The 56,942-nt window shown below is 36.9% G+C and overlaps 5 protein-coding genes across 5 annotated transcripts; 3 read left to right on the plus strand and 2 right to left on the minus strand.

The window, feature by feature from the left end:
* Positions 1 to 4,530: 4,530 nt before the first annotated feature.
* Positions 4,531 to 11,331, minus strand: LOC137735065 (DNA topoisomerase 2-like). The gene is made up of 19 exons (XM_068474434.1): positions 10,734 to 11,331; positions 9,929 to 10,221; positions 9,760 to 9,826; positions 9,398 to 9,668; positions 9,110 to 9,309; positions 8,810 to 9,019; positions 8,579 to 8,692; positions 8,371 to 8,481; positions 8,109 to 8,273; positions 7,676 to 8,017; positions 7,450 to 7,583; positions 6,996 to 7,350; positions 6,717 to 6,903; positions 6,572 to 6,621; positions 6,055 to 6,483; positions 5,809 to 5,968; positions 5,632 to 5,699; positions 5,416 to 5,524; positions 4,531 to 5,284 (listed from the first exon to the last, which is right to left on the minus strand). Exons 1-19 carry the CDS (start codon positions 11,310 to 11,312, stop codon positions 4,728 to 4,730), a joined length of 4,401 nt encoding a protein of 1,466 aa, XP_068330535.1. The 5' UTR covers positions 11,313 to 11,331; the 3' UTR covers positions 4,531 to 4,727.
* Positions 11,332 to 13,580: 2,249 nt separating this feature from the next.
* Positions 13,581 to 18,099, plus strand: LOC137733143 (cytochrome b5 domain-containing protein RLF-like). The gene is made up of 6 exons (XM_068472302.1): positions 13,581 to 13,712; positions 15,349 to 15,425; positions 15,596 to 15,956; positions 16,510 to 16,644; positions 17,288 to 17,338; positions 17,859 to 18,099. Exons 2-6 carry the CDS (start codon positions 15,393 to 15,395, stop codon positions 17,951 to 17,953), a joined length of 675 nt encoding a protein of 224 aa, XP_068328403.1. The 5' UTR covers positions 13,581 to 13,712; positions 15,349 to 15,392; the 3' UTR covers positions 17,954 to 18,099.
* A 379-nt stretch (positions 18,100 to 18,478) lies between these two features.
* On the minus strand, positions 18,479 to 20,652 carry LOC137734853 (protein TEEBE-like). Its single transcript, XM_068474160.1, has 3 exons — positions 20,300 to 20,652; positions 19,729 to 20,226; positions 18,479 to 19,279 (listed from the first exon to the last, which is right to left on the minus strand). Exons 1-3 carry the CDS (start codon positions 20,388 to 20,390, stop codon positions 18,765 to 18,767), a joined length of 1,104 nt encoding a protein of 367 aa, XP_068330261.1. The 5' UTR covers positions 20,391 to 20,652; the 3' UTR covers positions 18,479 to 18,764.
* Positions 20,653 to 28,297: 7,645 nt separating this feature from the next.
* Positions 28,298 to 31,307, plus strand: LOC137735003 (rust resistance kinase Lr10-like). The gene is made up of 2 exons (XM_068474354.1): positions 28,298 to 28,470; positions 29,014 to 31,307. Exons 1-2 carry the CDS (start codon positions 28,335 to 28,337, stop codon positions 30,318 to 30,320), a joined length of 1,443 nt encoding a protein of 480 aa, XP_068330455.1. The 5' UTR covers positions 28,298 to 28,334; the 3' UTR covers positions 30,321 to 31,307.
* A 455-nt stretch (positions 31,308 to 31,762) lies between these two features.
* On the plus strand, positions 31,763 to 37,039 carry LOC137735012 (cycloartenol-C-24-methyltransferase-like). The gene is made up of 14 exons (XM_068474365.1): positions 31,763 to 31,920; positions 32,057 to 32,179; positions 33,925 to 33,991; positions 34,538 to 34,611; positions 34,703 to 34,787; positions 34,892 to 34,947; positions 35,116 to 35,170; positions 35,377 to 35,424; positions 35,568 to 35,651; positions 35,753 to 35,869; positions 35,976 to 36,059; positions 36,146 to 36,271; positions 36,410 to 36,507; positions 36,755 to 37,039. Exons 2-14 carry the CDS (start codon positions 32,097 to 32,099, stop codon positions 36,819 to 36,821), a joined length of 1,044 nt encoding a protein of 347 aa, XP_068330466.1. The 5' UTR covers positions 31,763 to 31,920; positions 32,057 to 32,096; the 3' UTR covers positions 36,822 to 37,039.
* Positions 37,040 to 56,942: the final 19,903 nt, after the last annotated feature.

A 56,942-nucleotide genomic window follows, 5' to 3' on the forward strand; every position in this document is an offset into this window, starting at 1 on the left:
CACTCTTATTTTCTTAAAATGATCCAGACATTCATTTGAAGAAAAAAAAATCATTCAATTTATGTACCATTTAGTTATTCTTACGAATCAAACAAATTACCTCTCTTAAAAAAGAGAAAACAACTTCGATAAGGCATGTTAATCATAAATTCCGATGATACCAAATATAGAGAAACTCATTGTTTTGATAAATATGAATATCAAAATAGTTAGGTGGAGTTCTGAGGGGAAATGGGAAAGGGAAGGGTGAGGAAGAAGAACCACAATGGCGCTTGATTTCCATTATGACACTAGTCTTTTTTCATAGCTTAAAATAGTTGAATTAAACAAACTTTACCTAAATATGATTTATTTCAGAAGTAAGAAATTTGTAGATCACTATATTTGGATGAGGAAATTTTAGATTACTAAGAAATTTTAAAATGACGGAAATTAAAATGAAGGAATTTTATTTTTTAGAATTTGGAAATTTTCTTGTTTGGTTAACCTAAAAGAACAAGGGAATTTGAATACGGAATTTGTTATTTTTAAACTCTCACTTATAGAAATTTGGAAATGCACCTATTTATATGAAATTTAAACTTGGAAATTGGAAGTCCCAAATTCCAATTTTTTTTTCCACGCATAAATTCTAAATTTATATGTTCATGAATCCAAACAAGAGAATTGATGAATGTTAGTTTATAAATTCTTATTTTTTGTCAAAATTCCAAATTTATTTTTCTCATCAAAACATAGTGTAATGGTTAGTTTTCAATTCACGGAAAATTTTACCTTGTGTAACGATAGGTCATCCCATTTCAAAATAATTTACCTATTTATTTTTCAAATCATGAGATTAACAATAAATAAAACACATGAAGAAACAAAAGTATTTTCATTTTTTGTTTTTTTCACTACTTAAATCACATTGGAACCAATTAAATTAAGATGCAAATGGCTTTTTTTTGTACGTAATTCAGTGAAATTCCTACAAGTGACTTGTTCAAAAAGGTCAACATGCAATAGGTTCTACGTTGTTTTCTATATTTTCTAATTCGTACACGCAGACTTAAATATTTGGCCTCTTTATATATGCATGTCTATCTATATATATTGTTATTAATAAAACCCTCCTTGTCAACTATTTGCCACTTTTTGTCCTATTTTACCCTCATTTTTTGATATACAATACTTACATAAGAAAGGCAAAATAGTAATTTTGTATATTTTACCCTTTTTCCTATTTTACCCTCAGTTTTGATACACAATACTTACATAAGGAAGACAAAATAATAATTGTGTATCTTTTGATAAAATGACAATCATATTTCTATTTTTTTTATTTTACCCTCATTTTTAATACACAATATGTAAGGATAATAAAACAGTAATTATGTAATATTAAGATAAAATATTAAAAACTAATCACACTTCTTTTTAAAATAGTAATTTTGTATTTTTTGCCATTTTTTCTTATTTTACCCTCACTTTTGATATACAATACTTACATAAGGAAAGCAAAATAGTAATTGTGTATCTTTTGATAAAATGACAATCATATCTCTATTTTTTCTATTTTACCCTCATTTTTTATACACAATATTTACATAAGAATGACAAAATAGTAATTATGTAATATTAAGATAAAATATTAAAAACTAATCACACTTCTTTTTAAAAATTTAAAAACTAATCACACTTCTTAATAAAAAAAATAAAATAAAATGAAATTATTTACACACAAAGTGTGTGCTCATTGGCTAGTATGTAAAATACAAACAATAGCCCTTCTTTCAAGCAATTGAAAAAAGGGGCTTTTAGATCCAGGTCCAAAAATGTAGAGTGTTTTTAGGAGTGAGTCCAGTTATCTAATTATATGTTTTTATTTCTTTTATACTCATTTTACATTTTCTAAAAATATTAAAAATCAATTAAAATCTTCTAATATTATGCATTTTCCAACTCCAAAAGAATATATTTAATATCTTATAACAAAAAAACTAATATACTAACATAAATTTATCTGCAAAACATTCTACCCTAACTCAAGTAACAAATATATGAATGTATATAATACCTATACGTGAGATATGAAACCTAATTAAAAGGTAAAAAAACATAACATACCTACAAGCAAGACACATTAATCTGTGACAGGTTGATTATAAAAAAAGAATCTGTCATATAGGTAGATAAATATAATTAACCTGTGATATAGGTTGATTATTAAAATTAAAAATAAAATCTATAAATGGGGTTTAAAGTAGGAGGAAGAACGAGAAATAACAAAAAGATAAATAAAAAGAAATAAGGAAAGAGATAATTGGGAAAAAATTTGATTTTTATAATAAATCTTATCATTGAACAAATAACTATTGATAATTAGATAATTAAATATAACAAATTGGACTTATTTTAATAAATTGGACTATTCATACTATTGGTTCAAAAAATTGGACTTATATCAAGTTTCCCCTTGAAATTATGGAATTGCTTCATTGATTTGAGCCTTGGAGATGGAGTCTTTGAATTCGTGGAAAATCGATTGAATAAATTGCATGACTATAAAATCTTTTCAAATTTTCATTTCATCGATTATTAGAAAATTTATTTGCAGTTAAGGTGAGTTGGCCAAATGAATAGATTTTTCAGTGTGTTCAAAGTACAAGTATATACGTCATCTATCATTATACAATTGGAGAAACACTTAAAAAAAAATTTCCTCAATTTGTATAATGACATGTAACGTATTGTTCTGTATTCTAGGCACATTGAAAAATCTCTCAACCAAAGGTAATGTATCTGCTCCTAAAATAAAATTTGAATCCTCATCCGTGTACATTAGCATAAATTTAAAACATTTTGTTTAGCCGGAGGAAAGTCAACATGCAAATAGTTTCTAACAGTTGAAGCCGAGTAATATATGAAATCCTGAAAAAAATTAAAAAAAATAACAAAAAAAAAGGGCTCAAGATTCTTTTTAAACAATAAAATTGTTTGGTTGATTGGATTAAAGCTCTGTCCATCTACGAGAAACAAAGAAAGAAAAGCCGAATAAGTGCCGGACACACATCCCATACAATTCATCGAAACCAAACTGTTTGATCCCTCTTCTTCTTCCCTTTTGGCCATATTCCACCATGAACAATATTTGACCGCTGAAAATTCAGCAGCCATTCTTATTTTTTTATCCAATTAGATTTAGACATGTCTTCAAACAATTGAAATTGTAAACACAAATTGAACATGTGTTCAAATCTGATTGGGTTAAAGCATGAGTAGTTGCTGAATTTTCAGCAGCCAAGTATTGTACTTCCACGATTGTGATTCCTACGTCATTATCGTCATACCTCCGAAGGAAGATGCATGTTCATGTACGTGCTATTAAATATTAATTGTATGCATTATTAATTTGAGATATTGTCATTTGATGTTAGCAAGTTTTCGGAATCATGAAACAAAATTACTTACAAAAGGATACATCACTATGGTGATATCTCTAAATAATAATGCTGAGCCACATGTATGTTATTAGTTTGAAATATTATCACCTAATGTTGGTAAATCCTAGGAAACCAGACATCAATTTGTGCAAACACAATCCATTATCGAAAACTCAATCTCTAAAATGCTTATGTAGCCTCGGTTGTATACACATTCGAAATGCATTCACCTTTATTACGGATGTATACAACTTTTTCTCTTTATCACTCATCAAATCACACAATAAGCGATATAGAGATATGACGTGATGAGCATACCACCCGCTTAGAAGGCAGATTCTCTCCCCGATTGGAGTACTATCGAGTGGGAAGATCAAGCAAGAGTAGGGTAGGCTTATAAAAACAATAATATGGCCATCAACAATTTTGAGAAAATGACTGCTTTAGCTTACTTGTTGACTCAAGCAACAAAAGAGAAAAGCAAAAGCGTAAACCACAACTTTTTTTCTAGTCAAATTTGCTTTACTTTCTTCACAAGACTCTAAGGTTTCGTATTCAACTTAAATCCAATTTTTTAAACTTAAAATCACTTTTTAAATTATAAGCCTTAAAATTTTATTTAATATGACTATTTTTTAAAATTAAACTCAAGACTAATTTAAAAAATATATATTCTATTTCTTAAAACACCAAAAGTGAATTTAAAAAAATTTTAAACTTAAAATTCACTTTTTTTTTTCTCTCTCCTCTCGTCACACTCCGATTCTCTCTCTCCCCTTTTCTTCTCGGACGCTACTTCACTACTGAAATGTTCCGCAGCCAAGTCTTATTCTTTCTTCTCTCTCATCCTTCCCGTTTTTTCTTCTTTCTCTCTCCTCCAATCTAATACCTTCTTTTTCTTTCTCTCTCCCTGTCTATCACTTTCGATCCTCTCCGATCCTCTCCGATCCTCTATCACCTCTGATCCTCTCTCTTCTTTCTCTCTCCTCCAATCTTTTTTTACAAACAAGTTTTTAAGTTCTAAAGAAAATAGTTTTTAAGAAATGTTTTGAAAAATGATGAAATTTTTTCAGTAGGATACCCAACAAACCGTAAGATTCTCCAAATCGTCTCTATCAAGTTTTTGGAAAATGAGTTATATTTCACAGATCAAACTTAAAACTAAAATCGTCAATTTCGGCTTATCAGCACGATAATAATATCCTCAAATCTCAGTTACAAGTTTAATCCCAAAGACGCAACTCAGAATGTGGATAGGGGGAATGAGCTAGAATTCCCATGGCAAAGACAATAACTGCTACTCTAATCCTCATCAATGTCATCAACTGCATCAAAGTCGGAATCTTCGCTGGCCGGCTCACTCTCGGAGTCACTCGACACGTACCTAGTCTGCCTGCGATTCGCCCTCTGAGGTCTTGCTCTTGCTGCAACTGGAGCTTCACTTCTTTCTTCAATGGAAGGACTGTCCACCTTGTCATCACTTTCAGTCATCTCGTCTGCCAAACCAACTCTGCCAATCACAGAACCGCTTTTCGTGTTGAATGGTGATGCCCTCATCTTCCTCACTTTCGGCTCTGGTGAAGCCCTGGAACTCTCAGCAGGCTTCAACATTTCAGTTAAAAGCTTCTGGCCTGATGAAGTTTGAGGCTGCTTCTTGTTAGCTGCTGCGCCTCTCTTCTTTGCCGCCACAGGGGGTTTTGATGCTGCCACCTTTGGCTTTCCAGCCGCTTTTTTCCTACCCCCCTTTGGCGCAGCTGCTATTTCTTCTTCAAAATCATCGTCGCTGTCCATTTGCATGGCCACCTTTTTGTTAGCTCGTTTCTTCTGGACTGGTTCTTGTGGCACTTCAGTATCGTTGCCTGTCACAGTAAACTAAGTTAATCCACAACTTGCTGAGGAAACAAATAGTTATGCTGATTTCCTCATAAGCTAAAAATCGAAAAGGATTTAGGCTGATTTCTCTGGATAAGTAGTGAAATGTTATCACTACCTGCTGAATTTTCAGGAGACGAATCAAGGTTATAGGCAGCAAGTCTTTCTTTCAGTTCAAGCACTTCGTCGTCATCGTCATCACTCAAAACTACAGAGGATCTCACTTGCTGCATAACAAACATAAAACAATAAGTTCTGGCTTCTTGTGTACAGCAGTTTTGTTCCATTAAGAACGTTAAACAAAAAATTAAAAATATAAAACAGCAGCTCAGACCTTGTTGGCAGCAGGAGCTTTCTTTGGACCTGCTCCTCCTCTCTTTTTCACTACCTCGGGATCTTTCTCTGACAAAGCAAGCAGATGATATTATGACTAATGTAATCCGAAAATCCAGTGATGAAATAATATCTGTGGGCTATTTTAAAAGAAAGCTTTTAACTAATCGAGTGTTACCTATTTCCATCACAGAACTGGAAGCCTCTGCATTGTTGGCCTTCTTAGTAATTTTCCGTGGTTTAGGTGCTTGTTTAGCCTTAGAAGCAGGTACATTTTTCACTTGGGTTCTTGCTTTCTTTTTTGCCTCCTCTGCCAAAGCCTCACTTTTCTCCAGCTCCTGATATGAATGACAATATGTCAGACAAAGGACAAAAGAAAATTGAAGAAAAAAATTGTGAAATAGAATCAAATTTTAGCACATACATCAAGTTCCATTTCAAGAGCATCAAGATCCTTCAACCACAGTGACCTTGGTGTTGATTTTTTCAACTCATCAACCTCTGCATTGGCCTTATCCCTATCAGCCAATAGGGCCTGAACCCTCTCGATGGTCAAGGTCCCAATTGCCATGGATATTAGATACTCATAATCACTAATTCGTGCTCCCTTTTCAATGGCAGCCTCAGAGTTCTCTTCTACATCTTCTGTATTTTCAGTTGCCCCTGCAACTTCTGGTTCTAGGGCTTTGGTTTTCTTCGGAAAAGGAGTGAAACCTTTCTCTTGGAGCTCAAGGAATAGATCCGCTCTCTTTCTATTGCTCACAATGATCTCTCCATTTACAACACCAAGGATAAACCTAACCTTGTTCTCCAATTTTAACAGTTCCAACTCAAGGTTCTCCAATAGCACTTTCTGCATGCATAATAGAAAACCAGTTAACAGTCGTAACTCAGGCCAACAATATAAACACCTGTATACTGATGGGCACAAATGAAGTCACCTTTCTTTCCTCATAGAATTCAAGTCTCAGGTGAAAAAAGTCCTCAAGAACTGCAGAAAGAAAAAACAACAAACAGAAAGTCTGGTTATATAAATTGTACAAGCAGGAGTAGAAAGAAAAAAAGAACGTGCTGAAAAACTCATACTTTGTTCTGGAGTGTCATATTTCTTTATCACGCCTTTTCGATCAAACAGGTGCATATTACTCGTGCTTATGCTGGTGGTCAGCTTAAATTTCTTCAGCAAACCCTCTTGCTTGGCTGCCATCAGTTTCTCCTCACGTAAGTGGACTATGATGTCTACAGTACTGTGATCACTGTGCTGTGTGAAACCCTGGAGCATGCATAATTTCAATTAGGAACTGAATCATCTGGAACACATTTTAATCAAATATTGCAACTGTCAAGAAATTTAGGCGACTTTACCTCAATGAACGGATCCTTGGCTTTATCATTTCCTTCCGAGATGGACTCAAGGAATTCCTTATAATCTTGAGTCCACCTACGGATTGGCAACTCTGAAATCCTGAGTGACGTCTCACTGACTTCCTCTATGATCCCACAAGCAGTGTAGCTCACACCAGAATCCCTAACAGTTTTCTCAATGGTTCCAGTAAATCCTCTGTACCAGGGATCCATTGGCACCATTGCATCACCATCAAGCAAACGCCTCACATTTGCAACAATGTCTCTCGGGTTATAATTAGGAATGTATGAGCTCCACCCTGTCCCAATTCCTTCACTACCATTAACAAGCACTGTTGGAATAATCGGCACATACCTATACACAACACAAACCATTGTTAAACTAAGTACATTCATTCTCCATTTGTTATTCTAAAAGCAATGTTCTCATTCTACAGGGAAAAGTTAAAAATACCAAGTGGGTTCAATAGATTGCCCATCTTCATTCAAGTAGTCAAGAAGTCTGTCATCATCCTTTGAGAAAAGGAACCTTGTAATATGAGAAAGGCGAGTATATATATAACGAGCGCTTGCATGATCTTTGCCTCCCTAAAGTAGCAAAATACAGGTGTAAAGATATCGGAATAAAACATGAGGAGCTTAAATTTTATTAAATATTTGGCATGCATGGTTAATCTCACCAAGTTACGGGTTCCAAATTGACCATTTGGTTGAAGAAGATTGATATTATTGCTCCCCACAAAATCCTGTGCCATCCCAATAATAGTACTTGCAAGACTCTGCTCACCATGGTGGTAGGCAGAATGCTCAGACACATAACCAGAAAACTGGGCAACTTTTGCTTCCTTGACAAAGTTCCTCTTAAAAGAGCTAAAGAGAATCTTCCTTTGACCTGGCTTCAAGCCATCAACCATTGACGGAATAGACCTTTGCAGGTCTGCCATGGAAAACTGTATAAGTTCCTTGTGAACAAAGTCACTGTACTTAATAAGCTTCTCCTTCTGATCAAGATGTACTCCAGGCTGCAAATACAGAAAGTTCAACTGTCTCAATTAAAATTGATATAGAATAATCATTTCCCAAATACAAAAGAAAATTGTCATAACTTCCCACCTCAAACTGCCGAAGCCAATTCTTCCTCTCTTCTATTTTCTTTTTACTGAAAGCAAGCTCAATTGCCTCCCCATCATGCTCATCTATCCAAATAAAATCTTTCTTGTGCTGAGCAAGATTTTGAAAATAGTCCCTTCCTTCCTTAGACGTGCTTGTTCCCAACCCCTAAATGGACATAAGTGTAAGTAGAAGAATACGAATAAACTTCAGAAACATTGTACGATTTCTAGTATACCTCTACTTACATAAAGTGATCACAAACCTTATAATATTTTATGGACCAGCCACTTGCATTGCCCCTCAAATTTTCCTTCCATGCCTCATACTCAGGCATGGAGTAAAATGCAAGGGTATTCCCCCTTTTGTGCGTTGCCTGTACAGAAATAACACAACTTATAGTAGTCTTTCAAAAACAATCCATCACTTATGCTGAAGTTCTTAAGCAAACTAGCAAAGTCAAGTAAACCAACCTTGACAATCGGAGTTATGAACTCAACCAAAAAAGATGGAATTTTAAGCAGCGATGGCCAGAAGGAATGAATGAAATTGATAAGGAGACCCTTGATGTGGGAACCATCATGGTCCTATATAAACATAGAAATTAAGCTTCCATTAGTGATCAGAAAGAAAAAGATAGAAGATTGCACATAGAAATCCAAACAAGAATAAAACCAAAAGAAAAGAAGTTAAAGGCATTCAACCTGATCAGTCATAATCATCAGACTACCATATCTTAAAGACTTAAGACTGGTATACTCTTTATCTTGTTGCAGTCCAAGAATCCTCTTGATATTCTTAATTTCCTCATTATCCCTGACCTGAGTGGCACTAGCTTCTCTTACATTGAGCAGTTTACCTCTCAATGGAAAAACACCATAATGATCTCTACCCACAACAGCAAGCCCCGCCATCTGTTTACGATAGGTTCTGTTAATCTATTGCAGAAAGGAAGCCAAACAAATCAAGTAATTGTACCAATATTGTAAAACTTAAAAACTTACTGCAAGAGCCTTAGCCGAGTCTCCTTCTGTCAATATCAAAGTACACTTCTCAGAATTCTTCCCTCCAGCATAGTTAGCATCCTCAAGCTTGTTGATATTATGAACCCTCTCTGTTTTAGTTCCATCAGTTTTCTTCAGGTCTTTGTTCTGTTTAAAAGTTGCCCAAGAGAGAAGACTATCCACAATTCCAGACTTTGCAACTGCAAATTAATCAGCATACGAAAATCAAGATTAATTGTCTGAGTCTAGTATAGTTGAACAATTTGAAATACGGTTGCATTTGCATACCCTTATTTAAGAACGCTGGTGTAAGTTCACATTTAGATCCGAAACTATTTGGGCGTATCGTGAGAGTTTCCTTTGTTTGGGAATCAAATGCAGGGTTGTCAATAAGAGCATTGACAAAGACCCACAGATAATTCTTCACATTATGGGCTTTGAGGTTAGCATTCTTGTTCTTCTTATTTACAATATTCATCACATGGTTCGTGATCTGATCTGTTACGTAATTCACATGAGTTCCACCCTTGATTGTTGCAATTCCATTCACAAAACTGACCTGGTAAAAATAGAATTGAAAACTTGAGATTGACAATTCTAAAGTGTACAGAACATGGTAACTTCACTGATTCAAATAGTTTTGTTCAAACCTGTTGAAACTGCCCGTCGCTGAGACTCACGCAAATCTCCCACCTATCATTGACTTTCTCCGTCAACCTGTCAAATGAATAGACACAGTTAGCAAATCCCCAACACAAATAGAAAAAAAAAAAAAAGGAAGAACAAATCGGGACAAGAAGTGCAATTCATTACAAAAACCTTAGAAGGGGAGCATCTCTTGATTTTCCGGCAGATTGTAAGTAGAGGTCAACATAATCAAGAAATGACTTTACAGGGACCCTCGTTCCATTCAGATCAACCTTCACCGTCTTTCCGAGGCATCCGGCCAAGTCAATTACTCTTTTTTGCATCAACGCCACCACATCATCTTCCAGATGGGTCATATTAAACTTGGACAGGTCGGGCTTATATGTAACCCTGGTCCAATTCGCACTCTCTTTGCACTTTGTGATTACTGGCGCAGTTTTGTTCCCCATGTTGCTGGTGAACACCTGAAATCAGCAAGATCAGATTATTCAACTGATATAATGAATGAACACAATATCACTGCCAAATGCCTGCTGCAATGTTTGGTCAGGCAGAATTCGGAATCCATTTCAAACCCAGCGAAAAATGAATCATAACATTTTAGCATTTTGTTTTCCTTACCAACTAAAAGGATCTTATGGGAAACAAGGACATTATTTTTCATCGGAGAATCAAAGATAAGAATAAGACGAGAGAAAATCGGTTAAGGTGGTTTCAACAGGTGAACCAAACACTCATAGTTGCTCCGGTTAGAAGATGTGATTATGAGACAGAGACTAAGGGGAAAACGGGTAGAAGAAGACCTAAGAAGACTTGGAAAGTGACTATAAGAAAATACATAGAGCATGTGGAACTAACGGAAGAATTGGCGCAAAATCGAGTGTAATAACGTTGTCGGTGGGATAAGGGTTTCTATTTGTTGTTGTTGGAGTACACATCAAACGTAAAAAAAATTAGAGAATCCATAATTTTATACCTGCTTATACTTCTTCTGTCGCATTCCGTCCGCCGTCTCGATGATGAACTCGGTGGAGAAGATGTTCGTAAGCTTGGCGCCGTAGCCATTGCGTCCACCGGTGGTCTTCTTCACCGTATCGTCGTAATTGCTACTGGTCAGGAGGTGCCCGAAGATCAACTCCGGGACGTAGACCCTTTCCTCCTGGTGAATCTCGACAGGAACTCCAGCGCCGTTGTTGTAGACGCTGATGGAGTTCTGCTCGACGTCAATGGTGACTTTGACGGAGTCCATGGACGGATCTCGCTGTTTGTTATCGGCGGCGTTGACGAGAATTTCGTCGAAGATCTTGTACAGGCCGGGAACGTAGGTGATGGAACGGTTGACCATCTCGCCATTTTGGTAGACCCAGAGGTTCGAGGTGTGCTTCTCGATCGACCCGATGTAGGTATCGGGTCGGAGCAAGATATGCTCCAGCTGGCTCTTCTTCTGGTACATTTCTTCGATAGTCTTGCCTTTTCCGCCGCCATCGGTGGGGGCTGGGTGGTCGATGTTGGCGTTGTTACTGGTTTGGAGCGGGCGTTTCTTCTCGATCGCCATGGTTGGTGGCGTTTGGAGGAGGCGGATATTCTAGAGTGAGGAAATGAGTGAGGGGGAGAGAGGAATTAGGGATTTATGGGTGGGATGCAACGGTCGATTAGGTATTTGAATTCGAATTTCAAATGGAAGGATTTTGGGCGCGGTGTTTGAAATGTTTGAATGGGAAATCGGACGGATGGGGTTCGAGTTTGAAGAATCACGGTGGATGATGAAGGAGAAAGGGAATCTTATAGGAAGGCGTTGAATCTCAGTTGACTGAGTGGGTGCGTGCGATAATGGGATTTGTTTATGGACACTTTTTATCGATGGGATAATTCTCCACCATCATATTCTCATTTTCTTCCATCTCCTCCTCTTACGCATTATTTTTTGTCTTATTATCTTTATAAAAATATCAACATAAGATGTTGACGTATCTTAACCGTGACCCTTCAAATAGGAGAACATGAAAGGATAAAGAAATTAGGAGGATATAGAATCCTCCTCCATGGGATAAACATCAAGAAACTAAAGACTAGAGGTCTCAACAGCGTCTCTCACTAGAAAATGCGGGTAACACATAAATTTCGACAACGTCTCTCACTCGAAATGTACGTTAACTAGTTCATCAATTATAAAATTCATCTAACGATACATTTCGATTGGGTTAAGTGTTAAAACATATAGCTTTTCCCTTCTATTTCCCCCTCCCCAATTTCTCTCCAACCCTTGTTCATTGGGTTAAGTGTTAAAACCTTAAAAAAAAAACTCAAATTGCCCCAATATTTAGCCCAAAATTAGTGGCAGAGCCGACATTTGAGAGTGGAAAACAGAATGTGAAGCCCAAAACCCACGCTTAGACGTGCCAAACGCGCCAGCCCAGCACCCAGTTGGACCCCACCCACATAGGTGTGTCCCCCTCTTGTCGGGCGTAACAATGAGCCCAACGTCTCTTTTTTCTGATCCAATGGCCACAATTCAAATGGACCAACAGTCCAAATGTGTGTGTATGTGTGTATATATATATGTATATATATATATATTTGTTTTATATTTATAATTTCATTGAATTCAACAGCTGATATCTAATATGATCAAATCCAATGATATAAAAAAAGATCTAACATCCCAAATTTAAATTTAACGGCTAAAATAATTAAAAAAAATTATTTAACTCAAAATTCATCCAAATTTAGTGATTTTTCAATATTTATCGGAATCTAAATATTTTTAGGTTAAAATGTTTACAAATGTACATAATTTTTTATTTTATTTTAAATAGCCTAAATTTATTCTTTAATAACCTCATACTAAAAAAATTAGGCTAGAAGGGTTAGAGGAGAAAAGCTGGTTCTAGATTAAAACCTAAATTTTTTGGATTAAAAATTTTAGGTTTTACTCCAAAGGTTGGAGATGGTCTTATGGAGCCAAGCAGAGTGTGAGAATATGAAGGTCAAAGAGTTCCACATTGTTGAAATAAGAAATCTTGCAATGACTTATAAAAGGTTGGATTACCCCATATATTATAAATTGATTTTATAATAGAATCTCAACTTTCTTCACAAAGACGTCTACGAATTCATATAAAGAATGAGGGCTGGGAAAACTTTGCCATACCCTACAAGCATTAAGCCAATCCCTAAGAACATGAGTAGCATCTTCACATTCCTTTGCACGAGTGGAATGAAAATAGTTAGTAGTCAACCTCCTCTTTAGATCCTTGCTTATTAGCTAGGAGTAGGATTCTCTACTCTCCTAATTTCTCTACCCTTCTATCCCCTCCTATTTGAACAGTCACGGTTAAGTCACGTCAACATTTTATATTAATTTTTTATAGAGATAATAAGACAAAAAGTAATGTGTAAGAAGAGGTGAGGGAAAGGAATGTGAATAGGAGAGTAGAGAATTCTCCTCCTTAATTAATAGCTGAGCTCCATCTATAAACGTTTCCCAAGTAATGGAGGTCTCACCCAACATTGAAGAGGTCACATACAATTTTGGTTACACGTTTTGCCTACATTTTAATTTGGATCACCGTATATTTATTTTGAGAAATGTTAAGAGGCTTCTCAAAAAGTATGATTCTTTATGGATTATTACAATACCTGTTTTTGCAAGAACAACTTGTATGATATAAATTCACCACTATAATAACTTTCCGTACTAATAACGTAAAAACATATAAGAAAAAACTAACACGTATCCTTTTATTATTAGCACCTAAGAAGTCCCATGCAAAGTCTTTCACGCTTTCACCAATACTTTTCCCGCCGGAGACGACTAAAATAAATAAATACACAGAAAGGAGAAGGCATTAGATTAACTTGTTATTCTGGCTGACAACAATAACCTGAATCCACTGGAGTCCAATTCCGCTGTCTGGACGATGGCAACTACATCAACCTGAATCCATACTTGCGAGTACGTTTTTTCTTTCCCATCTCTCATCCACTTTGATTATTTTACGCTTTCTGTTTCTGTATCGTTGCTGAGAAAATTCAAGGAATTCACAAAGAAAATTGAAATTTCGACAATAACAGCCACAACAATTGAAATTCAGCGTACTTGAGGTTCTGTGATCTGTTTCTTATTGTCATTGATTTGTTGGTCTTACCTGATTAGATCATTAGAGAGAGAGAGAGAGTAATCTGAAGATCACAACTTCATGGTTGAATTTGTATTTAGGTATTTCCTGAATTTGTTTAGTATGGTTAACATTTTTGTTCGAATTAAGGGTTTTGATTTAGCTGTTTTGTTTTTAGATAAATTGTTAATTGGTTTAATCGTGGTGTGTTTATAGATTATCCATATGTTTGGTAACTACTCAGAATAACGGGATAGAATAACGTTAAATTAAATTTTGGTCTCATGTTCTTTAACCGCATTCAGTTTCGGTACAAAAACAACAAAGCCTTATCCCACTAATTGGGGTTGGCTGTATGAATCCATTACCAATGCAAAAAGCTAAGGACTTAAAGCTGAGCCTTGGTGTCATCTGCGAAAAGCATACACCGCGGGATACCATCTTGAATATGTCCGGTTACTTCATCGATTACCAATGCAAAAAGGTAAGGACTTAAAGCTAAGCGTTGGTGTAACCCTATGGTTATGGGAAAGCTTTCGGTGAATCAAAGAAGTATAGTTAGACTAGGGTGTACTGGTACTTAGGGTCAGCTGGAGCACTGGAGGTTTTGTTCATTTTGTTTACTTTTTTCTCAAGTCCCGAATGATGAATGATTTTACTCAATTGCTGTCTTTCGAAAACTATTAGAGGGGAGATCTTTGTATCTCAATTGCTTTCTTCAATTGGATTTGAATTTATAAGGACTTGGATTCAAAGTTATGAGAATTGGGTAGTGAGCTATTTGCTTGAAATCACTTTGGATACTGGAATGAAGTTGTGGTAGAGTTAATGTTTGGAATGACGTTGGCATTTGGAAATTTTGGAGTCAAAGTTAAGTATACACAGTTGTTCCATGTTCAATAAATCGAAGTTTTGACAATCTGTAATTAAGTTCAAGCTTAGTGGATTGTTCGTTATTATTCCTTAGCTTATATGAATCATGGACTTTTGTCCGAACGATTATGATTTGTGAGTTTCATGGCGAAGAAAAGACATATGAGTTTGGGCCTGATGCCCATCTCACTTAGTAAACACTAATACAGATGACATAATATTTTTCTTCTTCCTTTTGTTGGACACAACATCTTTCTGTACTCTAAAAAGTAAAAAAGCTTTAGTGAGAATTTTGTTTATCCTCTTCAGTCTTGAGGAGGAGGGAGGGGGAGCTTGACCTGTTTTGCTGAGTTTCCCAAAATATTTTTAAATACAGTTATCAAAAGCCGTAGAAAACAGTACTAGTCTGTTGTGTATTCAAGATTCTTAATTGGCAGCGTGTAATCAAGAGTCTTAATTGTCCCCATTTCATGTATTTTGTCTTACCAGATGGTTATCGTTTAAGTTTGTCTATCAGAGTATGATACTACCGTATTTTAGAAATGGCATCTCATGATCTTTTTGGTATTAAAATGTGATGTTTATATTATCTTTTGACAGGAAAGATTGCTTGAAATAGTCTGGGAACTTCATTCAGCTTAGAAATGGACAACGATAACGATTTCACTTTTTGCCAGGTAAGCGTTATATGTACATTTTGTTATCAAGAAAGCTATACCCTTGAAATATGCCTATTGATTCAATGCATCATCTGCAGTGGTTTGTGTTTCGGGGATATGATTGATAGTGGCTGAGTTTTTGTATGCCATAATTCCATATTGATGTAAGGTCTGTGTTATATGTTCAGGTTGGCCCACCAGGGATTCAGGATGATCATGAGACAAATAAGCTCACTTCAGATATAGAAAGTATTACCATAAATGATGGATTGTCAAATGGCACTAGTAGTAATGAGAATAGAGGTGTTCCGTGGCAAGGTGGTTTACCAGGAGGAGCCACTTTCAAAAAACAGGAAACAGTTGGTTCTTCGTCTGTCAGCGTCATTGATGCATCATCCATGAAAAAGAAATCTGAAGTTCCAAAGCAACTAAAATCAGGTGATGCTGGAAACTCAGTCAAGCCTGCAACTCGTGCTAAAGTACCTTTTGAGAAGGGATATAGCCAAATGGATTGGCTCAAACTGACTCGAACACATCCTGACCTTGCAGGTACTTAGTTAAAAAGTGCCTCAGCTGATATTGCTTCTCATCTGTCATAATTTTTCTTCTTCCTGTCACTATTTTTCTTGACCTTTTTTTTTTCATGTCATTTGTGTTCTGCTGGCTATGATGCATACATAATTTGTGATTTTTCTTTCTAGCACTGGTAAGTTTTTATTTGCGACTCTTGTCAAGAACAAAAGTTGTAAGGATATACCTTTAAACTTTGTGATAATCCCAAAGAATATACTTTCTTTTTATCTTTTGTAAAGCTTTTTCACTTTGTGGTAATCCTAAAGGCAATTATCAGAAGATATAAAGAAAATACCTTCAAACTTTGCCCAATGAAAGTATTCTAGCTCTACAAGTTCGTTGAGGTCCCTAAGTCATCCTTGTTGACAACACGTTTATGAATATTATGTACTCATAGAAAGCCTATTCGTCATGAATTTCTGATGCATGTTATTATAAGTTCAGGAAACAACTTGTGATATCTCTGGTATTTTCAAGTGCAGTAGTGATTATATCAGTGTTAGTTCTCAAGATTCAAATTGTGTCTCAGGCTTAAAGGGACAGTCAAATAAGAGGCTTATTTCACTGAATGAAGTTAAACAGCACCAAAAAGGAGATTCAATGTGGACTGTTCTAAAAGGCCGCGTGTACAATTTGTCTCCATACATAAGATTTCACCCGGGAGGTATGTACATGTTTTAGTCTGTTCAAGTTCAAATGTTAGCTGGAGTGAACTGTGTCATTCCAAGTGTGTATTGCTGACACCTTTCCTTGTAAACCCCAAAATTGTTAAAGTATTTATATCGGTAGGCATGCTTTATCGGGTTCTTGCAGTCTTCTTATTGAAGTTTTATTGCTCCACACCCCCAACTTAGCCGACAAAATTCAATTAATAGCATGAGGCATCTACGAGAAGTGCTACAAAAAATGAGGGCACTTTCTGTTTCTTCTAAATTTCTAATGAAGATTATCTATAAAAGGGATGTGGGCTATTGATTTCAAGTTTACTTGGCGGATGTGTGCCAACTCTGAGCTCGTTAATGACCTAGGAAGAGTAATAAGGTAGAAAGGCAAAGCGTTTGCATTTATAGGGCAATCTGATGTTAACCATATCATTTCTATATAAGCATTTTCAAATGCATTACCAATTCACCACCAATTTTATTAAATCCTTCATATTGCAATGGGCATAATTCTGTCACCAAAAAACTGCTGAGTGATGAGGTCTAACTACGAACCATAAATGAGACTTTGCGAGAGTTTCTGTATGTTATTTGGTTAGAACTACGACATACAAATCCTGTTTTTGACGATTTCTTTTTCTTCAGGTGTTGATATTCTAAAGAAGGCTGTGGGAAAAGACTGCACATCGTTATTCAGTATCCTTTTCTATACTTAATTGGTTATGTGTTGTTGAGTTTTATTGTTCTTAAGCCTTACGTCTCCATGAAAACAAGAGAATAGATTTGCTACCACCATACCATATTAAGTGTTTTGGAATGTGTTTTATTTTTGGGATCCGTGTAGTGGGTAGATTAAATCAAACTCTTCCAACGGCGCATAGAATGGATGGTGAGCAAATGTATTATCTACCAACAGAACTGCCCGTAAAACTTGTTATTACTAATGGAGTAGGATTGGGAAGGTTTTTCTCTTTTTCTTGTTCGCCAGAGAAATTTTGAATCATAACAAGCATTTCCAAAACTTGAACAGGAATGTCGGATTCTCTTGGTCTCGCTCATTCCAAGGAATGAGTTTAGGATTCCTGAAATCCGATTCAGCGAAGCAACGCAACCAAAAAGTGCCTGCAAATCAGCAATGTGTTTGGGATCATCTTCATTTTATTTTAAGCCTATTTTAAAGTGCTGTTAACAATTGCTCCTTATTACATTTCTTTAGATAAATACCATGCTTGGGTGAATGCTGAATTTTTACTCGAGAAATGTCTCGTTGGTACTTTAGACGATGGCGAAGGACAACATTCCAAACATTAGGAATCTGCGGCCCGCTCATCATACCGGCAGATTGGCACAGCAATTTATTTTCCAAATCAAAGTTCACATTATATTTATCATAACAATTTCATATAGGGATGTGCTATCGACACACCTTATTTTACTTCTCACACACCTTTTGTTAATTTCTATTCGTTGATTTTCTTCAATTCATCCGATCAGACAGTTAAAAATTAAAAAAATTATGATAAGTAAAATAAAATGTCTAGATATCACATCCCTTTTATATATTCATTTTAAAAGAAACACACCTTCTCATGCACTGTTGCACCATTTTGTCAAATTCATATTTTGTTGTATATTATCAATGCATAAGCATTAGAGATGTTCTTGCATGCTATGGAACTTTCCAATTCAATGAAAACTAATAACAATGATTTGAAAACTTTAAGTTTTGACCATAAAGACAAAATAAAAGATAAAGTGAACAGTACCAGAAACCTTTCGTTAAAGTCCCTTTATTTTACCATAAGCTACCAAAGAAAACTTCAGATCCTTCACAAATAAAGCGCTTAAGACTTTATCTTATCATAAGCTACCAAAGAAAACTTAAGATCCTTCATAACTAAAGCCCTGAAAACTTACTTTAATGTCCAAAACACTTCAAGCACCGTTTTAAAGAAAAATCACTAGATCCGGATATTATCCGTTACACAATCTCTAGATCCTTCATAACACACCTGCCCTCGTCAACGGCCAAATTCACAAAATGTCGGAATCATATTAACCGTTGCACAATCTCTATAACGATGTTGTAGTCTTATGGTGATTTAACTAAAAAAACTAGCAATTAAGCAACAGGGGAAACCTTAACTTCATCTAGGATAGGGCCACAAAGAGCTCCATAGTCCTTGGTGTGGTAGAAGGAGCTGAAGAACGTGATTCTGGTCCTGATTGAAACCGCTTTGAACCTGAAACTGGCCTTCTTGAACCCGCCTTTTCCTTTGGAGGCGAAGGGAACTTTGAGCGTTTCCTTGCCGGCAAATGCTTCAACCATCATTGATCCTTGGCAGCCGTTTCTTGCATCACCGACGGTGAATGAGAGGCTGTAGAGCTTGTTGGGAACTGTCCTGATAATCTGGGCTATGGCACTTTCTCTTCCCGCAACAAGCTCAACTGCGCCCTTTCCGACTGGAACATTGAAGTGATTGGAATCGATGAACTTTACGGCCTTGAGGGACTCGATGATCCAGCCGGGGAGCGGGGATGTCGCATCTAGTTGTTTCGGAGGGAGGAGTACACCATGGGAAGAGTTTAATAACCTATGGGGAGCCTCTTCAAAGCCAGGGTTTCTGACCAAATTATCTGCAAGAAACATTCAATGGTTTCAACAAAATAGCCTTGTTTTCTTTGTTAACTCCGATAAGCAACACATCCAACAAAAAACCACAGCATACAATTTAAAAACGAAAACGGTTAGTGTCAAGCTTTCTGTCTTTCCAAAGGTAAAAAACTGCAACTAGTTTACGTTTTTAGTAGACTGAACACTGAAATGGTTATCAATCGACCCCTTGACCGAAAAAGAGTTGGAAAAGCCACCCGTAATGATCTATATGCACAGTGGACAAGGAAACCCAGATCCGGATAACCGATATAACTATCAAGAAAGAACTTTGTGCAAAAGCTATGTTACAAAATAAATTGTCTCTGCAGGACGTCGTCTAAGCTTTGAGTAACGATTCTACGCCCTAAAACAATCAACCATGTCAATAAATCAGATCGGAGTTGGAAATTAGCTGCATAAGCATAGTTACCTCTAGTGGGGTACACAGGGAAAAGCTCCTTGATAGCAATGGCATCCAAGAGAGGGCCACAAGCAGGATCCTCTTGAACCCCAGGATTGTGAAAAGTCACTTTAACAGTTGCAGAAGTTGCTCTGAATCCCCAAGCGTAAGTGTCGCCGCCATTGCTGCTGTATAGGGTTTGCATAGGAAGGTCCCCTGCCTCGGGAGGCACCAAAACCCTCAAAACCTCCTCTTGGGCACAAGTCCTTGATGCCCCAAATGTTAGGGCATACAGAGAGCCTGGCTTGACTTTAAGGGTCTGGGAGATTGAGGCCTCATTACCAAGCCTCACAGCATGGACGCCATGAGCTACATTAAAGTACATTCCGCCGGGTTGCGGCCCGGCGGAAATGTACTCCACCAGGCCATCGATTTCCCACTTGGGCAGTGCATATTTGCCTACCAGAACTTTTTTCTTGAGGTTAGTTGGTTTTGGTGGCTCTTCAAAGTTGCCATTGGCCAAGAGTCCTGATTAAGATATGCAGATAAATAATAGATCAGAAAAGAGAGAGAGAGAGAGAGAGAGAGAGAGAGAGCTTACCATCCAGAGGCACAGATGCAGAAGCAGGATTAGTGAGTAGCAATGAGAATCCAAGCAAAAGTGAGAGCAACCCAGTAGCCATTTTCACCATTAGAATGGTAACAGATGAAAAAGAGAGAGAGAGAGAGAAGAAGAAGAAGAAGAAGGTGTTTGATGTGAGAGAGAGAGTGTGGAGGGCTCACATTTATATGGTGCGGAGGATAAGATAGGAAATGGGGAAGAAGGAAAGTTTTGCAGAAATCACGTTGAGACTCAGAAGGAGCTGCCACCTGGCAACGTCCTTTCAAAATTCAAAGCACCCCTCTCTTCCCTCTGTTGGGTTTGTCTGCTTGTCTGGATTCCGCAAACCCCATCTTTCTCCGTAATTCATGTTAGTGCTATTCCTGTAATTTTCACCTTTCCAATTCTCCATCTCAATCTCCTCCATTTCCGAATATCGAGTTTAAAACAAGAAGAGGGAAAATTACAAACGCATGTTGATAAACCAAGAACCGGCATAAGTTTCGCTAAATTGGCCAAAACAACGTAACATGTTCTACTAGAAAATGGTTAGCAAATGTGCCCATTTTTCAGATTCATTAAGCTAGCTTTGTCATTGTAAAGTCTCAACGTTTATGTCATCACACATCTATTTATGTCCGACTTTCATACCAAAATTATTAATGTAATGTTTTAAATTATTCAGTACGGAATTTTACGTTCTCAACATGAGTTTTAATTTTCTTTGTAAACATGAATAATAAGGTCGAGCTAAATGCGTAACGCTCCTCTTGTAGAAGACAATGCATACGTAGTGTGCATAGTGTGAATCTTCCTAAAAATTACCTTATTATTATGATTTTTCTAGTATCAAAATTAAGTGGACTTTTTAGTTTGTGACAAAATAATTGGAATTTTGGGTTTTTAGTTTATAAATTAAATGAGTATTGAGCTATATAAATCAAATTAGGTCAACTCAAATTTGATTAATTGGCGTCCAACGTACGAAATGCGGATACTAGAATTTTCCCAAATTAGTTGGCACTTGACAGGGGGCTTTTGTTTTCTTCAAAATTTTAATCAAAAGCCACAGAGGAGGAGGGGGGATTTTTTTTAGCTAGATTCTTTCAATGTAACGAAAACTAGTCCAATACATAAATGTAATAATATAATTAATTAAAAATTTTAAAAAATTAACTAATTATATTTTAACATTTAGTGTTCCGTGCAAAAATTTCCGTTCTGTTTTGTATGTGATATATCTCGTGGATCGCGGCGTTGCGTTGTATGATTGTACCATGTGATTCTGCTTCAGGAAAGTCTGACGAAAATGGCCTAGCAAAGATATGTCAGATTCTGTTTCTGCTAAATTAATTGTTTATTTGGTTACAACCTCTGCTAAATTAAACTAATCTCCAACCGTGTAGTCGCATTAATCAGCTTTTAAATTTATTTATCTTTGACCACTATTACTGCTTAATTACATTTTCCACACAAGTCATAACATTAACAACAAAAAGATGGAAAAAAGCAGCAGATCTATGAATGTTTTGGGCTCTACTTTTTGGAAAGAAAAAAAAAATTGTTTTGGGACCACTCATGCGTCATAGCATTATGGATGTATTGGAAGGACTGATGGGTCATGGAATACCCATGCCTTGATGACACTAAACGGTAATGGGACCTGTCAATATTAGTAATTGTTTGTTAGGACACGTTATACTGCTGTCCTCTTAAGAGAAATTTACGGAAAACAGGACTAACGGAATCACTATCAAGCAACATTTTAATGTACTAATATGTTGTCATGTGCAAAAGAATTTATTTATGATATTATATATTGGACTAAGACGCTATAATGATGATAAATTTATTTCACGTACGTAGTTCTCGTTTTGAAAACCTATCTTATGATTTTTATTTTGTTGTAAAAGTGTCCTTTTAGCGGGGGATTAGATACTAACAGCACATGATATGATATGCACATGTCCAAAGTGGATAGACTAAAAAAGAAAAGAGATTATATTCACAGACCTTAAATTACTTCTTTCACATCTTTTTAATTTTTTAATATTTTTTATACACCACTAATACTTGATAGAAAAATATTAAAAAATTAAAAAGATGTGGGAGGAGTAATTTAGGATGTGTGAATATGATCTCCCAAAAAAAATCACATTGTTATATCTAAATTGATTAAATCCAACTCTGAAAAAAGTTATAAGGGGAGAAAATTTGTGTGGATATTAGTTAATTGCTATATTAATTTAAACTTCTTCAATTTCCAAAAAAAAAAAAAAAAAAAAACTGCATTTTACACCTCTACTCTTAACTACTACATTTTCATTTTCTTCCCCTACCAACGAGGTGCTCTCTTTTTTCCATGCCAAAACTCTAGATCTACAAAAAATTTAATCGTCGGCCTCTTGATCTGGCTTTAGAGTCGATGGCATCCCCTCTTCCTCTTTTCCTAGCCTTCATCTTTCCTCTTCTCATAGATTGTTGCAGATCTTTTTTTTTTTTTTTTTTTCATTTTGGAATTTCCATCAATAAGTGACTCTTCTGTGAGTTATTTGTAAAGGCTTTTGACTTTGTATTGGTGTGCTATCACCTTCTGTTGGGTCTACTTCACTTTTTTGGTAACTTTGATGATGGTGTTGAGCAAAAACATTCATGTTGGTATGGGAACGACTTGGTTCGTAGTCAGTTCCTCTTCTAAATTGTCGATGCTTTTAACAAAGCGTGTGCCCTCTTATTCATTATATTGCACTTTTTTGCATAGAATTTCTTACATGCTAATTATTCGCAAAGTGTTTGGTTATTTCATTAGGAATAGAGTTCTTTGGGTTTCGGAGTGCCATCTCAGTTTTTTGATTTTCGGTGTGGATGATTTCAAGATTTGGATGTGTTACTTTGCTTATTCTCGGGCATACCTCGCCCTCAAATGCACCAATACGATGACAAATAGTTTGACCCATTTAGCCTTTTATATTTTGTTGAAGTCTCTTTGGATTAAGGACATCTTGAATGTCACATCCCGACCCGGGTGGGACCACTTCCCGGGCCCGCTCCACCACCATAGCACGATATTGTCCGCTTTGGGCTTACCATTCCCTCACGGTTTTGTTTTTGGGAACTCACGAGCAACTTCCCAGTGGGTCACCCATCATGGGATTGCTCTAGCCCCCTTCTCGCTTAACTTCGGAGTTCCTACGGAACCCGAAGCCAGTGAGCTCCCAAAAGGCCTCGTGCTAAGTAGGGATGGGATATACATATAAGGATCATTCCCCTGGACGATGTGGGATGTCACATTGAACGTTATCAAATGTCATATTTGAAATTAATTTGCAGCGATTGTTTTATTATGATCAACTTTTCAAAGGTAAGAAACCTAGTTTATTTATTTATTTATTTCTTTTTATTTTAAGAAAACAATGAACAAACCCTTCTCCTATGTTGGAATGACTTCTAAGTTGGAATACCCTTCTCCTCCTATGAAAAGAGAAAAAGAGAAGAAAAAGTGTAACAACCAAATTATGGAGGTTGATAATTGAGATTAGGTTTGTACCCTAGTCTGCATGCCCTGCATAAATAAGTAAATGAATACACATCAAAATTTCAAAATTCAGTGAGGCCTTAACGGTGGTAACGACCTATACGCTTTACATTTAATCTAGTGAGGCCTTAAGTAACAACATTTTTCATTTCAGAGAAATATTAACGAGACTCTTTTAAAGTGAGATTTTCTCTAAATTTCCTAGCACTTCACAGTTTAGTATTAATTCCCGTGGCAACACTAGTATAAAATATTGTGCCGGAAAATATGAGATGACAAAAAATCTATAGAAAATCTCATTTTTAAGATAATTTCCTTAACATATCTCTTTCAAGAAAAACTACACAAAATAAAAGGAAGCTAGATTACATTTAATTCTCACGTGCATGTTGGGAGAGAGGTGTTTGAAATTTCCTTCCTGGAAACTGGAAGGCTCAGTTTCCTCTCCATGAATCCGTTATGAACAGTTAGGTGTTGACAGTTAACGTACACGTACGCCTTACATTCTTTAACCTTCCCTTTTGTATTATAAACTTTTAGGTAAGCAAATGTGGTCAATTTAATATTGTTCGTATGATCGTCTTCTTACACTTGAGTTTCGTAAATTATAATAGTGTATAACATAAATCGCCTTCCAAAGAAAACAAAAACATAAAACCTTCAGGTAAATTAGTTTTCAAGTAAAAAAAAATCTAATGGTTTAACATATTGTCAAATAGTACCATTGTTCAAACTCACATTGTCATAATTAGGTTATTAATTTAATACAAAATCACCCTTGTCGTAATTAGTTGCTACCAATGAGCTTGACATTTTAGTTATCAGTAAGTACGGTTACGGAAAAGCATAGCCCTAAACCAGTCTTATCACCAAATTTACTTACGTAAACACACTATTCTAAAAATCTCCGCCTAGCATCATCTGGGCCCTGCTTAGACACTAGACAATTGGGCACTGCTCCGATTAATGCATAAACGTTTGAAAATTAAGAAAGGGTGCTTAGACCTGAAGAGGCACCCGCCTAGACTGCTTAGTCACCTGCCTAATCCGCCCAGCGCCCGCTTAGGTTGCGACTCACTTAGATAGAAGATAGGTAACTTTCATTTTGTATTTTATTTTTTTTCAATAAATTGCAAGAGACTTGCGGAATAGATAAATGAACAAACATTATATGTTTGTTCCCCATGTTGTCATTATGTTCCAATACTTCATTGTATATATGTCATTTTATCTTTTATGATTAATATATATATATATATTTTTTTTAATATAAATAGACACTTATTTACACGAAATATAATAGATTTACTTAAATCCGTCTAGATGCCCGCCTAGACCCCGCCTAGGTGCTAGGCCCTAATCCCCTGCCCGACTAGCGCCTAGCGTCTTTTAGAACTTTGCCTAATTAAACATGAGCGGCTTGTTATGTGTTTGCATGTAACTGTTTATTAGGGATATTTTATTTCGTTTTAACTTTTTTTTTAACTAAAAACTTAATTTGGTAATTATTATCAGTTTAAAAAAAATGAAAAATGAAAACAAATGGAATTCACTCCATGAATTTGTTCCAAGTGTGTAGTATTCACATGTTTGTCTTTCCTGACATGATGAAATTCTCTTCATGTGTGGCCCCTAAAGACATGGTCTCACATAAGGAGGCTAGGCGTGTAGGAAATCTCACATCGGGAGTTTAACATAACAATTTACAGCTTGTAATTGCATGGTTTCATTCGTAATTACATGTCTTTAAAGACAAAGCCTCACTCATTTTGAGCTAGTAGGTGCCTATGCTGAGGATAAATTCTCTAAAACATAACAAATATAGGTCGTGATCGATTGAGGTTAACATGCATATTCATCAATCTAACACTATTTTTTTTTAATCAAGTCATCAATCTAACACTATATATAACTCATTATTGGAGTCCATAATTAATAAACATGTCATGTATTCATTTTGTTGGGGTGTTCTCGTGTCTTAGAAGACATAACGTTGTTTTCTCCATCAACCTTGAACAGTAGCCGAGTATGTGGGAGGAAACAATGACAAGCTAAGCACATGATATATAAACATTATAGTTTGAAGAATTGCCTAATGTTAAATATGTTCTGTTTTCATGAGCCGAACCCATCAAGATTTTTCTGAAACTTGTGTGATTTCAACCCTTAATTTTTTTGAGACTTCACCTGGAAAAAGGTTGGTTTCTTATATTACTCTCTATATATAGAGACATTTGTGATCGTTTAATTCTTAACTTAATAGTTGCATATTCGATGCTTCATATTCATTCTTTATATACCGCAATAAATATAAAGTTTTTGAGAAGGATAATTTTAAAAGATTAAAATTTAAATTAAATTTATAAACTAAATGTGTCATAAATAGAAATTTAACATGTTAATCAATATTTAAACAATAATTTAATTATCAAGGTTCACATAATTTAATTTGTAAAATTTAATTAAAAAATTTAGCCCTTAACAATATCTTTTTCAAGAAAAAAATCTTAAAATATTCTGACACCCATGGGATACCTGCATGGTCATTGTTATGATCCTCCTCACACTTTATTGATTTGTACGCTGCATGCCACGTGCATAGTCGGTGTGAAAATATATAAAAAAATTATACGGCTTGTCGTTTATATTGCCTTGTTGCTTTCCAAATACAAGTCATCTCCATTATACTAAACAAAAACTAATGAAAATAGTTTAAAAACTTTGAGTTTTAACGATAAGGACAAAATAAAGGGTAAAATGAATAGTATCAAGTTTGACTTTTTAGTGTAAAAATATAATTTTTCGTTAAAGTGAACAGTATTACGAGCTTTTGGTTAAAACTCTCTTATACTAACACAGCGGAAAAAGATTGTGGAAAAAAAATTTCAATATGCTGTGAATATGGACTGAATACAATATTGCATTTTGTATTTGGAGAAAATTGTCTTTTTATAACGTGTCTTTTCAAATTGTATAATACTAAAAGTTGGTATATTTCCAGTATGGTCCGAATCATGTGACCTCAGCCCCTCTCCGATATTACACGCAATCCAATGGTTCAAATTATACAACAGCCCTACCATGAACGTGAAAAATGGTATAAGAGTAATTGTGATGTATATATATGGGCCCATACATATGAATATATATATATAAGCACCCTTGACCCAACTAATAATTATGGTACCTCACGCGTTTAGATTGACTCCATATTACAAGCAGCACTCTCATATAAATATACATAATTTTTTACATTTATTTTATATGGTACATTTCGTAATATATTTCAAAGATTCGAACAGTTTATATTTGAGTATCTCATTCATTGATCAACCTTACAAAAGATTAGATAAATCTAAAATTATTAAGACATTTATTTATACTAAAAAAAATAAACAAATACGGTTATATAAAAAAACATTGAGTTTCCAAACAATAATTTGATTTTTGGATTTGGATGATTTTTAATAGAAATCATCTTTAAAGTAAAACACAAAAGATAAACGATTGAGTCGTTAAAATACATTATATAATAAAATTTTTAAAAATGTATATCAAAAGCGTGTGTCTTTAAATTCTACCAAACGAACATCAAGTGATCCGACAAGCGTTTGTTGCTAGCATTGCTCTCTTTGAGCTGCACTACGCGTTAAAGAGCGCGACTGTCTCTTTACAATAAGCTGACATACATGATTTAGCTACTTTTGGTTGTTTCTTGGTGTGCATTGGGCCAAAATGGTTTGGACCTACCCACGCCTATTAGCCCACCAACTATATTAATGGGCTAGTACTCAGTCCAGCCCACTAGTTTATTGGTTTCAAGGTCCAGTTTTTATTTCCCAATAACTTTTTTCAAATATTATTTTTACATTTTTTGTCATATAGAGAAAACTAATTTGACTAGTTCTGTGGGATTGGCTCCACAAATTTGACTATTTCTTTAAACCTTTTCAAATGTTTCAACTATACTCTACGCGTTTTGACAAGTTATGGTCCAACATTTGCTAGAGGTCGAAATCATTGCACTTGCATGGGAACTTCCCTCAAATTTACACACAGATAAGTGACATTACTTTTTTTATACTAATTTTTTTACACAACTTTTTATTCATGTGTTTTATAGTATTTTAACGATCCGAACATTCTATTTTTTAGAACATCATTCATAGATCACATTTAAAAAAATTAAGACAAATTCAAAATCATTAAAAACATTTATTTGTAGTGAAGAAAATGGACTTGGTTTCCTAAACCCTTAAATCCAATTGTCACATGATTTTAGATTTGGGTGAGGTTTGGTAGAGATGGTTTTTGAGGAAAGACCTAAAAGATAGACGGTTTAGATTGTTGAAATACATTACGGAGTAGACCCTGTAAAAATGTGTGTCAAAAGTTATGTAAAACAAGTGGTGTCACGAAGCCGTCCTTATATATATATATATGAATGTATTAAACCTTACTTTCTTCATTCTTCCAAAAAACTTTTGCAAGACAGAAAGCATGTCTGGTGCATTTGAGGTGGATAAGGATGGCAATTTGGTATTCCATCAAAATCAAAATAGTGAACCTGATGACTTCCAACAATTTCAGAAACAGTTCAATTCTTCAATGCAATGGGGAGTGGCCTTATCTGTTGGTAAGCATCCTCAAACTGTAGCATCTTCATAAAACTGCAGGCAGGTAACAAATGTTTAGAAAAAATATGACGTTTCTGCTTTCTACTTGCTGCAAACATGGTTTCAGATGTTAATGAAAAATTCGTGTTTCGGATCAACCTGCCGAACACGAAAATGGCTTTAACACGTCTATGTAAATCTTGTAACTCGTAAAACACGAGATGAGCTATTTATAATTGCAGGTGAAACAACAGCTTTTAAGTCTTTAACCCATTTATTTAACATAAATATTAGTTCATATGTAATTTTGTATTTACGAACATTAAACGGCTAATCTTGTAAAACGTTTGATAATCGTGTCATGTTCGGGTTTGAAAAATTGACATGGTTAATGATCGGGTGATGAACACAACCAGGAATTCACATTTCTATCTATCTCTGATCGTAGCCCAAATAACCACGTAAAAACTGGATTATTTGTACGATTGTTATTTTATATCTTAATATCATCACTGCTATAAGTTTTATGTAAGTTTGTTCTTAACTGTACATCTTTTTTTCAGTTTCTGGTTTGGTGGTGACCATTGCAATTGTAGCCATCGTATATGCCATCATTGATTGCTTGAAAAAGACCGGAAGCGCTATTCCGGCATATGCCCGGATAGCGAACGGTTACAGTAGTATCGACAAGTCTTTGAATATAAATCATTCATCCGACGATGTAGCCATCGACTTAACACCCGAATTGCAACAAGTTCGAAGCTCACGAGTTGAGTTTCCGACGGTAAAGGGGTTTCTTAGCAACATGGCAAGGGAGAAGCCGGTAGCCTTTTCACCCAAGCAACTTGCAGAATACACAGATAACTACTCCACCATATTGGGTTCAGGTGGCTTTGGAGTTGTCTTCAAAGGGATTTTCCCACATGGAGTGCAAGTCGCTGTCAAGGTGCTTACAAACACTAGGGATAAGATAGTTGAAGATCAATTCATGGCGGAAGTTGGCACCTTGGGAAGAACTTACCACATGAATTTGGTAAAACTATACGGCTTCTGCTTTGACCATGAAATGCGAGCACTTGTGTATGAGTACATGGAGAATGGATCACTTGACAAGTTCTTGTTTAGTGAGCATAGAGAAATAGATTTGGAGAAGCTGCACAATATCGCAGTCCAAACAGCAAAAGGGTTGGCTTACCTGCATGAGGAGTGTGAGCAAAGAATCATTCACTATGATATTAAGCCTGGGAATGTGCTTCTCGATAAGAATTTGACTCCAAAGGTTGCGGATTTTGGACTTGCCAAGCTTTGCAACAGAGGAAGTAGTCAAATGTTGTTAACTAAGGGAAGAGGGACACCGGGATATGCAGCGCCAGAGATGTGGAAGCCTTTTCCGGTGACTCAAAAGTGCGATGTTTACAGTTTTGGTATGCTTCTCTTTGAGATTGTTGGAAGGAGGAGAAATTTTGATGAGGATGTAAGTGAGTCACGCGAATGGCTTCCAAGGTGGATCTGGAACATGTTTGACAACAATAAATTAGAAGAGGCGCTGTCCTTTTGTGGGATTGAAGAACAAGACAGAGAAAAAGCAGAGAGGATTATTATGGTAGCTCTGCTGTGCATTCAGCATTCACCGGAAGCAAGGCCTCTCATGAGCAATGTAGTGCAGATGTTGGAAGGAGATAAGGAAATTGCTTCACCGCCTTCTCCTTTCCAGCATTTGGAGTCACCGCAAGGAAATTTAACACAAGATAGTGGAACAGATGAAGACTGGAGTTCTTCTGCATCAGGCACAAAGACTTATGAACAATCCGAGCGCCATTCTAATACTGCTGTGCAGAACAAACGTGAAATTGAGCTAGCTACTGTTTAACAGGTAAAGAGATCGATGGTTGCGCATTTAAGTCAAAAGAACAAATATTATTGTTGGTTTTGACACTTCAGTGAAATGATTTCATTTATTGTTGTTGAATGTAATGTAGTTACTGTAAAACAGGTATTCTCATTTTTCTGGTTTTTGTATACCAAAAGGTTGCCATAAAAGTTGAAGATACTTCATGATGGTATTTCGATTCATCTTTGCTTATAGAAGTGAAGAAATTTTGTAGACCTAGTTAAGTTTAAATATCGATACAAGTTAATAATTATATTATCTCTAGAGCATGTTAAATGCAGTATAAGATCCACCTATTTCGTTTGGATAGGACGAATTAAGACAAGTTGCTAGCTAAATATGAGTGGAACATCTAGGTACCAGTTCTGCAGCTGGTGGATCTCCTTCAACTTCTTCCAAGGACGCGTAACCAAGTTGTGTGGCAGCCCCTCGCAGAAATGTCCGATAGTCCTGCACCCGATAGGATTTATATCTGCTGAGCTGCAGTCATACTCTGCAGGAAAAAGCAAAGAGTAGTTAAACATAAACTAGTAGGCGGATCAAGATTAACTAGTAAAACAAGACCGTTATTTAAATGGATTTGTCGTTAAATTCCAATAACAATTAGACCGACGAGACATGCATAGATACATGAACACATGGGGAGAAGGAAGGAAATTCGAAGGACAATTTGTACTTCGTACTGTGGTTGTTTTCCCGTTACTAAATGAAGCAACAACAGCAGTGCGGAAACAGCGCCATCAATGGAAACGTGTTGCATCAGCTTTGTTTTGACTTGTTCATCCCCGCTTGCAATATCTGCATGTAAGAGTGGATCGCAAATGAATGATATTGCTAATATTCAAAGGACGAAACTTAAACTGTTTCCAGCAGGCAAAAAAGAAGAAGAAACTCTCAGTCATTCACCGAGGCTTGTATTCTTCATGTGGTTCAATGTGAATGTTTGGGATGAGCAATCTTAGACTAATCCTCAGTCCTCACCTCTTTTCTTTCTCTCATGATAATGGGATGAAGGGAGCATATTTTACTCAGTAATCAGTATCAGTACGTCATGCATCTCGATCCTCGTAATAAGATATTATTCGTATTATCGATTATTTTTGTGATATAAAAATGAAAAAATGAATTAGTATCGAACTCGTTATTTACGAGATTTATTTAAGAAAAACAAATATCACATGCATTAGAACGAGAAAGTGTTTAATTAGATGACTTCCTCTCATTTACAATTGAAGAAAAATATTATTTAACTGTAATATTACGGAATTCTATGTGGTATCTATTTATTATTGAGCCTTGAAATTTTTTTTTTTACCTTTTCTATTTCGGTTACAAAAGTGATTATATTTGTTATTTTACAGCGAAAATTTAGAATTGCCCCTAGAGTTTGGCCACCCCTCTCTCTCTGTCATCCGACTCATCCCCCTCAGCTTTTGTTTTCGGTACTGTCTCTGTCTATATGTAAACAAATTGGTTTCCTCCAACGAATCCCTCTCTCACATATCACATCTCTCTCTTCATCCTCCCTCGAAAAGTCTCTCCTTTATTTTTTCTGCTTCTCTCGGATTCTCCTTTTGATGTAAAGACATTGATTCTCATCATCCCACATTACAATTCAAACAATGTTTTCACTTGTTTCTGAAAAATTAAGAAAATACAGTGACTGTAATGGTTGCTTGTAAATTTTCAAGTAATGGGTTTGTGTTACTTTTCAGATCTCCGCAACTTTGCTTTTGGGAAAGTCAAGAGGAGGAGATGTCGAAAGCTGGAGCATTGGATCTCGCATCGGGTCTCGGTGGAAAAATCGACAAAACCGATGTTCTCTCCGCTGTTGAAAAGTACTTCTTCAACTCTCTCTCTCTCTCTCTCTCAAAAAAATATGGACCCAGTGTGAAGTTTGAGCGTTTCTCACTCTAGAAGCTTGGATTTCATATTGCATCCATCAACTCTAATTATTCATTGATGCTGATGGTTTTGTTCAATTATTTTGTTTCAGAAGTAAATGCCTAAAGTTTTGATCTTTGTGTTTCCAAAATAAATGCTTGATATTTTGATCTTTTAGTGTTTCTCTCTAGATTAAGCTTAATCTTTCTTTATTCTTAGTAATCTGGAAATGGGTTTGAGCTCTAATCTTTGCTTAATATGATGTTTAGAAAGTCTTAATTTCTTTTGGGATTAATGCTAGGTTTTTTTATTTGACAAACTATAGGAAAATTACACTAAATTTACTTAAACTACTGAGAGAGGGATTCAAACTCGAGTTCAGAGGGTGGATTAATGCTAATCTGGATTTGGGCTAGGTAAGCACAATCTTAATTATCAGATGTCAAGTGAAAGGAAAAAAGAAGTAAATTAATGATCTGTAGATGTTGTGAAGAGATTAATGTTGAATGGTACATATCTGGGAGTTCCTGTAGAGTCACGTGATTTATGGGGTAGTCTGACATGTGGTGGGATGTCCGTACAGCATGTTGTGGAAGCGAAGCTGCTAGCTTAGAAAAGTCGCACGTTATGAGGGTGGTAGGAAGTGGCCTCTGTGCCGCATAAGTATTTCATGGATCCATTTCAAATAGGTCCCAAAGATTCCATCCTTTTTTTGATTGGTTACCCTAAAAAAATTAGGGAAAAATAAAAATTGGGTTCTGGGAAATTTGCAGTGACTTTGATCTGGTAAGTGGAGGAACTCCTGATGTGTTTGGTGAGGTTTGAACCTTGGTTGTGATGTACCTTTCTGTCAGAACTAGCTAACCAGGAATTTGGAACTTTTGTTTTGAAGTTGTATATTCCTTTTATCTATATATTTATTTGTGTGGAAATAGCCTCTTTGCAAAGTAAGGTTAAGGCTGCGTACGATAGACATCCCCGACCCTGGCAAAGCGGGGAGCCTTGTTGGCTTGGGGTCGCCATTTTTTATATATTTATTTGCCTGGGAATTCATGAATTATAACAATGAAGTACTTAATACCATTTTTTTTTTTTTTTTTATCTTACCAATAGAAATTGAAATTATGGAAGCAGTGGTAATTCTGTTCTATTCTGATGTTATCCTTCAAATGACGAAATATATATATGTATACACACACACACACACATACACAGTGGGTTAGAATTTTCACCTACGAATTATGTATGCAACGGAGGTGAAAAGTTCAGAATTCTTGGAAATAACCACTTCAAGGAAGTTTGTTAAATCAGTTTTTCATTCGGCAGCAGTTGTAGTATGGCTATGACGTTCTCATCTTCAATTTTGCTTACTCGAATGTTGACTAAATTTGATGATAACATGCCAGAAATTTGAATAGAATTTTAATCGTCGAAGCGTTTTATATATTATTGAGCTGCATGGCTTGAATTTCTGAACTTTTGTTTGTGAGGTGACGCAACAAGAATTTTAAAACCAGTTTGTTCAATTTTGTGGAATGATTACACGTAAGTTGTAACCAAACATTTACTCTTGTCAAACATGGCAATGCAAAGTTCCTAGAAATCATTTTGGGATGTAGTGTGAAATTCTGTAACCTGAGCTTTTGCAGTTGTTATGGCATATGTGGTTACAATCTCAGTTTATTGAATAATGGTTCAGGTATGAGAAGTATCATGTCTGTTATGGAGGGGATGAGGAAGCTAGAAAGTCCAACTACACTGACATGGTAAGATAGACTCCTTTATTTGTCTTCTGAGGATTGTCTGTATACAAGCTTATCTTGATTTAAAAACCCGTCGTAATTTTTTTCGGCTATTTAAACTATATTTTCATGTTTGGGATCATTGATCTCCAAGGGATTGTGATTTTCTCTGTTGGTTCTACTATTCACATCACTACAGGGGAAAATTTTTCTGTTTCCCATAGATATTATTCACCATAGAGAATATATATATATATATATATATATATATATTAAATCTTTGACGAATGTGCATCCCCACGGCCTCAAGGCTTCTTTGTTGTCTTGTAATATCACCTAGTTCATGTGATAAGACTCAAGATAATGGCAAGTTACGTGGTTAATTTGCTCCAGATTTTTTCTGTTCTGATTATTAAGATACATTTTATCATGCCTATATGGGAAAGTTGGCCTTTGCCATGTCTCTTTTGATTATCAAGATTTAATGGCTCTTAGTTTCAATTTAATATGATGACCTTTCAGCTCAAGCTTGGGATGGCGAACTTCTAAATTGGTTCATGTGGATTTCAGGTTAATAAATACTATGATCTGGTTACCAGCTTTTATGAGTATGGCTGGGGAGAGTCTTTCCACTTTGCACCCAGGTTCCTCTTTTGTCTTCTTATCTTCACATCCAAGCAATGAAATTCTGTCTTTTTTATAAGAGTTTCTGATGGATGTATTGCTCTTTTGCAGATGGAATGGGGAGTCTCTTCGAGAGAGTATCAAGCGACACGAACACTTCCTTGCTTTACAACTAGGACTCAAACCTGGGCAGAAAGTTAGTCTTAATAATTAGACTATGGAATATAGATTAGCACGAGATAGATCCGTTTTGGGATTGGTTCAAATTGTTGGCTTAGTTTTCCGTATTTTTTGTTTTAGGTTTTGGATGTAGGTTGTGGAATTGGTGGACCACTGAGAGAAATATCTCGCTTCAGGTGAATGCCGTTTCTTTTATTCAGGTTTTAGTTGTGATGGTCCATAGGGTTTTTTAGTTCTTATAAATTTTAAAATTGTCACTGAGTTGGACTGAAAACACTTTATGGGAAGACCTCCTAGTATGCGTATGGTTTATTCACAACTATTTTGTGTGGTGGTTTGTGCAGCTCAACATCAGTTACTGGGTTGAACAACAACGAATATCAGATCACAAGAGGAAAGGTAGATAAACCTATGTATACTGGCGACGATTTGTTTTGATTAATGAGCATAATCTGTGGCCAGTCTTGATGGTTTCTCAAGATAATTCTTCTGTCCAATTGAAAATTTTGAAGCTTAAAAGATTTATTTATTTATATTAGAAATGACCACTTGAATGCTTCAGTTCAAAGTGGCTTAATACTATCGTGCTTTTGTTTGCTCTATAGGAACTAAACCGTATTGCAGGAGTGGACAAGACCTGCAACTTTGTTAAGGTTGGTAGCATTTTATATGATGTTCTCGTTCTTCATAGAAAGTACCTTTTTATTTCTTTCCTGCAGCAATACATAGGAGAACGTGGAGATAACTGGTTTATCTTATAGATCTCATGCTTTGCACTTCTTTATAAATGGTGCAGGCTGACTTCATGAAACTACCATTTCCTGAAAATTCATTTGATGCAGTATATGCAATTGAAGCAACCTGCCATGCACCAGATGCAGTAAGTCGTTCTTGTGGCTGGAAACCTTCCAACTCTTTAAGTTAGGTCATTATCTTCTCCCCGGTTTCTGTTAGCTTAACATTTCGATCTGTTCTTGATAGTATGGGTGCTACAAGGAGATTTACAGAGTATTAAAACCCGGTCAATGTTTTGCTGCATATGAGTGGTGCATGACTAATGCATTTGATCCCGATAACCAAGAACATAAAAAAATCAAGGTAAGAGAAACCAAAAGTATAAAATCGAGCTGTTTTATAGATACTTGATTTACTTTTGAATGATTTCTAGATTGTCAATATACGTACAATAACTTAATTGCCACAGGCAGAAATTGAGATTGGTGATGGCCTCCCGGACATCAGATTGACAGGAAAGTGTCTTGAAGCTTTGAAACAAGCAGGTTTTGAGGTCAGTAGGAGGTTTTTTCTTCCTTATGAAATCTATGCAAGATAAACGAGATATTGACTTTAATTTTCTTTTCATTGGGACCATAGGTCGTATGGGAGAAAGATCTTGCGGCGGACTCACCTCTTCCGTGGTACTTGCCTTTGGACAAAAGTCGGATTTCACTTAGTAGCTTTCGTCTAACCACTGCTGGGCGTTTTGTTACTAGAAACTTGGTAAGAGTTCATGAATATGGTGGTCATTCAATGAATTTGTTACGCCACTTTCTTATGATGCGTTGTCAAATAGTGAATATTCCTGTGCTAAATACTAGAAGGTGCTTGACTTATATATTTTAAATTTTATTTTTGTAGGTTAAGGTTTTAGAGTATATTGGAGTTGCACCAGCAGGAAGCCAAAGAGTTCAAGATTTTCTGGAGAAAGCAGCTGTAGGGCTAGTCGAAGGCGGAAAGTAAGTGTTCGTCCTTTTTCAGTGTGTTTGTTTATCTCTTCTGAACCTTCATCCACCTCTTGGGCAAAAGTAAGTTTGCTCAAATACGTGGCATCTTGTTGGGTGATTGAAACACGACCCGACAGGCCATGACGCCGAGTTGGACTGGAACGACAAATGCCTGTTTGGTCTAAAACTCTATGATTTCGTTCCAGAAGCATGCATATATTAGCTACTGACATTGATTATCCTGATGAATGTCTTTCAGGAAAGAGATTTTCACACCGATGTATTTCTTCCTGGCCCGAAAGCCACTCACAGAGGAGAGTCAGTAGATTTGTAGTGCAGACTAGTTTAACCTGCGAGGGATTTGCAGAGGTATGTTAGATAGGCTACCTGACTGGAGTACTGTCTAAGTTGCTTGTTTGTTGTTTTTGTTTTCATTTCCTCTGAGTTTTTTTAGTCTTTATTTGGACACAGACAATGAAGAATTAATTATTTTTAATGTTATTTCTTTTTCTGGGCCTTGGTCACGTGCTATACCACGTGCGAATTTGGACTTGTCCACCATCACCATGTGCAAAAGTAAATCGGATCTAAATTTCTCATGGGAGATCCACAAAGAACATGCTGCCTTCATTATATTTTATTTATTTTATTTTTATTTGAATTTAATCTGAAACAAGACATTGATTTTTCTGTCAATGTCATGAAATTATCTTCCTTTCACATTCAGTGGGGGAATATAATATTTTCTTAAAATATCAAAGTCTCTTTCGCACTAGAAATCAAAGTGCAACCTTGGCATAGCAAGTTGCTTCATTGAAACTAAACATTCACAGACAAATGAAAATACTTGTTTTTAATAATGAATTTAATTAAAAAAATACAACTTGACAATTATACTTTTTGCAAAAAACACTTCAAGAGCTCAATTGAAGGAAAACGAATCCTCTCATATGTTAATTTATCCTGTTCTAATTGATTTTTAGTTGTGTGAAGTTTTTCTTGTGCAATTGCCTCGTTAGTCATTACGAAGTAAGCTGCGGTGTTTATTTAATGCTTTTATTAAAGTATCGAGTTTGAAGTGTTCTTTCTCTATGGTGCAATGTTATCAATAATTTGTATTGAAAACTGAAAGCTAAATTTTGAAAGCACAAAATAATAGTTTTTAACTTTTGAAAAGTAGGTACAAAATTTGCCTTTTAATTTTCAAAAAAAATGTAAAAATAAAAACCAAAAACAAAATATTAATTAAACATCTTCTTAATAGGTGAATTTAAAATGGAAAAGTTCGAATAAAGAACTTCAAATGTAAACGAGAGACTAAAATGAGAAAAATGTAAAAGGTTCCAGATGGAAAGAACTCAGCTAATGTGACAAAATAATTGGTTGGTATTCAGTGACCAAATTCTAGTCTTCTAGAAATTGGAATCAAATTGTATGCCTAAGCCAAGTCTTATCAGTCAACAAGAATATCTTTCTTAACTCAGAAAGGTCAGAAAAAGGGCGTCCATTGGAATTGGTAGTCCAATTCAAAGTTGGCGTGGTCTCTCTTTTCATATTTAAGCTTGAAAGATGTGATTAGCCCAATGAACTCAACTTTAGGCTTCCTTCTCCTACTTATTCTATTTTCCTTTATCATATTTATCTTTATTTTCTCTCTTCTTATGTGCGATTCTATTGTGAGCACCATGTGTTTGATGAAATACCTTAGTTGACAAGTCTTGACCATCTGCTTCATAGTATCCTGCATCCACCATTGACAAGCCTTTACAAGTACTGGTAGTTGTTAACATATGTTGGTATAAGCTTTCGGCATATGTTGAAGAATTGGTAGGTGCCTACTAGGTGCTCGACGAAATGGCCGGATGAAATTTTTTTGTTTGATATTATGACCCTATTATTTGAAAATTTTGGCTTAGCCACTGCTACCCAAAATCATATATTTGTCATGGATTTAGCATAGTGGGTGCAAATACCTTTTCCGGTTGTATTCTTGCTATTTTTATCATCTTTGAATGCCAATATCTATCCTATTGTTAGATAATGAATGTGTTAAGTAAATGCATGTACCGTAGCTAGTTCCCTTATATAACATGAATCAATTTGTCAAATCAAAGCCAGTTTCATGATAAACCTTCAGCCTAGCTCAATCTTACCAACTTTTACACCCAACCCTAACCCGAAATGCTTAAAATTGTTCTCCACTTTGGGTGGCAACCGGCAAGGAGGTTTTTTTTCTTTCTTTTCGTTCATGCTTTTTCTTGTTTAGGTAATATGGCTTGTTTATACAAGAAGACTTGTGGGCAAGGTTTTTTGGATTCCATTTCTCAATGTCAATAACTTTAAAAGAAAAACGTTCACTGACTTATATAATATTCATTTACTTAAAAAATTTGAACCCTACCAAAGAAATTGTCTTGCATGACTTTTAATGTTCAATATACTTGCAAATAGTTGATCGCATTGGTGGATAGGACTTTCAATTCACCACGTTTTGTGTTTAAATTTCGTCTCTTCCTTAATTTAGTTTTAAATAGTAATATTGCTTGTAAGAGAATAAAATAAAAACCATAATTTTTCTTAAAACAACTCCACCCGTCCATGAGTTGCCATGACGAGGCTCTAAAACACCCTAAGAATCCCAAAATCTTTCTCCACCCTTTCAAAATAGGAGTAAGATTTCTCGCCTCACAATCCCCTCTCCTTTCATCCTCTTCTCTCACATTTTGTTTTTTGTCTTGCTTTCTCTATAAAAAAAGTAAGATATTGACGTAGCTTAATCATAACCATTTAAATAGAAAGAGATAGAATGATAGAGAGATTAAGAGGGAAAGAATCATACTCATTTTTAGCCCATGCAACTGATGTGATATGTTTAGCCCAACTAGTAGCCCATACAAATCTTGGGGAGATGATGCAAAAAAAAAAAATGAGAGAATCCCACCAATTGCATGGGCTCAAAGGAGTAGGATTCTCTCCCCTCATAATTTCTCTCATTCCCTCTCCTACTAATTAAACGTTTACGATTAAGCCAAGTTAATATCTTGTATAAACGCTTTATATAGAAAAAAAAAGACAAAAAAGAAAATGTGAAGGGAAGAGAAGGAAGAGAATGGTAATAAGAGGAGAGAAATCGTACGCCATTTAAATTAGCCTATAGAAAAGGGGTGCACAAAAGTGCAAGGGATGGTCAATTGACTTAACCTATATGTTATTTCGTACATATTAAATTTGGCCTAACCCCATTGCTCTACCTTGATATTCATTAAAAACGAAACAAAACCAAAAATAGTTATCAAACCCCTTAGGGCATCTCCAATAGGACATGTAAAATGCATTTTACATCTTTTCTTTGTCGAAAATTTTTAATGGTGGAATGTAAATTATTCATCTTCGCTGGAAGATGTAAATAAAAACTTAAGTTTATATTCTTTTTAATATCCTTTGGTGATAGGTTCCACTCATAAAAAGAGAAAATTAAATGGGATCTCAAAATTACATTCATCTGAATTGTATAGAGCTTCCATTTACATATGTTGGAAATGTAAAATGGGATGTAAAATATAATTGTTACATCTCAAATTTAAATTTTCCATTGAAGATGCCATTTTATCTTTTATGCAAAAATTAAGGGTAGTGCTTTTCACACTTCCTTTTTACTTCCCACAGATCCTTGTTAATTTTTGTCTATTGATATTCTTTAATTCATTCAATCCGACGATTTGAAATTAAGATAAGTGTGTGAAAAATAAAAATAAATGTGTAGACAACACTACCCAAACATTTATTCTTAACCGCTTCAATTACAATTTACAAACCACTTGTATTCTCTTGATGTCGTAAATCATTATTTTGACCAAAAGTTTGAAAATGAAAAACCAACAACTTTTGGCTGTTCAAGACTCTCCATCGATCTGGCTCCTCTTCATTTTTTAAATCCCATTGACGAAGGGCCACTCCAAAAATATGGTTAATGTTCGCAAGTCGCAAGTCGCAAGTCGCAAATGTGGAAAATGTTTGACATATAGTTAATTCAACTCTTTCATTTATAATATCATACGATGTAAACAAAAACTAAAGTAGAATTAGCCAACGATGGTTGGCTCCGTTCACAAAGTCTCAATAGCAGTTGATTAATTGGCAACCGAAGAAAAGAATAAGGAAGCTAAACATGGGTTTTTATTTGCTTTTTAGTGTGGGTGGGGAGTTCGTCAATTTCAGTCTGCATTGTCATCTCATCAAAATTTGAGTTTCGTTGTCAACCGTCCTTATGTGCGTGAATTGTAGTAAATTCCAACATACATTCATACTAGTGGCAGCATACTCATATGCGCCAATTGTAGTAAATTCCAACATACATTCATACTAGTAGCAGCAGACAGTTAGGTGACATGCGTAAGTCCTTCTAGCTCGAAATTGTGGATATGTTAGTCAACAACCAGCCTTTCGCTCTCATACCACTAAATAAACTAATCATTTTTTTTTCAAGAAACTACTTGTATCATAACAACTAGTGTACTAAGCTGTGTGAGCCATGTATCTTTTCAACAAATTTGGGGGATCCTATTACTATGTTTAATTTTTGGTGAAATTACAATTGCATTAACCAGAATTTAGATGAAAAAATTGGAATTTTGTTTTGTGTTTGCAATTTTTTAATTATTGCAATTCAAGTTGTTTGATATAAGCAAAATTCTACTCTAGACTAATGTAAGGTATTTGAATTCGAGTGCATACAAAAAACTTATCCGCTCAATAATTAGAACCACATCTGCAATTTTTATAATTCAAGTTAAATGGTTAAATTCTTTGGAAAAACCCTGCATTTTTTTTTTTGTTTATTTATGGCACCTTGGTCGTTTTTTTTTTTTTTGGGAGAATAGGCACCTTGATCGATTAAATCAAAAGTTTGTAAATAAAAAAAAAAAGAAATAAATAAGTATGTAGAAATTATTTTTAACAAACAACATAAAAAATTTTAGGTCTTAGCATAAAGGTTGTTCTATTGTGACCCAAAGGTCACAAAAATCGTGTGAAAATAATTTTTTCGCAAAGTAAAGGTAAAATTGCTACATTCTCTTTCCGACTCTTGCAAAGTGAAAAACCGTATTGGCTTAAACCATCTTTAAAGAAGATGTCAAATTTTAAACCTAAAATTTAAATTTGAAGCCTTACGTGACAATTTGACATTTTTTCAACTTTTAATCTCCAACTGATATGTCAAATTTTAAACATAAAATAATAATTCATATGTATTTTCTTTGATGAAAATAAACAAAAGGTTAATGATTTAAACCAATAAAAAAACTAATAAAAAGTATTTAATAATTAATTAAAAAAATCGGAAGGTGCTGTCCAAAGGAGAGATATCAATACATGTCATGTCACATCAGATTTGACTTGTTGAAAAACATTCATACTGTTTTTGTCACCATGATTTGAATATTTTGACATCTTATTTGAAAATGCTCTTAAGTACACCCTTTTTAATATAAAAAATTCCTCATCCATCATAATTTCAATTCAATGAATTTAATTTCATAAAATAAAAAATGGAATAAAAAACTGAGTATTTTTTTCCTTTCCAATAATAACAACCAAACCCTCTGTTTGCATACATTTTGCTTCGGTAATAATAATAATCAAACAGAGAAAAAAATAAATTCATTGGTATCAGAACCAGCAACCGCTGCCTTGGCACCGGAAAAACGCATCTGAGCCATCACAACATCGCCGCCGCCGGAACTGGTGGCGCCGCCGCTGTGAAGATTGTGGTGGCCGTGGTGGTGGTCTTCATGGCTCGGTGGAGGAGGATGGTAGTACATGCGGCTGGTCTGGGGGCAATGAGAATAAGATCTGGCGACGATTCTGACTCCTTGGTCCAAAATCTCCACCAGCTTTATCCCCATATCTTCCTCTCTCCAAAATCAATCAAATCTCTACAGTATATGTATATCTCTGTGTGTGTGTGTGTCTCTCTCTCTCTACTTTCTCTCTCTAAAATGAAGAAAATGGAGGAGAGAGTGGAAAGGAAGGAAAACTGAAATTAGGGTTTGGGATTCAGAAAACGTCCCAGGCGTTGCAGCCCATAAAATTGGAAGAAAGAAAGAGAATTGTGAACTCTGACGGCAGAGGTTCGTGTGGCTTTGTTTATATAGCTGCCGCCTCTCCCTTCACGTTTTCCCTACCATTATTATTTAATTTTTTTTTTTTAGGTTCTTCGTTGGCCTTTCCTTCCGATGTTCGTTGGGCCTTGACTCGTAGTTTGTTTATTGGTCCTTTATTAATGCGTATTTGCATCTTGATCCTTCATTTGTATGATATTATACTGTCAGGATAACTTTTTAAGAGATTTATCATACTTTTCCATCTCTTACTGATAGTTATGTTAGGTAATGTTAAGGACATTAAATTTGTAAATAAAATTTGTAATTAAATGACAATTTTTGTCTACAAATTTAATTTTCCTAGCATTACACGTTACGTTATGACAACGAATGTGATAGAATAATATATTTTGTTCTTGCTTGTACAAAAAGTAAATAAAAATAAATTCTTAGGAACTTCAACTATGACAAAATACGGATAGGTGATCTCTTCTTCAAGGCAAAGGGATGACCCTTTTTTTGTAAATGATGACTCTAAATGTTAAAGGTTAATTTAATTGACAAGTTGAGTTTAGAGGAATATTCTTTCAGAGGAGTGTAGGTTGATCTAAAACTCCATTCACATAGTTGTACTTGCATCGATCTCTAATTATAATTTTTTTTCTTTTCAGAAAGCCATATTATATAAGGAAAACTAATGAAAATGATTTGAAAACTTTGAGTTTTAACGAAAATGAAAAAATAAAGGGTAAAGTGAATAGTATCAGGATTAAATTTTCAGTGTAAAAATATAGTTTTTCGTTAAAGTGAACAGTACCGGGAGCTTTTCGTTAAAGTTCCCTATTATATATGGAATAATATCTCATGTAAAAGTATGAAAAAAAAATCCAAATGAAGAGATAATTACAATTAAGTTGGATAAACCTCAAATAATAGAATACTAAATAAGTAAAGATTCCAAAAAAAAAAAAATGGTACAAAGAATATAGACATGCTCGTTTGAAAGTGCTTGTAAAATGACCGAAAACTTTGAGTTCCAAAAATACTTAAAATGCTTCTTAGAAGAAGCACCGGTTATGTGTTTTTTTAGAAAACATTTTAAGTACTCGTTCATTATTCACTTGTGTTTTTATTGAGAATTAGTTTCAAAAAAGTTTTTACCAAAAAATCTTTCCATTATTTTAAAGGTAGTTTCTAGTATTGCACTTTCTCCAATCTAAAATATTACTTTAATCAGGTCCCATGTTCTAAATTGAAATACATTTTAGTCAATTGACTACATACAGTGACAAATTTTTCCGAATTGGAAAAAAATAATATTGAAGGGGACAACTCTAAATTAAATAAGCAGACAAGACAAAGATATAAATATAAAAAAATATCGGGCCTTTTGTGCAATAAGAATAATTTAGAAAAACGCGTTCAGTTTTCCCCCACAATTTCCGAGTTCTTCGGAAACGCGTGCAGACTGAGCATCTAAATTAAATGTGCGTGACATGTTGGCCGCGGTTGTAATTTTCTGCACCTACTCTTTAAGCCCACTCATCAGCCCTCACATTCAGACTTGCCTCACTTATAAAATCAATTTGTCATTAAGATGTCAGCATGTCAACAAAGTAATAAAATAAACGGTAAATTTCAGTTTACTATCCTCAAGTTTTGTGATTTCTAATATTTAATACGTGAATTTTTTTTCATCTCAGATTCATACCTAAAATATTAATTTTGGAACAGTCTCATACATCCGTTAGTTTGACGGTTAAGTCTCTTGTTAATTGATAACGTGATATCTATATGGATAATGATTAAATACCACATATCATTAAAGGGTTCACGTACAAATTAAAAATAAAAAAAAAAATTGCCCAAATTTAAAATATTAAAATAATTAATTTAAAAATTAAAAAAAACCCAGCCTTCCCCACCCGACACCCCTCCATCCCCTCCACGGCTCCACCCCTCCACCCTTCACCCACTAACACCCTTCCCCTTCCCTGATACCCACCCTTACCACCAAGCCTTTTCTAACACCGCAGAGCTTTAAAGTTCGCAACTATCTGCCATTTTCCAGAGCTTCAAAGCTTGTGAGTAATTTACTGGGTAAAAATCGATTCAAGTTTTAATTTTGGGTGCATTTAGTAGTTATTTTTCTTGTTTTGCAGAGAGATGTTTTTATAGGATTTTTCAAGAACCAGAGAAAGCTAGCGAGCAAGCTCTAATGGCGGAAAACGGCTCTCTTCTCTCCCCCAGAGAAAAACACACAAAACTCACTTCCTCTTTCTTCGCGAATCTGAGATTGTTCACCAGCTTCACCTCAAAAGTCGTCTCTGAATCCGAAGCCGTAATGAGCCCAACCTCCATCCTCGAAATGAAACCGTTTGTGGTCCGAATCGAACACCCCTAGAACCCCGGAACTCGAATCCAGACGCATCCACTGGGACAATTGGACTCCAAAGGCATCGGCCTCGCCATCATCGATGCCCTCAACGAATCCGACTTGAAACCAAAACCCTCAACGTCGCTGCAGAGGTTAAAAATCTGCAGCTTTTTACTGGTCTTCTTCCTCCATCGGGAGTGTGGGGTGGTTTGGTGAGGGTGAGGCTGCGAGGGTGGGTGTAGAGGAAAGAAGGGAGGGGAGTGGGGTCGGTAGGGGTGAGGGATAAACGCCCAAAAGGATTTTTATTTTATTTTATTTTAATATCCACTGGTGCCCAATCATTATTCACATAAATGTTACGTCATCAATTAACGACAATTTTAACAGCAACCTTAACTGACGTATGAACGTGTCCCAAAATTATAACTTTATATACCACTCTGGGATGAAAAAAAACTTTATATACCAAATGTTAAAAGCTAATAAATTTTAGGATGATAAACTGAGATTCACCTTAAACTAAAATAAACTTGTAAAACGAAAAAACAAATATAAAAGTATAATGGGGATGCGAGAGGCTTTCTTTCTTTATCACATTGTATATAATAGTTTTATGTTTTGTTTTTTAAATTATGTGTGAAAAAATAGATGTTACGGGTTTTGAGATTAACTCTAGAGTTCACATGTGTTTTTGTCAATTTAAATTTGAAGAATCTAATGTATTGTCATGCTCTTGACTCAAAACATATCATATTTTGTTGGCATCACTTTACAAAGTTTGTTTATCATTTTTGAGTGAAAATGTACAATCTAAAATAAAATGAATTAATCAAATGTGACACAATAAAATGATCCTTTGAACCCGTTATTCATCATGAGTACCAAATCCAATAGATAACTAATTAAAATGAAAATCGCAATGTTTATTCTCATGAGAGACAAAAAACATAAAAACTCTACTAGATGTTTTACACTTTACCCAATTCTCTTTATAAATAAAAATATAAATCACTCACATCTTATGGGGAGTGTATTTAATTGCATTCTAAGATATTTTAATTTTTATTACAAATTCAGGAATTTAATTTAGATTTTAAGTGATTATTTAAAGAATAAATTCTAGCAATGGTCTCTTAACTTTAACTCAATTGGAGCAATGATCCCTCAACTAAAAATTCATTACCATTGGTTCCTCAACTTATCAAAACGTGCAACTATGATCCCTTAACTGAAAATCCATTATCATTTGTCCCTCAACTTTAATCTAACTGGAGAAAGTCTTTCAACTTTAACCCAATTAGAGCAACTTTAACCTAATTGTAGCAATGGTCATTCCAACATAACTTATTTTGACAAAATTCTGATGAAGTTGACGAAAATGACCATAGCTACATGTTCTGATGAGTTGAAAGACCCCAATTGTAGCAATGGTCATTCCAACATAACTCATTTTCACAAAATTTTGACGAAGTTGACGAAAAGGACCACAACTACACATTTTGATGAGTTGAGGGACCAAGGGTAATGAATTTTTAGTTGAGGGGCCATTGCTACAATTTACTCTTCTCTAAAAATCTAGGTGTACTAATTCAATTAGGATTTTAGATGGGTTTATAACATTCTAAGTATATTCAATTATAAATTGGTTTTAAAAGATTTTAAAGGATGTTAATGGGTGGGACTCTGATATTGTGGTTAGAGGCTTGAGTCAATGTCCATGGGAAGACATCTAAACTACCTATGAATAGAACCCTATTTGCCAACCAAAAGAAGGTGAGAAAACTATTTAATCTTCTATCACAAAAAAAAAAAAAAAAATGATGGGCAATAATGTAATTCATATATTCAAATTTTACTATTTGTTAAGATATATCTAATTGACACACCCCGACCGAAATCAGGGCATGCTGGCCGTCACGCGAACGTGACGTAGCCATGTGCGCGTGCGGAAGCTAAAGGTATAGTAATATAAAAGTACTAATAATTAAAAACTAACTAGCATACAAAGTACTAGTGTATGTGAGACACAATTCAGAGCAAGTCTACAACAGTCCAAAAGGAAAAGATACGACATATGTATAAACACCCGAAGGTGACCCTACAATGGTGAATGTCTGTCAGAAATGCCGGGACGCCCTCTGGGATCAACCACTGAATCTGCTAGACCACTAGAACCTGGAGGGGCGCAAAAACAAAAGCGTGAGTGGGCAAAAACAAAGTTCTTTGAAAACTCTTTAGCAAAATACATTATAACCCCTCGCCGTAAAACCTGTATACTTCCCAGAAAATGAACATATATACGTATGTATAGGTATGTCAATCATGCTCCACATATGCCATTCATGCTCACGATATGCCATTCATGCTTGAGAATATGCCACAACAGAATCTCATAATCAAATGTAAATGCTCAAGCGTAATTCACATCAATAACATATAAACTGGCAGCCGGGAGTCACCTAACGTGACATGTACCGCTGCATATAGAGCTCCAATCTCAACTCAACATCTGAATCTGCACACGAGTCGGAACCACCTAATGTAGTCTGTCCGACAGGACTGGGTGTAATATATATACGCTCTAGTGCTACGATCACGTGAAGACTGTGCGAATAATCGCGGGTCACCTACGAGTCGGAACCACCTAATGTAGTCTGTCCGACAAGGCTTGCACCTAACTTGGATCCAAGGCGAGCGTGTGGTGCGGGTGAACATCACGTGAAGGACTGTGCCCTGGCCCTGGGCGGGAGCACTAACACCGGGGGTGCAGATTATGAGCTCTCTAAACATCTCAAACTATAATTGCATAACAACAAGAATACCACTTACCTGGCACTTACCTGTGCGTCCACAGCACCAAATACACATTTATATATATGTATGCCGCTACTAATGCATGTGATGATGCATAAGTAATAATAATAAAGTGCATGGCATAAACCAAATAACCTTTTCTATTTAATTTCTGGGAATATAAATGTATATAGGTATATACGGAAAACAAAAGCCCACTCACTGATAATTAGAAGGGTCGTAGCCCCCCTGCCTCGAGTGTGAACGCTCGTCCTCGGAAAACGAATCACCTATACGCGACAAAGTTACGAAAACATTAATTTAAAAGCACCTAAGCAACTTCTCGTAATAACTTCTCATACATTGCTCAAATTGGACAATTGAATATACCAACGTGATCTACACAACCTCAGGATCACACCCATATTTTTAAAATAATTTTTGGACCACGCACGCGCCCCCACGCGCCGTCCTAGGCACGGACCCACGCGCCCCCACGCGCGGCCACGTGCACTGCACACTGACGGCGTCAACTGACGCCGTCAGGAATATTCCGTTAACCTGACGGAATATTCCGTTAACCTTAACTGACGCCGTTAACTGACGCCGTCACTGCCGTTAGGAATATTCCGTTAAACTTAACGGAATATTCTCCTTTCTTCTCCGGCCAGTCGCCGTCGCCGGCGCCGCCGCCGTCGCCGGAAAACTGGGAATTTTTCAAACTAAGTTTTCTCCTTCGTTTTTCAACCATTTTTCACGATTCAAAAGCCAAAATGAAGCTTAAAACTAGTAGAATCACGTTAGACTACTTTTAAGGCCTAAAAATCACACGATCATACTTGCAACAACGATCAAAGTTCGGCCAACTTTGAACCTAGCCTTCCCAACGTCCAAAATCACCCAACGAACCACTTCGAGGCTCCTTGGGACCTCACAAACACATCTACAAGCTTAGAAATTCCAAAAACACACTAGTTTAGGTTTGCATGAACAGTGCAATAATTCGGCCATTGTTGAAACGACGTGAAAACGTTCGAATTCTTACCTGGAATTGGTATGGTTGTGCTCCTCACAACCTCACGAGTTCAATGGTGTAATTGGTTCCTGGATTGGTGAAGGTTTGAGTTGGTTTGTGTGTTTGCAGAAGGGAGAAGAAGAAATGGACTCGGGGGAGAGAGAGAGAGAGAGAAAACAGAGTGAGGGAATGAGGGAGGGAATCCCGGGAGAAAAGAGAGTGTATGAGTGTGTGTGGTCCCACCACACCACACAACACACACTAATGGGATAAAAACGAACTAGGGGTATAATCGTAATTTTCCAAGTACGTTAAAATGAAATTTGGGACGGGATGTTACAACCTACCCACCTTAATAGAATTTCGTCCCGAAATTCAAAATAACTAATTACACCCCTAACGGTCAAAGAATAATCTAGGATACAAATCCCTCATTCGTTCTTCTGTCTCCCAAGTAGCTTCTTCAACTGAGTGATTCCTCCACAAAACTTTCACCAAATTCACCGTCTTGTTCCTCAGAACCTTTTCTTTCCAATCCAAAATCGTTAACGGTTCCTCGTCATACGTCAAATCTGGATTTATCTCTAACGGTTGAGGAGGTATCACATGTAACGGATCGGCAACATAGTGTCGGAGCATAGACACGTGAAAAACGTTATGCACTTTAGCCAATTCCGGAGGCAACTCCAACCTGTAAGCTACCTCACCAACTCTTTCTGTGACTATGTACGGTCCGATGTACCTGGGACTCAACTTCCCTTTCTTTCCAAACCGCACAACACCTCTCCACGGTGAAAGCTTCAAAAATACCCAATCTCCGACCTCATACGTTCTGTCCGTAGCATGTCGATCTGCTAAACTTTTTTGTCTGTCCTGAGCTGCTTTCAGGTTAGACCTAATTACCTGAACATTTTGAGTAGTCTCCTCGACAATCTCCGGACCCACTAAGACTCTTTCGCCAACCTCTGACCAACACAACGGAGTGCGACAAGATCTACCATACAAGGCTTCAAATGGCGCCATGCCAATGCTCGAATGGAAACTGTTGTTGTAAGCAAATTCCATCAAGTCTAACCGCTGGTGCCAATCATCACTAAACTGTAACACCGATGCTCGCAGCATATCTTCCAATGTCTGAATAGTTCTCTCGGACTGTCCGTCCGTCTGTGGATGATATGCCGTACTGTAAAGTAGTCTAGTGCCCAAAGCTTCCTGAAAAGCTACCCAAAAGTTTGATGTGAATCGTGGATCACGATCCGAGACAATACTTACAGGGACACCATGGTACTTCACAACCTTTGAAATAAACAATTCCGCTAACCGGCTCAAAGAGTACTTCTCTCTTACTGGAATGAAATGTGCCGATTTAGTGAGCCGATCAACGATCACCCAAATGCCATCAAAGCCATTATGTGTACGCGGCAACTTGTACACAAAATCCATAGTGATATTTTCCCATTTCCACTCTGGAACGGGAAGCGGCTGCAACAATCCAAACGGCTTCTTTCTTTCTGCTTTAACCTGCTGACAGACAGCACAACTGCTCACATACTCAGCTATCTCCCTTTTTATACCCGGCCAATAGTAAAATGGTCGAATGGTATGATACATTTTAGTTGCTCCTGGGTGCATGGCATAAGCCGAGATATGTGCTTCATCGAGAATTTCCTTCTTCAATTCCACATTACTAGGCACGAACATTCTACCCTCTAACATCAACATGCCATCAGAATCACAAACTCTGAGATCTCGCCTCCTTCCTTGATCTCGAGCTCGAATTAGTTCTTGAATCTGTTCATCAGCTACCTGAGCTTCAAGTACCCGATCTACCAAGATTGGCCTAACTTGGAAATTAGCAAGTAATGCCACTTCTCGATCTTCTGCTTCTAACCTTACTCCCGTAGCACGCAAGTCTACCAAAAGAGGAATACGACTAGCGTACAACGCATTGATACGACCATGTGACTTCCTGCTAAGTGCATCGGCTACTACGTTCGCACGACCTGGGTGATAATCAATCGTGCAATCGTAATCGCTGAGCAACTCCAACCACCTCCGTTGACGAAGATTAAGTTCCTTATGGGTGAAGAGATACTGAAGACTCTTGTGATCTGTGAAGATCTTACACTTCTCTCCGTAAAGATAATGTCTCCACAACTTCAACGCAAAGATGATAGCAGCCAACTCCAAGTCATGTGTAGGGTAATTCATCTCATGGGGTTTCAACTGCCGCGAAGCATAAGCAATCACCCTACCATGCTGCATCAATACACATCCCAGACCGTTCAAGGAAGCATCACTAAAAACTTCGAAATCACCACTATCGTCCGGGAGTGCCAAAACAGGTGCATTAGTAAGACAATGCTTCAACTGCTGGAAACTCTGCTCACACTTATCATTCCACTCAAACTTAACATCTTTCCTTGTTAACCTCGTCAGTGGCAAAGCAATTACCGAAAAATCCTTAACGAATCTCCGATAATATCCCGCCAAACCAATGAAACTCCTCACCTCAGTGACGGTTCGTGGTTGCTCCCAACTCTCCACAGCTGCAACCTTCTGAGGATCAACAAGAATACCTTGAGCAGAAATGATGTGTCCCAAAAATGCGACTTGATCTAACCAGAACTGGCACTTGCTAAACTTAGCATACAGTTGGTGTTCCCTCAACCTCTTCAACACCAAAGTAAGATGTCGAATATGCTCTGCTTTGGACTTAGAATACACCAGAATATCGTCAATGAAGACAATAACAAATCTATCCAGGTAAGGCTGGAATACCCGGTTCATCAAATCCATAAAAGCTGCTGGTGCATTCGTCAACCCAAATGGCATAACCAGAAACTCGTAATGACCATAACGAGTCCTGAATGCCGTCTTAGGAACATCATCCCTACTAATCTTCAGCTGATAGTACCCAGACCTCAAGTCTATCTTAGAAAATACACAAGCACCTCTCAGCTGATCAAACAAATCGTCGATACGAGGCAATGGATAACGGTTTTTAATCGTTACCCGATTCAATTGTCTGTAGTCGATACACAGCCTCAAAGTCCCATCTTTCTTTCTCACAAACAACACTGGAGCGCCCCAAGGTGAAGTACTAGGCTGAATAAATCCCTTATCCACTAATTCCTGTAACTGCACTTTCAATTCCCTTAACTCAGCGGGAGCCATACGATAAGGAGTTAAAGAAATAGGATTGGTACCTGGAAGCAACTCAACAGTGAAATCCACATCTCGATCTGGGGGTAAACCAGGTAAATCCTCAGGAAAAACATCAGGGAAGTGTCTAACCACTCTCACATCTTCAATTCTGCTAGAAACGGTCTCCTCTAGCACCACATGAGCTAGATACCCCTGACAACCTTTAGACAACAACTTCTTTGCTCGCAAAGCCGAAATAACGCCGTGTCTTACCCCACTCTGCTCACCCACAAAAGTAACCTCAGGTAATCCAGGACGGTGAAACGTAACTACTTTCCCGTAACAATCAATGTTGGCACGATAAAAGTGCAACCAATCTGTGCCCAAAATCACATCGAAGTCGACAATATCTAACGGAATAAGATCAGCGGGCATAACAACACCTTCTACTATCACTGGACATCCTGGGTACATACAATCTACAACACATCTCTCTCCTCTAGGCATAGCGAATTCTAAATCGTACCCTAGAGGTGTGGGGCGAGGTTGCGTTACTTGAGCAAATGTATGAGAAATTACGGAGTGTGTAGCTCCACAATCAATTAAGACTCTAGCAAAATAACCAAGAATGTTTAACGTACCCATTATCAAGTCCGGGTTGTTCTGAGCATCCTGCAGGGGAATATTGTGAATACGCCCCTGGCCCTGCTGTCGTCCACCACGACCTCTGCTCGCTTGAACACCGCGACCTTGAGCTCCACGCCCCTGACTGGGCTGACCCATCTGTCTCGAAGACCCTGCACTACTAGTGGCATTCTCACCCTGTTGATATTGTCCTCCTTGGTACCACTGAGAACCACCAACTGGAGCTGGAGGATACGGCATGTAGTTGCTGGGATACGAGGGATAACCACCTTGTAAATACGGGTCCTGGGGGTACTGATACGGTCCCGGGGCATAGGGAACAGCATCACCCTGATAGTGATAGGCACCACCTCTACCTGCTTGACCATAATTACTCGGACCCTGGATTTGCCGAATCGGTGCAGGTGGCGGCATAAAGGTCGGCTGCGGCTTCTGCTGTTGACCCTGGGGACAATTCACAGCTATATGTCCCATCTGCCCACATGTGAAACAAGCACCGTTGCCACGCCTACACTCGCCGAAATGTCGGTTATTACATCTACGACAAAATGGGAGTCGGTTTCGGCCACCATCACCTTGTCTCTGGCCTCGAGCACCTCCATAAAACCTACCTCCACGTCCTTGTCCAGAGGCACTGAAACCACCACTAGACGAACTTGAACTTGCACCACCCCTTTTAAAGTTCTGAGTTTGGCGAGGCCCAAGCGATGTTTGACCTTTTCCTTTGTCGTCTTTCTTCTGATTGCCGTTTTTCTCTTCGTCACTATCACTTGACATATTCTCAGAGTCCTCTACCCTCAACAATATCTCATAGAACTCCTGGTAGGACTCACAGTGAGTAGTAGTTACCATAGAACGCCATTTCTTCTTAGTGCCTAAGCGAAAACGACGAAGCATCTCCGCCGGATTACCAGCGACATCAGGATAGTAACGAGACAAATCAGTGAACTTACGATAATACTCGTTAGCCGTCATCTTTCGCTGTTTCAACTCAGTGAATTCTTGTTTCTTACGGTCAATATACTCAGGGGGTACAAATCTCCTCTGAAACACATCCTTGAAAACATTCCAATCAGTCCTCTGGGCTGGAGTCAACCTACGAAGTTCTTGTTCCCACCAAGCTGCAGACTCCATCTCCAGAAACCAAGAGGTTGTCTCAACCCACCTTTCCATAGGAAGGTTCCCCTGGTTATGCAACACACGGAAAGTCTTTTCTATGTGTTCCAACCAACGTTCTGCACCTTCATGACCCTCATTACCTTTAAACTTATCCAACTTCAAATTATACATAGTCTCCAGAGGAGTCCTCTGGGGAGGGCGCATCACTGTTTGAAAGGCTGTAGCAATCACTTCCCCCAACTGAGTAAGATCAGGGAAACTAGGCTCATCTGAGTGACGTGGTTCCCGACGAGGCGGCATGATTCTGACAGAAGACACCAACTATTAGAATACTCACAAAGACACAGGACTGCCAAAACCTGGCTCTGATACCAAGCTGACACACCCCGACCGAAATCAGGGCATGCTGGCCGTCACGCGAAGGTGACGTAGCCATGTGCGCGTGCGGAAGCTAAAGGTATAGTAATATAAAAGTACTAATAATTAAAAACTAACTAGCATACAAAGTACTAGTGTATGTGAGACACAATTCAGAGCAAGTCTACAACAGTCCAAAAGGAAAAGATACGACATATGTATAAACACCCGAAGGTGACCCTACAATGGTGAATGTCTGTCAGAAATGCCGGGACGCCCTCTGGGATCAACCACTGAATCTGCTAGACCACTAGAACCTGGAGGGGCGCAAAAACAAAAGCGTGAGTGGGCAAAAACAAAGTTCTTTGAAAACTCTTTAGCAAAATACATTATAACCCCTCGCCGTAAAACCTGTATACTTCCCAGAAAATGAACATATATACGTATGTATAGGTATGTCAATCATGCTCCACATATGCCATTCATGCTCACGATATGCCATTCATGCTTGAGAATATGCCACAACAGAATCTCATAATCAAATGTAAATGCTCAAGCGTAATTCACATCAATAACATATAAACTGGCAGCCGGGAGTCACCTAACGTGACATGTACCGCTGCATATAGAGCTCCAATCTCAACTCAACATCTGAATCTGCACACGAGTCGGAACCACCTAATGTAGTCTGTCCGACAGGACTGGGTGTAATATATATACGCTCTAGTGCTACGATCACGTGAAGACTGTGCGAATAATCGCGGGTCACCTACGAGTCGGAACCACCTAATGTAGTCTGTCCGACAAGGCTTGCACCTAACTTGGATCCAAGGCGAGCGTGTGGTGCGGGTGAACATCACGTGAAGGACTGTGCCCTGGCCCTGGGCGGGAGCACTAACACCGGGGGTGCAGATTATGAGCTCTCTAAACATCTCAAACTATAATTGCATAACAACAAGAATACCACTTACCTGGCACTTACCTGTGCGTCCACAGCACCAAATACACATTTATATATATGTATGCCGCTACTAATGCATGTGATGATGCATAAGTAATAATAATAAAGTGCATGGCATAAACCAAATAACCTTTTCTATTTAATTTCTGGGAATATAAATGTATATAGGTATATACGGAAAACAAAAGCCCACTCACTGATAATTAGAAGGGTCGTAGCCCCCCTGCCTCGAGTGTGAACGCTCGTCCTCGGAAAACGAATCACCTATACGCGACAAAGTTACGAAAACATTAATTTAAAAGCACCTAAGCAACTTCTCGTAATAACTTCTCATACATTGCTCAAATTGGACAATTGAATATACCAACGTGATCTACACAACCTCAGGATCACACCCATATTTTTAAAATAATTTTTGGACCACGCACGCGCCCCCACGCGCCGTCCTAGGCACGGACCCACGCGCCCCCACGCGCGGCCACGTGCACTGCACACTGACGGCGTCAACTGACGCCGTCAGGAATATTCCGTTAACCTGACGGAATATTCCGTTAACCTTAACTGACGCCGTTAACTGACGCCGTCACTGCCGTTAGGAATATTCCGTTAAACTTAACGGAATATTCTCCTTTCTTCTCCGGCCAGTCGCCGTCGCCGGAAAACTGGGAATTTTTCAAACTAAGTTTTCTCCTTCGTTTTTCAACCATTTTTCACGATTCAAAAGCCAAAATGAAGCTTAAAACTAGTAGAATCACGTTAGACTACTTTTAAGGCCTAAAAATCACACGATCATACCTGCAACAACGATCAAAGTTCGGCCAACTTTGAACCTAGCCTTCCCAACGTCCAAAATCACCCAACGAACCACTTCGAGGCTCCTTGGGACCTCACAAACACATCTACAAGCTTAGAAATTCCAAAAACACACTAGTTTAGGTTTGCATGAACAGTGCAATAATTCAGCCATTGTTGAAACGACGTGAAAACGTTCGAATTCTTACCTGGAATTGGTATGGTTGTGCTCCTCACAACCTCACGAGTTCAATGGTGTAATTGGTTCCTGGATTGGTGAAGGTTTGAGTTGCTTTGTGTGTTTGCAGAAGGGAGAAGAAGAAATGGACTCGGGGGAGAGAGAGAGAGAGAGAAAACAGAGTGAGGGAATGAGGGAGGGAATCCCGGGAGAAAAGAGAGTGTATGAGTGTGTGTGGTCCCACCACACCACACAACACACACTAATGGGATAAAAACGAACTAGGGGTATAATCGTAATTTTCCAAGTACGTTAAAATGAAATTTGGGACGGGATGTTACACTAATACTTTTTTTTTAAAACAAAAATTTCCCTCTCCTACTCCCACCCACATTCTCTCTCTCCCTCTTTCCATTTCTCCCTCTCTCCTTCTCATTTTAAAAATAAAAATAAAAAGTGTTTATACACACAGTGTATAGGCACATGCTAATATCGCAAGATATTAATTCTTTTAATCCCTACTTTTGTTGTTTGGCAGTAGGGATTTGGAGGTAGAGGTTAGGTTTTAGAAGGATTTGAAGGCTAGAGTGCTTCTTTTTTCAGTTTATAAAATTTAGTTTACAAATTTAGTCTCTTTAATCCTTTTGCATTTTAGTTGAGATCCTTTAGGACTATGTTTTGAAATTCATAGTTGCTAGCTAGGTGTTTGTATTTGTATGTGAGCCAGACTGTGGTGGACTTGTCGATTCTACTTATATCTATAGCATTTTAATAAATGTTTACTTTCCTCTTTTGTTTTTTGTTTGGTGGATCTCAAGACTGTTTATTTTTTAATAAACGATACTATATATATATATATTAAATGAAAGGAGATGAGCTTAGCCTTACAATGAACTAGTAATAATGTAATTCAAATCTCTCTTTAGCGAGAAACGAACTTATGACCTCTGATAATCTCA

This window comes from Pyrus communis, chromosome 5, assembly GCF_963583255.1.
Source record: "Pyrus communis chromosome 5, drPyrComm1.1, whole genome shotgun sequence".
NCBI classification, from domain to species: domain Eukaryota; kingdom Viridiplantae; phylum Streptophyta; class Magnoliopsida; order Rosales; family Rosaceae; genus Pyrus; species Pyrus communis.

What these genes read in the sequence shown, in the direction of transcription:
- LOC137735065 (XM_068474434.1), bottom strand. Translation starts at nt 11,312, where the DNA reads ATGGCGATCGAGAAGAAACGCCCGCTCCAAACCAGTAACAACGCCAAC. An exon ending in GCGACGGGCAGTTTCAACAG is followed by an intron (nt 9,669 to 9,759) that starts GTTTGAACAAAA and finishes TATTTTTACCAG; the next exon opens with GTCAGTTTTGTGAATGGAAT. An exon ending in GTCTCCTGAAAATTCAGCAG is followed by an intron (nt 5,285 to 5,415) that starts GTAGTGATAACA and finishes TTACTGTGACAG; the next exon opens with GCAACGATACTGAAGTGCCA.
- LOC137733143 (XM_068472302.1), top strand. Translation starts at nt 15,393, where the DNA reads ATGGACAACGATAACGATTTCACTTTTTGCCAG. An exon ending in AACACATCCTGACCTTGCAG is followed by an intron (nt 15,957 to 16,509) that starts GTACTTAGTTAA and finishes ATTGTGTCTCAG; the next exon opens with GCTTAAAGGGACAGTCAAAT. An exon ending in AGACTGCACATCGTTATTCA is followed by an intron (nt 17,339 to 17,858) that starts GTATCCTTTTCT and finishes ACATTTCTTTAG; the next exon opens with ATAAATACCATGCTTGGGTG.
- LOC137734853 (XM_068474160.1), bottom strand. Translation starts at nt 20,390, where the DNA reads ATGGTGAAAATGGCTACTGGGTTGCTCTCACTTTTGCTTGGATTCTCA. An exon ending in TGCATCTGTGCCTCTGGATG is followed by an intron (nt 20,227 to 20,299) that starts GTAAGCTCTCTC and finishes TATCTTAATCAG; the next exon opens with GACTCTTGGCCAATGGCAAC. An exon ending in CCCTGTGTACCCCACTAGAG is followed by an intron (nt 19,280 to 19,728) that starts GTAACTATGCTT and finishes TGTTTCTTGCAG; the next exon opens with ATAATTTGGTCAGAAACCCT.
- LOC137735003 (XM_068474354.1), top strand. Translation starts at nt 28,335, where the DNA reads ATGTCTGGTGCATTTGAGGTGGATAAGGATGGCAATTTGGTATTCCAT. An exon ending in GGGAGTGGCCTTATCTGTTG is followed by an intron (nt 28,471 to 29,013) that starts GTAAGCATCCTC and finishes TCTTTTTTTCAG; the next exon opens with TTTCTGGTTTGGTGGTGACC.
- LOC137735012 (XM_068474365.1), top strand. Translation starts at nt 32,097, where the DNA reads ATGTCGAAAGCTGGAGCATTGGATCTCGCATCGGGTCTCGGTGGAAAA. An exon ending in AGTCCAACTACACTGACATG is followed by an intron (nt 33,992 to 34,537) that starts GTAAGATAGACT and finishes TGTGGATTTCAG; the next exon opens with GTTAATAAATACTATGATCT. An exon ending in GGGCTAGTCGAAGGCGGAAA is followed by an intron (nt 36,508 to 36,754) that starts GTAAGTGTTCGT and finishes AATGTCTTTCAG; the next exon opens with GAAAGAGATTTTCACACCGA.